This window comes from Drosophila kikkawai, chromosome 2L (assembly GCF_030179895.1).
Source record: "Drosophila kikkawai strain 14028-0561.14 chromosome 2L, DkikHiC1v2, whole genome shotgun sequence".
NCBI lineage: Eukaryota > Metazoa > Arthropoda > Insecta > Diptera > Drosophilidae > Drosophila > Drosophila kikkawai.
The window spans coordinates 32478822-32550910 of NC_091728.1; the positions used below are offsets into that span (position 1 = coordinate 32478822).

Sequence of the window (72089 nt, forward strand, 5' to 3'; positions counted from 1 at the left end):
TCCAGGTAGTTTTATCTATATAACTTGTTCTTACGTTCCTCCATCTGCTGAAGAGCCTATTTATTGGAAACACCTTTCGGCAATTCAGGCTGTTTCCAACATGCTTACAGATAGAGACCAACTAATAACTCTAGGAGACTTCAATATACCTGGAGCTCGTTGGTCATCAGATGGTGCGTCTAATGTCCTCCAAACTGCGGCACAGCATGACCTCATAGATGGTTTGCTTGACATTTCGTTGTCCCAAGTTAACCAAGTCGTAAATTCTTTAAATCGCCTACTAGATCTGTGTTTCGTCTCTGATCCTGTAGGTGTAAACTTAACAAGAGTCGATCCATTGACGCTTCCCGAAGACCCTTACCATCCTACTTTCGAAGTGACCATCGATTTGGGGACTGTCGTAAAGACCAAACCTGATTTGAGTTGCTCAGCAACTAAAGTTCGCTGCTTCCGTAAAGCAAATTTTCAAAGGCTAGATACCTTGATTTCCCAATTTAATTGGTCTGAACTCTACAGATGTACTGACATGGCGTCCGCCGTGGATATTTTTTACAGTGCCATGAATTCGTTCTTTGCATTGTGTGTTCCTTTAGCCTATCCGTCGGTTTCTAGTAAACCACCTTGGATCACCAAAGAGCTGACACGCCTAAAAAACGTTAAGTCTAGGCTTTATAATCGCTATAAACGCACCGGATCTCCTACTGTTCATTCAAGGTATCTTAGTGCTCGGTCGAATTTCACCGTGCTTAACGCGCAATGTTATAAAAGTTATTTAACTCGCTGTAAGGTTCAGTTCACGCAGGACCCGAAACAGTTTTATAACTTTGTTAACACTAAGCGAAAACCCAATTTACATCCTTCAGCGCTTTCGTTCAAGAACGCTACAGCAAACTCTGATCAGGCCATCGCCGATCTCTTTGCCGAGTTTTTCAAAACTACGTATTGTTGCTCGAATAGCTTAGATCAGACTTACTCTTTTGATTTGCCCAAGTCGAACCTAATTTTCAGTCCTATTTTAACCGAAAGCTCCCTTAGTTCGGATCTTCATCGTGTAAAACCAGTTTACTCACCGGGTCCCGATGGAATACCAGGCTGCGTGCTCAGGTATTGTGCCGGAGCTCTGTGCAATCCCCTTCTGAAATTGTTTACCTTATCTTTAGAAACCTCAGAATTTCCCCTTATTTGGAAGGAATCATTTATCATTCCTCTCCACAAAAAAGGTAGCAAATCGGACGCCAGCAACTATAGAGGAATCTCTAAGTTGTCGGCAATTCCAAAACTTTTCGAGAATGTAATTACTCCCCACTTGCAGCATTTATGCAGATCCGTAATTTTACCATGTCAGCATGGTTTTATGAGGCGAAGATCGACCACTACAAATCTCCTGGAACTCACCTCTTTCGTTATTAGAGGTTTCCAACGTAACTTTCAAACCGACGTGATTTACACAGACTTCAGTAAAGCTTTTGACTCGGTTAATCACTCTCTTCTTGTAAGGAAGCTTGACTTAATCGGGTTTCCTGTCGATCTTCTTAAATGGATTTTGAGCTATTTGAGTAACAGAACTCAAAAGGTTCTGTTTAAAAATGCTCTATCCAAATTCCTCAGAGTCACCTCTGGCGTCCCACAGGGTAGCCACCTCGGCCCGCTGCTATTTACATTGTTTATCAATGACCTCCCGCTGGTTCTAACGAATTCTAGAGTACTTATGTACGCTGATGACGTTAAGCTATGCGTGCAGTATAAGGACTGCTCTTGCCAGTCATACCTGCAATCGGATCTTAATAACTTTCAAGCATGGTGTCGTGCTAATTTATTACATCTCAATAACTCTAAATGCAAGCTGATGACATTTTCACGTGTCACTCCCCAGTTTGCCACTTATACGCTAAATGATTGCGCTCTTGAAAGAATATCTCTTGTTGATGATTTAGGCGTTCGCTTAGACCCTAAACTTTCGTTCTCTGAACATATTTCGTGCATGGTTAATAAAGCCAAAGGCATGCTCGGTTTTATTAAGAGGTGGTCGAAGGAATTCGATTCCCCTTATATAACGAAGACCCTTTTTACTTCGTTAGTTCGCCCTATATTGGAGTATGGTGCATGCGTCTGGAGTCCTCAATTCGGAATCCATATTAACCGTATTGAATCTGTACAAAAGAACTTTTTACTTTTCGCCCTCCGTGGCCTACCTTGGGATGCTGATGAGAGGCTACCGTCGTATTCAAGTAGACTCCTATTAATTAACTTACCCTCCCTAGCTAACCGTAGAACGATGCTTGGTGTCGTATTCCTCCATAACCTAATAAACGGTGATGTTGAGAGCCCCTTTCTCTTAGGGCAGCTCAATTTCCACGTTCCCCGACTAACATCTAGAACCCTTATTCCTTTAGTAGTAAATCACTGTAGGCGGGAGTTTGAAGTGCATGAACCCTTTAGGGTTTTATGTAGGGATTACAACCGCCTCTCTGACATTATAATTCGTAGCGATAGCCCTTCTGTACTAAAAACTTTAATACTTGTAGAGTTAGCTCGTAGTGTATCACCGTAGTCTAATGTTGCATGCGTTCTTATTTATTTATCGTAGTTATTATTGAGTTACATTATATTATATTTTTTTTATATTTACTTTGCATGTGTTTTTATTTATTTATTTATCGTAGTTATTATTTAGTTACATTATTTTATATTTTTTATATTTGTTTTGCATGCGATTTTACTTAATTATTACTATTTTTATTATATTATATTTTTATTATATTATATATTTTTGTTCCCCTTATTAATTTTTGTTCTCTTGTAACGTTTCCTCGTTCTTATCTTCCTTAATTCACCGCGTCTATCTCGTTCGCGATTCGTGCCGTACGTCACACGTCTGCGCCCCTCGGTCGGTTGGGCGGGAGGTGGAAGCGGGACCCCGCGCGAAAAAAAAAAAAAAAAAAAAATGAATAATTAAAGATTGTCTATCTTATCTCCATACTTAACAGATTTAGTAAGTTTTGACAATACTTTACTTTCTGTTCCGTTCAGCGCGAATTACGCCGGAGCATTTTTTACGTTTTTGTTATTGAGAAATTTCTGAGCAGCAGGTCCGCCTACACAGCTTATAATTGCTCCAGAATCTAATAAAGCCTTATAATTATAACCCTCTATATAGAAATATCCGTATTGAGTCTTTGATCAGAACTAAGTACTATAGCAAAAATAAGTTTCTGCCGATCCTTAAGAACTTTCTTCCAAAACTCTCTTAATCTTCTAGTAGATCTAGAATACTATCTACATTATTAAATATTTCCTTACGCTTATTATTCTAATTTTGTATCCTTTTATGCAAAGGAATGAAAGAATAATGAATCTCAGGCTGATTTGAAATTTCTGTCTCCTGAAACTAATGGGTTGCGTTTGATGTTGCAACTTCGGATTTTACGGATGAAACTCCTTGTTGCTTCCTTTTGTCGGTTTCCCGGATTACTGTTTATACAAGTCGGTTTACATATATTTTTCTTTAAGTCCACAACCGTAACAAAATAAATTCTTTTAGCCATGCAATCGTCGAATCTGTGACCTTGCTTGTCACAATTCCAACAAGTTGGGATATGTCGGCGTTGAATATGATTAACCGCCTTCGCTACTCTTATTGAACCTGTTTCCTCGTCCTCGTTAGTTAACTCTGTAACGTATGAGCGATACGGTTTTGGTTTGAACGTTCTGAGATTGTTATAACACTGTTCAGGTCTGCGCACTTCGTATCGGAGTAGTGCTCTATTTAAGATTTTAAGATGCAGCTACTCGTGGTGCAGACTAGGTTTCGCTTATCTAACTAGTAATTCAACTAATTGTACTTCGGAAACTCCGTTTTGAAGTCTATCAATCAATCGCTCCATATTTTCCGGGAAATCTTCAAAAACTTCTTTTTCACCTTGCTTGCGTTTTCGCATTCCCTCCCAAATGTCATAGTCTGTGTCTATACCTTCAAATATTTTCCTAAATTTGCCACATAATATGTTCCAATCGAAATTCTGATTGTTTCGATGAAACTTCCAATACCAATCGCATGTTTTTCCTGCAAACAAAAGGTACAACTGGTCACATAAAAATCCATAATCGTTACATAGATTTTGTTTGGTAAGTGAGCATACCCTTGTGACGGTCTGTCTGTCCTCGGGTAGCTTAGCGGGACGTCCATGGTCCGTTTCAGGAATTAATTTGGTTCAGGCGTGTTTGCTGTAAGAGATTTACCCAGTCCCAGAGTAGAACGCTAGATTATGCCGTAAAAGTGTATGTTGGAGGGGGGCGGCTTTAAGTCTGAAATGCACTCGAAATAAGAACACGGAGAACTTTTCGGGGTTTTGCGCGACGTGCGTCGATGTCTTTATTGTAGAAGGTAAATTGGTACTGAATACAAAGTCGAAACTAAAGCTAGGGAGAGCGGATTAGAAGTTCTAGGGACTGGAAGTCCGGAGGAAGAGGGAGAGAAAGGGAGAGCGTACGGGATCACACTGGCTCCCGAAATTAAACGCCTTTCTGGCGTGAACATTCTCTCCCCCCCCCCCCCCCCCCCCCCCCTTGCGAGGATACGCAGCAAAAGTACCAGGAAGTATTAGCTCTGGAAAGCGTAGGATAACGCTGAGCGTTCGTCGGCATGTAGAAGGGTGTGGTGATCCTGTCCACACGACTGGCATCGGTCGCTACTTCGACAGGATCCTCCGGAATGGTGGTGACTGTCTGGAGCCGTTTCTTCGCATCAAGCTGGAGAAAACGGTGGCACTTCCGAAGAGGATGGTTCCCTTGGCAGACTCGGCATTGGTAGGATAAAATACCTCGGGAACGTCTGCTCTTGCTATCGTCGTATGGAACCCAGTAATTGGGGGAATCGGCAGAAGTGGTCACTAGTGTGGAGAACGAGGAAATCCTTTGGATGGGTGCAGGAATTTGTGGTGCGTCATCACGAGGATTCGGAACACTGGATGAAGTGTTGCTTGGATGCAACAATGTGTGATGCCGACCGTGACAAGTAAGACAGCTGGGGGCGCTTGTGCAATTACGGAGTGGATGACCGCTTGCAAAGCAATTTAAGCACAACTGCTTTTTCTCAATGTATGAAGTACGATCTTCTATCGTCATTTGGAGGAAGCGTGGACATTTACGCACTGGATGGTTCTCTGCAGAACACAAATCGCATCTTTTGGATAAGTGAACAATCCGCGTACTAAAGGATTGTAGTACTCGTGGCGACTGGTTGGAGATTGTCGGTTTAGACGAACGGAGGCATATCGTAGGAGGCTGGAGAGAATCGATGGTTTCCAGAGTTCTATGGCGCTCAGTAAGGAAAGAATCGAGTTCTAGCCACGACGGAATATCGGTTTTATTTGTTAAGGATTGCTCCCATAAGGAAAGCGTCAGCTTTGGAAGCTTCGTGGAGCACAAATAAACCAATAGACAATCCCAATTATCCGTAGGAAGGCCGGACAGAGTTAGGGATGTGAGGCAATTTTGAATTGTATTTTGAAGCTCCTTCAAGGCTGCCGAGGACTCACGTTCAATGGACTGAATGTTCAACAATTTTTTCAGTTGGCTGTTTACCAGCGCGCGTTTATTTTCGAAACGCTCAGATAGGTTTTTCCATGCTGAGCGGAAACCGTCGTTGGTCAGTGGCGAATTTGAAACTATGGAATGAGCTTCACCACTCGTCTTGGCATTTAAATAGAACAACTTTTCTACAGGGGTCAGCGTAGGATTGTCGATATAGACCGCTGTGAAAAGGTCCCGGAAAGTCGGCCAGCGAAGATAATCGCCCGAGAAAACTTCCGTTTCGCACGGAGGAAGCCGACAGCCAGATGGAAAGGAATTTTGGGGCGCAAGAGGTTGGACTGGAGCTGCTTTAGCAGAGATCACCTCTGATGTGACGGGAGCAGGTCATGTCAGTTGCAAAGCTACTGCCGAAAAAACTAAGCAGGGGAAGTTGAGCCGCTCACGTGCCATAGATACAGACTCGGACCTTGAGAGCGTGCAGCTTCTCCACTCACCGAAACGCTGCACCAGCTCCCAGCGCAGGGACGGGCCAAAGCGGTCAAGCAAGGAATGAAGGCCAAGGCGCTGTACAAGGCTGTCCTCCGCATCCAGGATCGGCTCCAGGAAAAAGCCGCCCTATCCCCAGAGGAGAAGGCAAAGCTTACCTGGGCTGAGGAGAAAATCGCTCAGAGGAGGCTTCACTTCGCCAAACTCCCTCACATGAGATCGACTGGCGGTTGCGGCCCCATCACCCAAGGAGGGGGGGCAAAGTGCAGTCCTCCAGATAAACAAGGAGGCAGAGGACATCCTTTATCCCAGATACGGGAAGATGGCGTGGGACATGGGTAGCGTATACCTGCGCCTCAAAAAGCGCCACCCTGGGGATAAGGATGCTCACACCCTGAAGGCAGATGTGGTGGAGAAGGACCTAGGTCTGGAAACCATCGTGGATGCCGACCGGGAAATGACGCTGGATGAGTCCGACGAAGGAGAGGACGGTGACCTGACCGTAGTAGTCAAACCGTCGAATGGAGGTGAGCCCAGTACCCATGACACTCAGGGTGCTGCAGCTCAACATCAATAAGAGCAAGATCACGTCAGCGGAACTTCTCATAGCCATGGAGCAAGGATCCGCCGACACAGCTTTGGTCCAGGAGCCATGGATCGCCTCAGGCAATGCCATCGCCGGACTGAAGTCCGCAAATTACAATTTGCTCCATCCACCAACGGTAAGCAGGAATATAACCGCCGTACTTGTACGGAAGGGTCTACACGCTAACCTTATGTCTGATTACAGCACCTGGCCGTGGTGATGCTAGAGAGCGGGAAAAAGCGCCTTTTGGTAGCTTCCTGCTACATGGCACACGACAGGACGGTCCCACCAGAAGAATTCATGAGCTTGGTAGAAGCCAGCCCGAAAGACCAGCAACTGCTCGTGGGTGCAGACGCCAACGCGCACCACTGCGTATGGGGGAGCCCCGACATAAACGACAGAGGTGAGTCCCTCTTAGACTTTATACTCTCAACCAACCTGAGTATAGCAAACGTGGGGAAGAAACACACCTTTGTAGGTCCCACCTCCTCAAACGTGCCAGATCTTGCTCTTATAAGGGAACAAGGTACTTTGGTATCAGAATAGACAGTCCTTAAGAGACCATCCTTCTCAGATCACAAGTACATACGGTTCCAATACGCATTCGAACACTCTCCAAATCAATCAGTCTTCAGGAACCCCCGGAATACTAACTGGGGAAAGTTCAAGGGGACTATCGCGACACGACTCGCGATCTCTCCGGGCATAGTAGAATCCGCGCATCATGCCCTATATCGGACACGAGAAAGAGGACCAGGCCACCCTGGTGAAATAAGGACCTTTCACTGCGACCCAACAAACTCAAAAAATTCTTCAAAATCGATGATATTATCAATGAGGAATACAAAGTCCTACTAAGGGACTACAAGAAGGAAATACGCAAGGCGCAGAGAAACTTCTGCTCCAATATAGAGAATGCCCCGGAAACGGCTAGACTCCGTCAGCTCAAACGCGACGATGGACAGTGGACTGAGGGCAGCGAAGAGGCCCTAAAAGCACTACTGCATGCGCATTTCCCAGGATGCACTGAGGTACCCGATGCAAATAAGCACCAGGACCTTGCAACTGGAGTAGAGCATCTCCCAAAAGATCTAATATCCTCTAGTAGAATCCACTGGGCTATAGACTCCTTTGCGAGGATAAAAGCACCAGGACTAGATGGAATATTCCCAGTCATGCTGCAGGCGACCAAGGAAGTGATCACCCCATGGCTCTACGCAATATATACAGCTTGTTTAAGCACGGCTATGTCCCTATCCAATGGAGGACCTCTCGGATTGTCTTCCTGCCCAAAGCAGGAAAGTGCAGCCACGTGAGCCCCAAGAATTACAGACAGCCTCACCTCATGCGCAATGTTATAAAAGTTATTTAACTCGCTGTAAGGTTCAGTTCACGCAGGACCCGAAACAGTTTTATAACTTTGTTAACACTAAGCGAAAACCCAATTTACATCCTTCAGCGCTTTCGTTCAAGAACGCTACAGCAAACTCTGATCAGGCCATCGCCGATCTCTTTGCCGAGTTTTTCAAAACTACGTATTGTTGCTCGAATAGCTTAGATCAGACTTACTCTTTTGATTTGCCCAAGTCGAACCTAATTTTCAGTCCTATTTTAACCGAAAGCTCCCTTAGTTCGGATCTTCATCGTGTAAAACCAGTTTACTCACCGGGTCCCGATGGAATACCAGGCTGCGTGCTCAGGTATTGTGCCGGAGCTCTGTGCAATCCCCTTCTGAAATTGTTTACCTTATCTTTAGAAACCTCAGAATTTCCCCTTATTTGGAAGGAATCATTTATCATTCCTCTCCACAAAAAAGGTAGCAAATCGGACGCCAGCAACTATAGAGGAATCTCTAAGTTGTCGGCAATTCCAAAACTTTTCGAGAATGTAATTACTCCCCACTTGCAGCATTTATGCAGATCCGTAATTTTACCATGTCAGCATGGTTTTATGAGGCGAAGATCGACCACTACAAATCTCCTGGAACTCACCTCTTTCGTTATTAGAGGTTTCCAACGTAACTTTCAAACCGACGTGATTTACACAGACTTCAGTAAAGCTTTTGACTCGGTTAATCACTCTCTTCTTGTAAGGAAGCTTGACTTAATCGGGTTTCCTGTCGATCTTCTTAAATGGATTTTGAGCTATTTGAGTAACAGAACTCAAAAGGTTCTGTTTAAAAATGCTCTATCCAAATTCCTCAGAGTCACCTCTGGCGTCCCACAGGGTAGCCACCTCGGCCCGCTGCTATTTACATTGTTTATCAATGACCTCCCGCTGGTTCTAACGAATTCTAGAGTACTTATGTACGCTGATGACGTTAAGCTATGCGTGCAGTATAAGGACTGCTCTTGCCAGTCATACCTGCAATCGGATCTTAATAACTTTCAAGCATGGTGTCGTGCTAATTTATTACATCTCAATAACTCTAAATGCAAGCTGATGACATTTTCACGTGTCACTCCCCAGTTTGCCACTTATACGCTAAATGATTGCGCTCTTGAAAGAATATCTCTTGTTGATGATTTAGGCGTTCGCTTAGACCCTAAACTTTCGTTCTCTGAACATATTTCGTGCATGGTTAATAAAGCCAAAGGCATGCTCGGTTTTATTAAGAGGTGGTCGAAGGAATTCGATTCCCCTTATATAACGAAGACCCTTTTTACTTCGTTAGTTCGCCCTATATTGGAGTATGGTGCATGCGTCTGGAGTCCTCAATTCGGAATCCATATTAACCGTATTGAATCTGTACAAAAGAACTTTTTACTTTTCGCCCTCCGTGGCCTACCTTGGGATGCTGATGAGAGGCTACCGTCGTATTCAAGTAGACTCCTATTAATTAACTTACCCTCCCTAGCTAACCGTAGAACGATGCTTGGTGTCGTATTCCTCCATAACCTAATAAACGGTGATGTTGAGAGCCCCTTTCTCTTAGGGCAGCTCAATTTCCACGTTCCCCGACTAACATCTAGAACCCTTATTCCTTTAGTAGTAAATCACTGTAGGCGGGAGTTTGAAGTGCATGAACCCTTTAGGGTTTTATGTAGGGATTACAACCGCCTCTCTGACATTATAATTCGTAGCGATAGCCCTTCTGTACTAAAAACTTTAATACTTGTAGAGTTAGCTCGTAGTGTATCACCGTAGTCTAATGTTGCATGCGTTCTTATTTATTTATCGTAGTTATTATTGAGTTACATTATATTATATTTTTTTTATATTTACTTTGCATGTGTTTTTATTTATTTATTTATCGTAGTTATTATTTAGTTACATTATTTTATATTTTTTATATTTGTTTTGCATGCGATTTTACTTAATTATTACTATTTTTATTATATTATATTTTTATTATATTATATATTTTTGTTCCCCTTATTAATTTTTGTTCTCTTGTAACGTTTCCTCGTTCTTATCTTCCTTAATTCACCGCGTCTATCTAGTTCGCGATTCGTGCCGTACGTCACACGTCTGCGCCCCTCGGTCGGTTGGGCGGGAGGTGGAAGCGGGACCCCGCGCGAAAAAAAAAAAAAAAAAAAAAATGAATAATTAAAGATTGTCTATCTTATCTCCATACTTAACAGATTTAGTAAGTTTTGACAATACTTTACTTTCTGTTCCGTTCAGCGCGAATTACGCCGGAGCATTTTTTACGTTTTTGTTATTGAGAAATTTCTGAGCAGCAGGTCCGCCTACACAGCTTATAATTGCTCCAGAATCTAATAAAGCCTTATAATTATAACCCTCTATATAGAAATATCCGTATTGAGTCTTTGATCAGAACTAAGTACTATAGCAAAAATAAGTTTCTGCCGATCCTTAAGAACTTTCTTCCAAAACTCTCTTAATCTTCTAGTAGATCTAGAATACTATCTACATTATTAAATATTTCCTTACGCTTATTATTCTAATTTTGTATCCTTTTATGCAAAGGAATGAAAGAATAATGAATCTCAGGCTGATTTGAAATTTCTGTCTCCTGAAACTAATGGGTTGCGTTTGATGTTGCAACTTCGGATTTTACGGATGAAACTCCTTGTTGCTTCCTTTTGTCGGTTTCCCGGATTACTGTTTATACAAGTCGGTTTACATATATTTTTCTTTAAGTCCACAACCGTAACAAAATAAATTCTTTTAGCCATGCAATCGTCGAATCTGTGACCTTGCTTGTCACAATTCCAACAAGTTGGGATATGTCGGCGTTGAATATGATTAACCGCCTTCGCTACTCTTATTGAACCTGTTTCCTCGTCCTCGTTAGTTAACTCTGTAACGTATGAGCGATACGGTTTTGGTTTGAACGTTCTGAGATTGTTATAACACTGTTCAGGTCTGCGCACTTCGTATCGGAGTAGTGCTCTATTTAAGATTTTAAGATGCAGCTACTCGTGGTGCAGACTAGGTTTCGCTTATCTAACTAGTAATTCAACTAATTGTACTTCGGAAACTCCGTTTTGAAGTCTATCAATCAATCGCTCCATATTTTCCGGGAAATCTTCAAAAACTTCTTTTTCACCTTGCTTGCGTTTTCGCATTCCCTCCCAAATGTCATAGTCTGTGTCTATACCTTCAAATATTTTCCTAAATTTGCCACATAATATGTTCCAATCGAAATTCTGATTGTTTCGATGAAACTTCCAATACCAATCGCATGTTTTTCCTGCAAACAAAAGGTACAACTGGTCACATAAAAATCCATAATCGTTACATAGATTTTGTTTGGTAAGTGAGCATACCCTTGTGACGGTCTGTCTGTCCTCGGGTAGCTTAGCGGGACGTCCATGGTCCGTTTCAGGAATTAATTTGGTTCAGGCGTGTTTGCTGTAAGAGATTTACCCAGTCCCAGAGTAGAACGCTAGATTATGCCGTAAAAGTGTATGTTGGAGGGGGGCGGCTTTAAGTCTGAAATGCACTCGAAATAAGAACACGGAGAACTTTTCGGGGTTTTGCGCGACGTGCGTCGATGTCTTTATTGTAGAAGGTAAATTGGTACTGAATACAAAGTCGAAACTAAAGCTAGGGAGAGCGGATTAGAAGTTCTAGGGACTGGAAGTCCGGAGGAAGAGGGAGAGAAAGGGAGAGCGTACGGGATCACACTGGCTCCCGAAATTAAACGCCTTTCTGGCGTGAACATTCTCTCCCCCCCCCCCCCCCTTGCGAGGATACGCAGCAAAAGTACCAGGAAGTATTAGCTCTGGAAAGCGTAGGATAACGCTGAGCGTTCGTCGGCATGTAGAAGGGTGTGGTGATCCTGTCCACACGACTGGCATCGGTCGCTACTTCGACAGGATCCTCCGGAATGGTGGTGACTGTCTGGAGCCGTTTCTTCGCATCAAGCTGGAGAAAACGGTGGCACTTCCGAAGAGGATGGTTCCCTTGGCAGACTCGGCATTGGTAGGATAAAATACCTCGGGAACGTCTGCTCTTGCTATCGTCGTATGGAACCCAGTAATTGGGGGAATCGGCAGAAGTGGTCACTAGTGTGGAGAACGAGGAAATCCTTTGGATGGGTGCAGGAATTTGTGGTGCGTCATCACGAGGATTCGGAACACTGGATGAAGTGTTGCTTGGATGCAACAATGTGTGATGCCGACCGTGACAAGTAAGACAGCTGGGGGCGCTTGTGCAATTACGGAGTGGATGACCGCTTGCAAAGCAATTTAAGCACAACTGCTTTTTCTCAATGTATGAAGTACGATCTTCTATCGTCATTTGGAGGAAGCGTGGACATTTACGCACTGGATGGTTCTCTGCAGAACACAAATCGCATCTTTTGGATAAGTGAACAATCCGCGTACTAAAGGATTGTAGTACTCGTGGCGACTGGTTGGAGATTGTCGGTTTAGACGAACGGAGGCATATCGTAGGAGGCTGGAGAGAATCGATGGTTTCCAGAGTTCTATGGCGCTCAGTAAGGAAAGAATCGAGTTCTAGCCACGACGGAATATCGGTTTTATTTGTTAAGGATTGCTCCCATAAGGAAAGCGTCAGCTTTGGAAGCTTCGTGGAGCACAAATAAACCAATAGACAATCCCAATTATCCGTAGGAAGGCCGGACAGAGTTAGGGATGTGAGGCAATTTTGAATTGTATTTTGAAGCTCCTTCAAGGCTGCCGAGGACTCACGTTCAATGGACTGAATGTTCAACAATTTTTTCAGTTGGCTGTTTACCAGCGCGCGTTTATTTTCGAAACGCTCAGATAGGTTTTTCCATGCTGAGCGGAAACCGTCGTTGGTCAGTGGCGAATTTGAAACTATGGAATGAGCTTCACCACTCGTCTTGGCATTTAAATAGAACAACTTTTCTACAGGGGTCAGCGTAGGATTGTCGATATAGACCGCTGTGAAAAGGTCCCGGAAAGTCGGCCAGCGAAGATAATCGCCCGAGAAAACTTCCGTTTCGCACGGAGGAAGCCGACAGCCAGATGGAAAGGAATTTTGGGGCGCAAGAGGTTGGACTGGAGCTGCTTTAGCAGAGATCGTATCGATCTGTTCCATGAACTTGGCAGCACACCGTTCATAAATGGAATAGGTGTCGTCGTATTTTGCCTTAAGGGTAGGCAAGGTGTCTGCAGCGCCCTCGAAGCCAACTGAAATTAGCTCTGAACAAGCTTCGTACTCTGTCTCGACCTTGTCCCATAGCGCTCGGACTTGGTCGAGATGAATTTGGCAGGTGTACTTGGATGGAGTGGGTGCTGCTGGATTGCAGACTCTGGACTCGAAGTGACTCAGACGGTCACAGATCAAAGAAAATTTGTCTAAAATTGAAAGAGCCATTTTGGATATTTTTTTTTTTACAAAAATGTACTATATATTTTATTTTAAAATTTATGGGTCGAAGTTTGATTGGGAATTTAGGAACCAATCGGACTCGTAATAATTATTTTTGAAAAATTTAATTTTTCCCTTTGGAATTTAAAACGGAAATATGCAAATTAATACAATAATTCCGGTCAGCAGCGAATAATATACGGTCACACTAATGCGGATACGGAAGCGCACTTGGATTTCTAACTTAATTCGTTAGTTGGAATTTTAATATAAAATAATTTAAAATTATTTTATTTATCTGGACTTATGTGATTGACCGGTGCTGTATTTCGGAACCAATACGTGTGTGTGTCTATTTGTGCACTTGCCGTATGCAAGTGTAAAATAGCGGAGAGAAGGAGAGGCCGAAAAATTGACAAATATCGGAGCGTCGTATGCAGACGATTATGTATGTATGTAAATACTTGGGTGAAGCTCAGCTCAGGATAGAGCGAGGGAGTAAATAAATAAATATACAAATGAAGTTGGCGTTGCGGTGAATATATTTATTTATAGGAGCTGTGGACTGTAATTATATATTATGTTTTTTTTTTTAGATTTATTATACATATACTCAGAAGTCGAAGTAGTTGAAGATCAGTAGTGTGGACTGTATTGCAAAATATATGTACGTACGTACATATATAAATGTAAATAAATGCAAGCGGAACACAGCGAACATAAAGGAATTTAGAACAATTCGGAACTGAAAGTTTCACTGTGGCTTAGGCATTTATTGAAACAAACACTATGAATTTCGGAACCCGTAGATCTAGTATAGAAATAATTTGGATATAATTTCTCGAATTGGGGAAATGTCAATGTTGACAGCGATCGTAGTCTTATGGAGTGGACTGTATTGAATATGTATGTAAATGTAAATAAATGCTAGCGGGAACACAGTTAACGAAGAGGAATTGAGAACTATTGGAATTAAATTCTCACTGTGGCTATTGCATTTATTTAAACACACTTTTGGATTTTGGCACAGAAATTTGACACAAATGTAGAAAATTTGGAAACCGAATTATTTTGAATTTGGAATTGGAAGTTATTATGCTGCCGTGTGTCGGATCAATCGGACTTGGATTTAGACAATAATCATACAGAGAAGTTAAAACGAATTGAGTTTCGCAAAATCTAACTGTATGACCGGCAGCCATAATGTAATGGACTTATTTGGTGCGGTGTTAAAGCCACCGGAGCTGCTGGTGGATGAAATCCAGCTCGAAGGACCAAATGTTGGAGGGGGGCGGCTTTAAGTCTGAAATGCACTCGAAATAAGAACACGGAGAACTTTTCGGGGTTTTGCGCGACGTGCGTCGTATCTTAATGTTTATTTACTTAAAAGGTACAATTCTTAATAATTTCATGCCGTGTCTCGATTCTGGGGTACGCTGCGGTTCCGATTCGTCCTCCTCGTCCCGATTGCGGCTGTCTGGTAGGGAGATGCCGATAGTTCTCGAAAGTCAGCAGTGAGACATTTTTGGACTCGAAAGTCAGCTCAGAGAAGTTTGTTGGAGTCGAGAGTCAGCTCGGAGAAGTTCGGACTCGAAAGTCAGCAGAGATACGGACTCGAAAGAAGAAGAAAGATCGATCGGTTGTGCTTTGTATCGCTCCGCTGTTGTTTTTACCTATTAAAACAAAACAATTAATATAAATTACTTGGTTTCATTTATCAACACCTTAAGGGGTTATATACCTTTTTGAGCGAAAAAATTGAGGGAACTTTCGATTTTTTTTCAGGTGTGTAGCAATTATTTTATGACACTGAAGTTATTATTTATTGATAGTACATGTTTTCATCGAAACAACAAGCGTTTGTTCTTGAAAAAATATAAATAATTTACGAAGTTATGGCAATTCTCTCGGAACCCTTTTTTTTATAGCGGCTTGCGGTGACCACGATGGAAGTCCAGCAGGTCAAGTGAAATAAAAAAACCAAAAAAATTCTATTAGTATAGTATTATATCCAGTTCGTGAACGATTATTTTCAAGAATATTTGGTTTTTTCTGCATACAGTAACGATTTTTCCAAAAAGTTGATTTTTCGAGTTCTAAAAATTTTATTAAAAAATTCTGATCTGCAAAATCAAAATGCAATCTGCAAAACTGAATCATTCACGAACTCGGCACAATCATTACGAATAATTTAAAAAAAAAAATGAAGAAGATCAATCAAATAGTTTATGTGCGATCGCGGTCACCGCAAAAGCACTTTTGGAAAAACACGACTTTGAGATAATCGCATTCAAAAATTTACGTTGAGTATATGCAACTATTGAAGTCGCGCCTCTAAACGCTGTTTTCCAATCGAACTATTATTCGGATCTCTATGAAAATTTGGGAAAATGTTCTCTAGGGGATATACTTTAGGATTCAGCAAAAAAAAAATTATGTATTGTATTTTAACAAATTAAAATCTGGACCCTTTACCCTTTAGACTCCAAATATATATGTAAACGGGCGTAAAGTGGGCCAGAGGCCGTGGCCGGCCAGAAGGCGGAACGGGGCGGGAAACGTTGATCGTTGCCGCCGCCACTTAATTGGGGTTTTACTGGCTCTCAATAAAAAAGGTTTCGCTGCCCGATCGGGAGCGGGATGGCTGGGATAATCCGGCTAGAAAGCGACAATTTATTTTCGATTCGAACCTCACGTTTTCACAAAATGCTTACCCGGAGTATTTCGGAACAAAAAAACCAAAAATAATTGTTTCCAAGAGTTCTCCTTTATTTTGAATTCCCATGCCTTTGTGTGAAAAAGCACACTTAGAAGTTCGGAGAGTTTGTAATGAATTTTCCTGCACGTGCCGTTTTATATATAACCATTATTTAATTCCACCGTAGTCGAGCCAGCGAATTCTATTCGCCTGCGCAGTCAAATCGTAACTGTCATAACGCCACTTTTCCTGTGACCTTTCACCTTTTTCTTACTTTTCACTCAGACGTCAGTAGTTATTTAATGCTGGTTCTGGGCCAGCTACGCATGACTACACAGGGGGTGGGGGGGTCATTAGTCACGTATGACTGCGCACGACTAATTAGCATAAAAAACCAATTAATTATTAGGGGGAAGGGGTTTAGGGTAAGATCCTCCCCCTCATTATTTGATGCATGCACGATCATGTGCAGTTTTGTATGTTGTTAAGCGTGAGAAACTGATTGGGAGGGGTTAAAGGATAAGGTGTGTGTGTTCAAGCATGGGAATTTGTGGGATTTTGTGAAGGAGGGAGGGATGAGATATAAGGAATTTGTGAGAATTTGTGAAGGAGGGAGGGATGAGGCATAATGCGTAGGAATTTTTTAGGGTTAGGTTTTGTGCGTATCCGGCTTGTGTTAATGTGTTTCAATTAGGATAGCAGGTGTGTAAGTCACCCCAGTTATTTAACTTGTCTAAACGTGTAATACCTTGTAACGGTTTGTTTATGTTGTCATGCGTGAGAATTTGTGAAATTCACACGAGGAAGTTATAGCTGGGTTTCAGTTTAATCAATCAGTTAGTAAATCTTATTACCATGTGTAATTTTGATTTAAATTTGGCAGCGCCGAGAAACACAAACGTTTGCCAAGCGATTTTATCAGAAAACAAGAAAGGAAGCTAACTTCGGCACGCCGAAGTTTGTATACCCTTGCAGATTGGTTTTGATGTTTATATTATAGATAATACTGAAAACACTCACAAAACAGAGTTTCATTACATTTTACCTATACTTATTATGTTTACAGTTTGACAGTTACAGTTTTACATTCCCAGCTTAACATTTTCTCTACATTTACCGATCGTTTATATGGCAGCTGTATGATATAGTTTTCCGATTTTCATAAAATTTTTACAAAAATTCTGAAATAATAAAAGAAGCTCATATTTAAAAGTAGATAAAAATACGTTGAAAAACAACGAAGTTATAATTTTTTTCCTATTCATTTTCCGATCGTTCCTATGGCAGCTATAAGATATAGTCGTCCGATTTTCATGAAATTTTTATCGAAATTCTGAAATAATATAATATTGCCATATCTAAAAAATGGTGCAAAAATGTTGAAAACAGCAAAGTTATAATTTTTTTCTAAAAATTTATCGAACATTTGTATGGCAGCTATATGATATAGTCGTCCGATCCGGCCCGTTCCGACATATATAGCAGTGAGAGTATATAGAAGACTATATGCAAAGTTTCATTCAGATAGCTTTAAAACTGAGGGACTAGTTTGCGTAGAAACGGACAGACGGGCGGACAGACAGACAGAGGGACGGACGGACAGACGGACGGACGGACAGACGGACGGACGGACAGACGGACGGACGGACGGACGGACGGACGGACAGACGGACAGACGGACATGGCTAGATCAACTCGGCTGTTGATGCTGATCAAGAATATATATACTTTATAGGGTCGGAAAGGTCTCCTTCACTGCGTTGCAAACGTCTGACTGAAATTATAATACCCTGCAAGGGTATAATGAATTGGGTTTTGGGAAGCTGACTGCAGGTAGCCGCGGTTCTGAGCTTTTCTTCGACTAACTGTGCAATCGTACGGTCATTGTCAATCGCGATTGGTCTTAGCCATTCTCTAGCTATTTGCGCTATGGAAAAATTCCTATAATTTTAAGTGCGAGGTTGGGTCGAAAATTTTCTGTAAATGTAAGCTGGTCACTACACCCACAGATAAGGGTGACAAGACTATTTCTAGGAAGCCTTATCTGAAAGTAACTCTTGCTTTTTACTTTGCATATATTTTAAATGGTAAACTTCTTATTTCTTTCCTTTCTCATCTTCTAACTCATAATAGTACACACTACCTTTTTTATAAACTCTGGCTGGGAGAAACATGGGTGCCAATTTGCAACTAAATTTCTTTTTAGCATTGCTTTGCGTGAAATTTCTAGCATAAACTAAGTCGCCGATTCTAAAATTTATCTATTGAGCTCATAGATTGTTTATATTTGCATTTTCTCATGTACTCTGTTTATGTTTAACTTAGCTCGTCGTCTCTGCAGTTGTAAAACATCTGGTTTGGATAACCGAGAGTCGTCAGCTAATAAGTTAAGACTGCGCAAAAGACTGTGGTCCTTGCCGCTAAGAATCATATTCTGACCAAAAGTCAGGAAGTATGGCGATGAACCGGTGCTTAAGTGTAAAGACGCTCTTAGAGATCCACTAATAGCATCTAAGTTTTCATCCCAATTGGTGTGATCTTTCCCTAAGCTCTTACAGCGGCTAACACTGATCTATTAAGTCTTTCGCTCGCGTTAGCCTGTGGAGAATATATCGCTGCAAGTTTTTGCTGCACTTTAAAACTATTAAATAGAGCTTAAAAATAACTTGACTTAAACTGACTGCCATTATCAGAAAGTATTACTTCTGGAACGCTATATATATCCATCTCTGACTTGTAAATCAGGAAATTTGGGCTGATTGGTAGATATATATTCTATTAAATCCAAGTATTCTGCTTATTTCAAATATGGAGAATCGAAATCAACTATCGTACCGTTTTGAAAAAATGCGCTAATAGCTGGATCGTTCTGCCGAGATAAGGTGTGTGCTACGACGTTCTGAGAACCGCTACGATGTTTTATGGTAAACGTAAACGTTCTTTACTTTATTGACCATCAAACTAACCTTCCTAACAAGTCTTTCTGCCGCATCAACCATTGAAGGGCTGCGTGATCTGTTATGACTAGGAAATCCTGGCCTTCAATATACTCGTACGCTCGGAATTCCTTAATTCCTTTAATTACCGCGAGACATTCTAATTCAGAAACAGAGTAGTTACGTTGCACTTTTGATAATTTTTCGGACAAGTACGAAACTGGGAGTTTTACTCCGTCTCGCTCCTGAGCTAAAACACAACCAATACCAAAAGAGCTTGCGTCGCACAATGAAATAACCTGTTTAGAAAAATCAGGTGTTATAAGAATTGGTGAAGCAGAAAGGCATGATTTCAAAGTTTCAAAATTGATCTGTGCTTCTTCGTTCCACTCAAGTGAACTCTTCTTTTTCAGGATTTCAAAGGAAAACTAATGGAAGCTAAGTTTTCTACGAACCGTCGGTACCATCCGGCCAAGCCTAGAAATCTTCGCAACTGCTTAATAAAAGTTGGTTGCAGAAATTCTATTATCGCTTTCGTTTTTATTTGCCCATTTCCGATTATAAAGCCGAGATATATGATTTCTCTTATATAAAATTTGGATTTGCTGTCTTTGATGGTCCCCGAATAAAACCAATAAGTCTTCCAAATAAAAACACTCTAGTCCTGAAATGGGCTGGTATAACTCGATCCATCAAACGACAAAGAGTTTGAGCCGCGTTACAAAGACAAAAAACATCATTTTATATTGATACAGGGGTCTATTTGGTATTGGAAACGCCGTGTATTGCTTAGAATTTTCATCGAGCCGTATCTGCCAGTATGCAGGCTTATATCGATACCACTTATGAATTTAGCTGGCGGTAAACGACTTAAGATGCCATCGTTATGGGTCTCGCTTCGTGACTTTATTTACTTCTCTCGAGTCAAGACACAGACGATTTTTTTAACCCTTTTTTACTAACACACAGTTACTGCTCCAAGCACTATTTGATTCCTCAATAACATCTTTTTTTTTTTTTTTTTTTTTTTTTTTAGGCTTTGCTTTTATTTATTGAATCTTCTCACTTATGAGACTAACAATAAGTGTATCAAATCTTACAATACTACCTAACTAGCAGTCATGAGACTGGTACAGAGTAAATGGCCCTGAATAATTATGGCTGGGTTGGATGGTCGTTACGTAGTAGGCGGCTTCTTCTGGAAACTTTTATCAAGTCCCTTGCTAAAGGATTTGGATGGGTGGAGAGTTTTTCCTTGTAGGACGCTTTTTGTTTTTCTATTTCGTTCTTAACTGCAGGAATGCCGAGATCCCTGTGGATGTTTTCGTTGCGAATATACCATGGTGCCCCAGTGATAGTTCTCAGGATTTTTGATTGGGCGCGCTGTATGATGTCTACATTGGTACTGCACGCGTTCCCCCAGAGCTGGGAGCCATACGTCCATATTGGCTTTAGTGTGGAGTTGTAGAGCAGGACCTTGTAGTCCAGACACAGGGGCGATCGGGAGTTTATGAGCCAGTGGAGGCTGCTGGCTTTTAGTTTTAGATGAAGTTTCTTGCATTCAATATGTCTTCGCCATGTTAGGCGTCTGTCCAGGTGGACGCCCAGGTACGTTACCACGTTGACTTCGGGGATCAGTGTGCTGTTCAGGTAGAGCGGGGGGCATGTTTGTCTGTTGAGGGTGAACGTTATGTGCTTACACTTTTGTTCATTTATTTTAATACGCCAATCAGATAGCCACTTCTCGACTACCTTGAGGTGGTTGGCGAGCTGGGCTGTTGCACGGACTGGGCATCTGGAACGGCTGAGGATCGCAGTGTCATCAGCGAAAGTGGATAATGTTAGCTGGTCGCTTGTGGGGATATCCGCTGTGTATAGAACAAATAGGGTAGGCCCAAGTGCACTTCCTTGTGGGACTCCAGCTTCGATTGAATAGGTGCCGGATGTTGTTGCGTTGCACCTCACTGCGAAGACTCTGTTGTAGAGATACGACTCAAGTAATTTGTGTGTGTATACCGGCAAGAGTGTTTTTATTTTGTGCATGAGGCCGTTGAGCCAGACGCGGTCGAATGCTTGAGAAACGTCGAGAAATATCGCGCTGCAATATTCTCGATGCTCGAAGGCTGTGCGAATTTCTGATGTTATTCTGTTAACTTGCTCGATAGTTCCATGTTTTTCTCTGAAGCCAAATTGATGAGCTGGGATAATGTTGTGAGCTCCCAGATAAGGGATTATGCGCTTTAGTAGGCATTTTTCAAATAATTTGGACAAGCATGATAGTAGACTTATTGGTCGGTAAGATGACGGAATCGTGTGGTCTTTTCCGGGCTTCGGTATCATTATAATTATAGATTTTTTCCATTTTGTTGGGTAATGGCCGAGACTTATGATCCCATTGAAGATTTTACAGATGACCTCAATAGCACAATTCGGAAGTTCAATTATCATTTTTTGAGTTATTAGGTCAACGCCGGGAGCCTTTTTCGGCTTCAGTTCCCTGATGACCTTCGTTATCTCGTTCGGACGAAATGATGCTGGAGTAGATTCCGTTTCAGTGTGGATTTGCGGTAGATCAAATGGATTTGCAGCAGGGTTCGGCTGGAAAACGCCCTGGAGATGTGAGGCAAAAGTTTCGGCTCTGTCTTTGTCGCTGCGGGCCCAGCAACCAGATGACATTCTTATCGGGGTGATGGTTTCAGCCGGTGAGCTTAAATTTGGGTGAGCTCTCCATAAGGGATGCTTTGTGCTGGTTGGCGAGAGTTTTTCAATATATCTTAATTGTGCTTTTTCGGCATCTTGCTTCAGGGCCCGGCTTAGTTTGCGTGTGGCTTCATTTAGACGTTGCTTTGTGCATGGCGATCTATTGGTTTGCCACGCCCGTCGCAGACGCCTCTTTTCTTGGATAAGCTGTTCAATTTGCTGGTTCGTTTTGAATTTGATCTTTTGCACATCCGTCTGTTGTGGTGTTGAGATTCTGGCTGCAGTCACAAGTACCTCTTCCAGTGCGGAGGTGGAGGAGTCGATGTCGGTTTCAGTATTGAGCTGGGGGGCTAGCTCAATGTGGGAACTCACATACTTTTTGTATTTCATCCAAGGGGCGATCCGTAGTTTCTGGGCTTTACTACTACTACTACTATTTTCTGTCAAAATTCAAATAAGTCAAGGCAACCTATAGAATGCGAGTAAATATGTATCTTTTTATATATAATATAAATTTAGATTTTTTACTCGCATTCTATAGGTTGCCTTGACTTATTTGAATTTTGACAGAAAATAGTAGTAGATAATCAAACCAAAAAAGCGGTTTTATTTGTTTAATAAATCCAATAAAATGTCCTCATGAAAACGCTTTAAACCGAAATTAAAAAATACAATGAACAATAGATTCAATGAATATTTAAAATTAGTTCCATATAAGATTTAATTCTGAGAATTGTTTTTTCATCACAGAAATGTTGAAAATTTTGGGAGTTTCAACTTTGGCGTCGAATTCCAAAGACATGGGCAATGGTCCACGATTGGGACTATTTTTTAGTAGTGCCGTGATGTATTGAGAGTAGGTCCTACCGAAAATAATAAAGGTAAGTCCAATTATATAGGCCACGTAATTCAAAATGTCGGCAAACATCGGTTTTTTGTATTCTTAGGTATACCGCGGAACCTGTAGGTGATGGAAAATAATTTTGTATGGGACTTTTACTCAGGAGCACCCAAATATCATGGAAAACTTGAAATGGTTCGTGGAAATTTTTGGCTGTGTACCTGTGTAATTAAAGATTGTCTATCTTATCTCCATACTTAACAGATTTAGTAAGTTTTGACAATACTTTACTTTCTGTTCCGTTCGCAGCGCGAATTACGCCGGAGCATTTTTTACGTTTTTGTTATTGAGAAATTTCTGAGCAGCAGGTCCGCCTACACAGCTTATAATTGCTCCAGAATCTAATAAAGCCTTATAATTATAACCCTCTATATAGAAATATCCGTATTGAGTCTTTGATCAGAACTAAGTACTATAGCAAAAATAAGTTTCTGCCGATCCTTAAGAACTTTCTTCCAAAACTCTCTTAATCTTCTAGTAGATCTAGAATACTATCTACATTATTAAATATTTCCTTACGCTTATTATTCTAATTTTGTATCCTTTTATGCAAAGGAATGAAAGAATAATGAATCTCAGGCTGATTTGAAATTTCTGTCTCCTGAAACTAATGGGTTGCGTTTGATGTTGCAACTTCGGATTTTACGGATGAAACTCCTTGTTGCTTCCTTTTGTCGGTTTCCCGGATTACTGTTTATACAAGTCGGTTTACATCTATTTTTCTTTAAGTCCACAACCGTAACAAAATAAATTCTTTTAGCCATGCAATCGTCGAATCTGTGACCTTGCTTGTCACAATTCCAACAAGTTGGGATATGTCGGCGTTGAATATGATTAACCGCCTTCGCTACTCTTATTGAACCTGTTTCCTCGTCCTCGTTAGTTAACTCTGTAACGTATGAGCGATACGGTTTTGGTTTGAACGTTCTGAGATTGTTATAACACTGTTCAGGTCTGCGCACTTCGTATCGGAGAAGTGCTCTATTTAAGATTTTATGATGCAGCTACTCGTGGTGCAGACTAGGTTTCGCTTATCTAACTAGTAATTCAACTAATTGTACTTCGGAAACTCCGTTTTGAAGTCTATCAATCAATCGCTCCATATTTTCCGGGAAATCTTCAAAAACTTCTTTTTCACCTTGCTTGCGTTTTCGCATTCCCTCCCAAATGTCATAGTCTGTGTCTATACCTTCAAATATTTTCCTAAATTTGCCACATAATATGTTCCAATCGAAATTCTGATTGTTTCGATGAAACTTCCAATACCAATCGCATGTTTTTCCTGCAAACAAAAGGTACAACTGGTCACATAAAAATCCATAATCGTTACATAGATTTTGTTTGGTAAGTGAGCATACCCTTGTGACGGTCTGTCTGTCCTCGGGTAGCTTAGCGGGACGTCCATGGTCCGTTTCAGGAATTAATTTGGTTCAGGCGTGTTTGCTGTAAGAGATTTACCCAGTCCCAGAGTAGAACGCTAGATTATGCCGTAAAAGTGTATGTTGGAGGGGGGCGGCTTTAAGTCTGAAATGCACTCGAAATAAGAACACGGAGAACTTTTCGGGGTTTTGCGCGACGTGCGTCGATGTCTTTATTGTAGAAGGTAAATTGGTACTGAATACAAAGTCGAAACTAAAGCTAGGGAGAGCGGATTAGAAGCTCTAGGGACTGGAAGTCCGGAGGAAGAGGGAGAGAAAGGGAGAGCGTACGGGATCACACTGGCTCCCGAAATTAAACGCCTTTCTGGCGTGAACATTCTCCCCCCCCCCCCCCTTGCGAGGATACGCAGCAAAAGTACCAGGAAGTATTAGCTCTGGAAAGCGTAGGATAACGCTGAGAGTTCGTCGGCATGTAGAAGGGTGTGGTGATCCTGTCCACACGACTGGCATCGGTCGCTACTTCGACAGGATCCTCCGGAATGGTGGTGACTGTCTGGAGCCGTTTCTTCGCATCAAGCCGGAGAAAACGGTGGCACTTCCGAAGAGGATGGTTCCCTTGGCAGACTCGGCATTGGTAGGATAAAATACCTCGGGAACGTCTGCTCTTGCTATCGTCGTATGGAACCCAGTAATTGGGGGAATCGGCAGAAGTGGTCACTCGTGTGGAGAACGAGGAAATCCTTTGGATGGGTGCAGGAATTTGTGGTGCGTCATCACGAGGATTCGGAACACTGGATGAAGTGTTGCTTGGATGCAACAATGTGTGATGCCGACCGTGACAAGTAAGACAGCTGGGGGCGCTTGTGCAATTATGGAGTGGATGACCGCTTGCAAAGCAATTTAAGCACAACTGCTTTTTCTCAATGTATGAAGTACGATCTTCTATCGTCATTTGGAGGAAGCGTGGACATTTGCGCACTGGATGGTTCTCTGCAGAACACAAATCGCATCTTTTGGATAAGTGAACAATCCGCGTACTAAAGGATTGTAGTACTCGTGGCGACTGGTTGGAGATTGTCGGTTTAGACGAACGGAGGCATATCGTAGGAGGCTGGAGAGAATCGATGGTTTCCAGAGTTCTATGGCGCTCAGTAAGGAAAGAATCGAGTTCTAGCCACGACGGAATATCGGTTTTATTTGTTAAGGATTGCTCCCATAAGGAAAGCGTCAGCTTTGGAAGCTTCGTGGAGCACAAATAAACCAATAGACAATCCCAATTATCCGTAGGAAGGCCGGACAGAGTTAGGGATGTGAGGCAATTTTGAATTGTATTTTGAAGCTCCTTCAAGGCTGCCGAGGACTCACGTTCAATGGACTGAATGTTCAACAATTTTTTCAGTTGGCTGTTTACCAGCGCGCGTTTATTTTCGAAACGCTCAGATAGGTTTTTCCATGCTGAGCGGAAACCGTCGTTGGTCAGTGGCGAATTTGAAACTATGGAATGAGCTTCACCACTCGTCTTGGCATTTAAATAGAACAACTTTTCTACCGGGGTCAGCGTAGGATTGTCGATATAGACCGCTGTGAAAAGGTCCCGGAAAGTCGGCCAGCGAAGATAATCGCCCGAGAAAACTTCCGTTTCGCACGGAGGAAGCCGACAGCCAGATGGAAAGGAATTTTGGGGCGCAAGAGGTTGGACTGGAGCTGCTTTAGCAGAGATCGTATCGATCTGTTCCATGAACTTGGCGGCACACCGTTCATAAATGGAATAGGTGTCGTCGTATTTTGCCTTAAGGGTAGGCAAGGTGTCTGCAGCGCCCTCGAAGCCAACTGAAATTAGCTCTGAACAAGCTTCGTACTCTGTCTCGACCTTGTCCCATAGCGCTCGGACTTGGTCGAGATGAATTTGGCAGGTGTACTTGGATGGAGTGGGTGCTGCTGGATTGCAGACTCTGGACTCGAAGTGACTCAGACGGTCACAGATCAAAGAAAATTTGTCTAAAATTGAAGGAGCCATTTTGGATATTTTTTTTTTACAAAAATGTACTATATATTTTATTTCAAAATTTATGGGTCGAAGTTTGATTGGGAATTTAGGAACCAATCGGACTCGTAATAATTATTTTTGAAAAATTTAATTTTTCCCTTTGGAATTTAAAACGGAAATATGCAAATTAATACAATAATTCCGGTCAGCAGCGAATAATATACGGTCACACTAATGCGGATACGGAAGCGCACTTGGATTTCTAACTTAATTCGTTAGTTGGAATTTTAATATAAAATAATTTAAAATTATTTTATTTATCTGGACTTATGTGATTGACCGGTGCTGTATTTCGGAACCAATACGTGTGTGTGTCTATTTGTGCACTTGCCGTATGCAAGTGCAAAATAGCGGAGAGAAGGAGAGGCCGAAAAATTGACAAATATCGGAGCGTCGTATGCAGACGATTATGTATGTATGTAAATACTTGGGTGAAGCTCAGCTCAGGATAGAGCGAGGGAGTAAATAAATAAATATACAAATGAAGTTGGCGTTGCGGTGAATATATTTATTTATAGGAGCTGTGGACTGTAATTATATATTATGTTTTTTTTTAGATTTATTATACATATACTCAGAAGTCGAAGTAGTTGAAGATCAGTAGTGTGGACTGTATTGCAAAATATATGTACGTACGTACATATATAAATGTAAATAAATGCAAGCGGAACACAGCGAACATAAAGGAATTTAGAACAATTCGGAACTGAAAGTTTCACTGTGGCTTAGGCATTTATTGAAACAAACACTTTATGAATTTCGGAACCCGTAGATCTAGTATAGAAATTATTTGGATATAATTTCTCGAATTGGGGAAATGTCAATGTTGACAGCGATCGTAGTCTTATGGAGTGGACTGTATTGAATATGTATGTAAATGTAAATAAATGCTAGCGGGAACACAGTTAACGAAGAGGAATTGAGAACTATTGGAATTAAATTCTCACTGTGGCTATTGCATTTATTTAAACACACTTTTGGATTTTGGCACAGAAATTTGACACAAATGTAGAAAATTTGGAAACCGAATTATTTTGAATTTGGAATTGGAAGTTATTATGCTGCCGTGTGTCGGATCAATCGGACTTGGATTTAGACAATAATCATACAGAGAAGTTAAAACGAATTGAGTTTCGCAAAATCTAACTGTATGACCGGCAGCAATAATGTAATGGACTTATCTGGTGCGGTGTTAAAGCCACCGGAGCTGCTGGTGGATGAAATCCAGCTCGAAGGACCAAATGTTGGAGGGGGGCGGCTTTAAGTCTGAAATGCACTCGAAATAAGAACACGGAGAACTTTTCGGGGTTTTGCGCGACGTGCGTCGTATCTTAATGTTTATTTACTTAAAAGGTACAATTCTTAATAATTTCATGCCGTGTCTCGATTCTGGGGTACGCTGCGGTTCCGATTCGTCCTCCTCGTCCCGATTGCGGCTGTCTGGTAGGGAGATGCCGATAGTTCTCGAAAGTCAGCAGTGAGACATTTTTGGACTCGAAAGTCAGCTCAGAGAAGTTTGTTGGAGTCGAGAGTCAGCTCGGAGAAGTTCGGACTCGAAAGTCAGCAGAGATACGGACTCGAAAGAAGAAGAAAGATCGATCGGTTGTGCTTTGTATCGCTCCGCTGTTGTTTTTACCTATTAAAACAAAACAATTAATATAAATTACTTGGTTTCATTTATCAACACCTTAAGGGGTTATATACCTTTTTGAGCGAAAAAATTGAGGGAACTTTCGATTTTTTTTCAGGTGTGTAGCAATTATTTTATGACACTGAAGTTATTATTTATTGATAGTACATGTTTTCATCGAAACAACAAGCGTTTGTTCTTGAAAAAATATAAATAATTTACGAAGTTATGGCAATTCTCTCGGAACCCTTTTTTTTATAGCGGCTTGCGGTGACCACGATGGAAGTCCAGCAGGTCAAGTGAAATAAAAAAACCAAAAAAATTCTATTAGTATAGTATTATATCCAGTTCGTGAACGATTATTTTCAAGAATATTTGGTTTTTTCTGCATACAGTAACGATTTTTCCAAAAAGTTGATTTTTCGAGTTCTAAAAATTTTATTAAAAAATTCTGATCTGCAAAATCAAAATGCAATCTGCAAAACTGAATCATTCACGAACTCGGCACAATCATTACGAATAATTAAAAAAAAAATGAAGAAGATCAATCAAATAGTTTATGTGCAATCGCGGTCACCGCAAAAGCACTTTTGGAAAAACACGACTTTGAGATAATCGCATTCAAAAATTTACGTTGAGTATATGCAACTATTGAAGTCGCGCCTCTAAACGCTGTTTTCCAATCGAACTATTATTCGGATCTCTATGAAAATTTGGGAAAATGTTCTCTAGGGGATATACTTTAGGACTCAGCAAAAAAAAATTTTTCGTTTTTTTTTTTAAAAAAAGGTATATATCCCCTTAAGTACCTGCGTATTCCTTATAATTTGGAAAACTGCAATTAAATCAATCTGTAAAAGTGAATCAAGTTATTAATTACAAATTGTGAAAGTTCGCTTTGACACACATATTCTCGTACATAGACACTTATTAACTCACCACAAAACAAATACACCGAAACCGATACACTAACACAGCAAAATCGCTACACTCAACAACACTACAAAAGAAACTGCCGAAGATGTCTACGTCCACTGCATCCAAACGCCTACGCAGCAACGCTGGAACCGTCCCAGATTCTGGATCTGCTTAAGGTGCGCTTCCAGGAGCAGACGGATGAGATTACGGCCTTCGTATGGGAAACGGAGAAACGCATACTTAGTATTCTCTCGGACAGATTCCATTGCAGGTGAGGTGAAGCAAACTGGAGAGCGGGTATCTCGCCTGGAGCGGGAAGTAGTTGATCTGCGCTCGCAGCGGGAACAGCTGAGTATTCTTGTTGACCGTCTCAGCCAGGAGGTAGCAGACATGCGGGTGGTCAAAGAGAGAGTGGGAGGTGTGGAGGCTAAACTGGCTGCTCACAAAGCGGCTAACAATGCGCTTGACCTTCGCATACATAGAATCCCATATGCTGAGGGTGAAAACCTAAAAACACTTTTTCATACTCTGTGTTTTTCACTGCACATAACTCCGCCACCGCGGGTTCGGGACATTTTCCGGGCCCGTAAAACACAAAGAACAAATGTCGACCCGGTCATTATTGTTAAGTTGGATAACTTGCGAGAAAAGATTGGGCTACTGAAAATAATTGCAGCGCACCGGCGAGAAAATAAAATGCAACTGAGCCTAAAGCACGTGGGTATCGACTCTGATGCTCCGATCTATGTTAATGAGCAGCTTTTAAGAGAAAATTACATCATCTTCAAAGAAGCAATGCGATTAAAAAAACACAAGTTTTTGACTGCAGTTTTTACCCGACGTGGCCTTGTTCATGTTCGCTGTAATGGGAGCGAGAATGTGCGATGCATAGAGCGCATTGAAGAGCTAAACGTGATGTGCGATAACGAACCTCCTCTCTCCTCCTCCCGCTCTTCACTACTCCCCACACTAGCCTTGGAAGATGGACCTGCACAATCGGAGAGCTTTCGCTCTTAATTTTATTCGTACTCTTAATGTTCATTTAATTGTTAGGTTATTCATTAAATTGTATCAGTATATAAGTAATTGTTTAATGTTTAATGTCTTTTGTTACACTGAGTTTGCGCCTCATGAATGGTATGTCCCAAATTATGTGGGATAATGTAGGGGGTTCCATGACTGGTAGCATTTTAAGAGACTTAACTAATTATAAACAGGGCTTAAAAGTGGTTCATATTAATGCACAGAGTCTCTTAAGAAAAATTGATGAGTTTAGGTATCTGTTCGTGAAGTCTAACGTAGATGTAATATGTGTATCTGAAACGTGGTTTATGTCTGAGCAGTCTGATTTATTGGTTAATTGTGATGGTTATAATGTTTTTCGTTCTGAACGAATTTGGAACGCTGGTGGAGTGGCTATATATGTCAGCAGCAGTCTAAACTGTGAGGTCAAGTGTAAACAGCCAAACGATAGTCCCATCGAATATATATTTTTGGAGGTAAATAGTATTTCAAAGGAAACAAAATCCCTCATCGGCTGCATTTACCGACCTAACCGAACAATTGAATACGCACCTTTGATAGACACTATTCGTGAGATATCTACTGCCTACACTGACATTATACTTGCAGGCGACTTTAACAGTAACGTCCTTAATGAGAACCACCTAATAGATAGCTTCGAGGCTTTGGGCCTTTATGCTGTCAATAAATCAATGCCTACTCACTTCACTGACTCCACTGATACCCTTCTTGACTTGTTCTTCGTAAATGACCCTAGTTTAATTCTATTATATGACCAGGTCGCAGCACCAGTTTTCTCGAAACAAGACCTTATATTCTTGACTTATGACGTATCTTTGACCCATAATGTTAACTCGTTCAGCTTTAGGGATTATAAAGGCATTAATGCTTTGGTTATCCAGAGCGAATATAGTATGTGTAACTGGTCTCCTATTTATCAATGTACAAGTGTTGAGTCTCAATTAAATGTCTTAAATACTAACGTAATAAATATGTTTAACAAATGTGTACCTGTCAAAATAAAAGTTATTAAACCAAGGCAAAACCTGTGGTTTAATAATGATATAAAAGAACTGATACATCAACGAGATATCGCGTACAGGAAATGGAAGCGGTATAAGACTGACCATTTTTGTACTAAGTATAAAAATTTAAGGTGCAGAGTTACAAAACTTATAAAGGTTGCCAAGGGTGAAATATTCAAACTAAAACTTGAGAATGCCACCTCGTCAAAAAAGACCTGGAATGAACTCAAAAAATTGGGAATTGGAAAGTGCAGGCAAACAAACAATAACTATATTGATGTAGAGAATCTCTGTCAATCGGTTACGCAAATCGATGTACCTGAAGCAACTCATAACCAGTACCTGAACAATATATCTAGCTGTGATAATAGTTTTAGCTTTATGTGCGTCGATCAATGTGATGTTTTAAATGGAATCCTCAAAGTTAAATCGAATGCTGAAGGTTTAGATAACGTCAGTCCCAAATTCTTAAAACTTATTACTCCGCTACTTCTTCCACATATAACATACATCTTCAATAGTGCAATTACTACTTCGACTATGCCCACAACTTGGAAAAAGGCAAAGATTATTCCAGTTCAAAAACCAAATAAGGAATACAGACCCATTTCAATCCTTCCCTTTCTTGCTAAGGTGCTTGAAAATTTAATGGCGCAGCAGATGTTGAGGTATCTCGAAGATAACTCCCTGCTGGCGCAAAAACAATCTGGGTTCAGGAAGAAAAGAAGCTGTATTAGTGCAATAACGGACATTGTTGAAGATATTCGGAAGCAACTAGACAATAATTGTGTGACGTTTTTAACTCTATTGGACCATAGCAAAGCATTTAACTCAGTAAACTCTATTCTCTGCTCTAAGTTAAAAAATCTCTTTAATTTCTCTGATACTGCAGCTCGATTTATTGAGTCATACCTAAGTGGAAGGTCACAGGCAGTTGTCTCTGGCACTCGCATGTCTAGCTGTAGATTGCTAACACGGGGAGTACCTCAGGGATCAGTACTTGGTCCTTTGTTATTCTCTTTGTATGTAAATGATTTACCTAGTTTTCTGTCTGACTGTGAAATACATATGTATGCGGATGATGTTCAAATTTATGTTAGTAGTCCTGTTAATCAGTTAAATATTTGTATAAGTAAGAGCAATAATATGTTCAAGAAATTAAATGACTGGGCAACATGCGTAGTAGGCGGGATTTGCCCGAAGAGTGTGGCCAGCCTCTGTTCGGTCCAATGTGACCCTTCGTTCGTGATAAGTGGCGCGCGCGCGCATTCAATTCAAATTATATTCATAATGTCACCAATCTATTTGCCTATCTCGCTAATTGTTCCTAGTTTATTCTAGTTCTTTAATATATACTTGTGCGCGTATTCGCGTCACACCCTGTAAATAAATTCATCCATTCTGATGCGGATTTTACTACCATCGAAATTTTATGCCCATTTTTAAATAATTCCTGATACTTTTTCCGGGCTAACATGCGAGGGTGGTCCGAAAAATAGCCTCAACGACTGAGGTGTTCCAAATCGGTTATCGATATTACTAAAAAAAATTTCAATCGAAAGCTTTTTTAAAATCACATGTGGAATTTGGCACGCTCGTGAATTTTAAGGAAATGGAAAAAGAGCAGTACCTATTCCTATTTTTGGAAGGGATGTCGCGCTCCGAAATCAAAGAGCGCTTGGATGCTGTGTATGGTGACTCTTCTCCTTCGATGGCGACCGTCAAAAATTGGTTCAATGAATTTCAACGTGGTCGCATATCCGTTTTTGATGAGTCACGCCCAGGTGCCCCAAAAACGGCTAGTACGGAGTATAAACAAAATCCACAACCTCGTATTGGAAGACCGCCGATTGAACGTGCGCGAGATAGCCGATACAGTGGGCATCTCAAAAGACCGCGTGGGCTATATCCTGCACGAAGTTTTGGGGATAAGAAAGCTGTCGGCGCGATGGGTGCCGCGTTTGCTTACTGCAGACAACAAACGTAACTGAGAGACCAATTCAGAGCAGTGTTTGACGCTCTTTAAACGCAATCCGAAGGAGTTTTTGCGCCGTTTTGTGGCCGTTGACGAAACGTGGATCCACTGGTATACACTAGAGACCAAGGAACAGTCGAAACAGTGGACTTCACCTGGCGAATGTGCTCCGAAGAAGGCGAAGACAGTGATATCGGCCGATAAGGTGATGGCCACTGTTTTCTGGGACTCACAAGGTGTGGTTCTCGTATGAGCTTGTATTGCTCCTGTTTATGCCTCCTTCATCTACGTTGTTACTTACATGGTGTCTGGTTATGCAGCCCGCACCTGGTGACCCAGCGGCTAAACAACAACAATAAATTTGCTCTGCGTAGCAAAGCTTTACCTCTCCTCCTGCCTTCTGCATAACATAAACTTTATCACTCTCTCGCTCTATTTGCATAGCTGCCCTTGGCCGTCCGCTAACTGCAGCAGAAATTCTTTTCTCAGTTCGTCTTCGTTTGTCTTCACCTACGCCTGAAAACGATCAGCTTAAATATTTGCCTATAACCAGTTTCGGACCATTTCGGGTCATAAATATCCGCAGCGGCAATTCGGCTGGCCTGCGCTGATAATTGATAGAAAACTTCGTGGCTTAATAAATATTGCATTTAATTTATAACGTTTTAAAACAAGTGCGTATTTTTTGGGTCAAAAAGAAATTGGACAATTCGACAGCTATTGAAAAAGCTCAATAGCTCAACATTTGGTGACCCCGACGTGATCTTGGCTAGTAAAAACATTAAACATTTCGGTTTAATAATTGTGCCAAGCGCGTAAACAATTTCGTTTAGTGCATTGCTTGTGGCTGTACTTTGCCGCGCCGCGCTAGGCAAACGTACATACATACATACACATATATGCACCGGTACTTTTGCGTGTACTCTTTGCTCTCGTTCTCCTGCTTGCTGTTCATTTGCCGTCGGTAACAGCTATTCGAATTCGCTTCCCGCTTATTTTGTGCAGTAACTCTGACAAAATACTTTCGCTTGTGTGCGGGCATCATTGCGGTACAAAGAAAAATCTGCAGTGCATGTCAAACTGTTGGCTGCAGTTTATATTGTGAGCTAATAAAATAAAATGTCGACCCCAGAAACTCCTCAGTTTTCGTCGCCCAATCGAGTTACGTTCTTTAAGCGTAGGGCAAACGCGATAGCTGCCCATGCTCAAAAAATTGCTTCTGGCCTTACTGCCGATAGGGTTAAGGCCGTTCCTGAGGAGGAGCTCACCCTGAAACTTGAGCTTATAAATAAAACCGAAGCTTCTTTCTCATTGGCTCATGATTCGTTGGAGGAACTCGATTATGAGGAAATTGGCAGCAAAGCGCGGGACGACTTTGAGGATTTGGTGTTCTCCATGAGATCGGTGGTGCTGCAAGAGCTGGGAAAGCGCAAATTCCAAGGAGTTCCGTGTTCAACCATGCATCCAGAGGTGGCCATGGAGGCCGCTGCGCCTGCTCCAAGAAGATCGTGCCTTCCTGAGCTTAAGTTGCCAACCTTCAGCGGCGGCTACACTGAGTATGCCGATTTTATTTCAATGTTCCTGACAATTATTGATAGGAATAGTGATCTGGCTCCAATTGAGAAGCTGCAGCACCTGAAATCATGCCTGAAAGGTCCAGCTTTAGATGCCGTTCGTTCGCTGGAGATCACTGACTCTAACTATGGAGTAGCGCTGGAATTACTTGACAATCGCTTCAATAATAAACGCCTTATTTTTCAGGCTCACATAACAGATATTTTTGGTTTGTCAAAGGTGGAAAGTGCATCAGCTGTGAAGCTGCGTGAGCTCTCCGATAAGCTCAATGCCAATCTTCGAGCGCTTCAGAGTTTGGGAACCTTGGAGGAGATCGCTGGTTGCATTCTTGTTCATACGCTGCTGCAAAAAGTTGACCCGACTACCCAGGCTAAATGGGAAGAGTCTGCCTCTCTGGACAAAATACCCACCTGCGCAGAATTTACTAAATTTCTGGAGAAGCGATGCCAGAAACTGGAGAATGTGGAGCATGCTGCTTTATCCAATGGTGGCAATTCGCAAGCTTCAAGGCCCAGGAGGTTCAGCAGTCATGGGAGAAGTTCGTTTGTCGCCACTAGCATCACAGCCTCGACCAGATTGTGCGTTATGTGCCAGGGTGCAAATCATGGCATTTATAATTGCGCTCAATTCTCCAGCCTTTCTCCTCAAGCTCGTCTGCGTGAAGCTAAACGGCTAGCCTTATGCCTAAACTGCCTCAAATCTGGACATCAATTGAGGAATTGTAGTTCGGGCTCCTGTCGAGCATGTGGATCTAAGCATCATAGCCTTCTACACTTTCCCGCACCGCCTGTAACAGCGCCCCCACAACCTGCTCCCCCTAACGTGCCATCGTCGTCAAATGCTGTTCCAAATGTATCGTCAAACTTCTCGCTCGCTTCGTCGTCATCGCAATCCGCTGCTTTAGTCGCTCAGAATCTTGATACGGATTGTGTTTTGCTTGCCACTGCAGTTATCAGTGTGCAAAATCGCTCTGGTTCGTGGGTTCCTTGCCGCGCCTTGCTCGACTCGGGATCTCAGTTGCATATCATTACTTCTCGCCTCGCACACTCGCTTCAGTTGCCGAAAGTCAAATCCACGGCCACTGTATCTGGACTTGGAGACTCTAAATTTTGCTCGGATGGTTTTTCGGTAAATATTACTCTAAAGTCTCAAGCTTCAGATTTCGTCTCCAGTATCTCGGCTTTGGTTGCGCCTGCCATCACGGACGACCAGCCTAGCTTCACCGTCAGCCCAGAGGACTCGAACATACCTTCCAACATTCGCCTGGCCGATCCACAGTTCTTCAGATCACAAAGAATTGACTTATTAATTGGAGCAAGTCTATTCTTTGAGCTGCTATGCGTTGGCCAAATTAAGTTGTCTGATGGGCTCCCGTTGTTGCAAAAAACTCGATTGGGATGGGTTGTCACTGGCGGAGGATCAGCGCCACGCCAGTCAGCGGCCTTGGCGGTCCAAGCTACTGCAGGGACGTTAGTCGGAGATGACGCTCGTCTGGAGAGCGTTGTGCGGAAGTTTTGGGAAGTTGAAAACGTTGGAGAGTCTGGATCTCAACGTACCAAAGAGGAACTCGATTGTGAAGCTCATTTCAACGCCAACTTTACTCGGCTGCCGTCAGGAGAATACTCGGTTCGCCTGCCAACCAAGCATAGTGTTGAAATCCTGGGAGATTCATATCAACAAGCTTATCGTCGTTTCGTTAACCTGGAGAACAAACTGGATCGTCATCCTCATCTCAAAGCTCAGTACTCGGCATTTATTCGTGAGTACCTCGATCTGAATCATATGTCTCTTGTGGATTTAGACTCACGGAATTTATGCAAGTTTTATTTGCCGCATCACTGCGTCATTAAAGAGGATAGCACAACTACGAAGCTGCGTGTTGTCTTTGATGGGTCTGCCAAATCATCGTCTGGATACTCATTGAATGAGTTGCTCATGGCAGGGCCCACCTTGCAGCCGAGATTGTTCAACACATTGTTGCAGTTTCGCACATTTCCTGTCGCCCTAACCGGCGATATTTGCAAAATGTATAGATGCGTTCGGATTGCTGAGCCGGATAGTTACTTGCAGTGCATTTTGTGGCGTGATTCACGGCAAGAGGAAATTCGTGTTTATAGGCTGGACACTGTCACCTATGGAACTAAACCTGCCTCGTTTCTGTCAGTTCGAGCCATGCATCAGTTGGCAGAAGATGAGAAGGCATCGTTTCCCCTTGGCGCCAAAATACTTTTGCGAGACTTCTACGTGGATGATCTCATCACAGGAGGCAACTCGACACAAGACGTCTTGGAGATCATGCGGCAGACCACTGGACTTCTCGAAAGGGGCAATTTCAAGTTGAGAAAATGGTGCTCAAACGATCCTGCTTTGCTGCAGCAAATCCCAGAGGCCGAAAGGGATTCATTCTTGAAGTTCGACGATGGCAGCGACATTACAAAAACGCTTGGACTTGCTTGGGATTCGTCGTCGGACGTTTTGCTGTTCTCCACATCGCCAATGAAAATTATTGCCAAACCAACCAAGCGCTCAGTCTTGTCTACGATCGCTTGCTTTTATGATCCTCTAGGTCTTATTTGTCCTGTAATTACTAAAGCCAAAATATTTTTACAGAAGATCTGGAGAAAGAGACTCGACTGGGACGAAAGCTTGCCTGCAGCGCTTAATTCATCGTGGCTAAGTTTGTCGGCCAATATTTGTGAGACGCAAAAGCTCCAGTTTCCTCGACTAGCACTGAACCCAAACAACGTGATCGAAGTCCACGGATTCAGTGATGCCAGTATTGACGCATACGGAGGCTGCATTTACGTCGTGTCCATGGAGGATGACCGAAGGATTGCCCATCTCCTCTGCGCTAAATCTCGTGTGGCGCCACTGAAGACTCTCACGGTCCCTAAGCTGGAGTTGTCTGCTGCCGTGCTGCTGGCTCAACTCATTCAAGAAGTACAACAAATGGGGCTATTCTCGTGCTCCTACTACTGCTGGTCGGATTCTGCAGTTGTTTTGTCCTGGATTAGAGATGAGTCGTCACGTTTTCAAATATTTACTGCTAACCGAATCTCTTTAATTCAGTCTATTACAATTGGAATGGAATGGCGCTACGTCCCTACGAGCTGCAATCCAGCAGATATCCTGTCAAGAGGTGCTCTTCCCAGTGAACTGGTAGCTTCTAACCTATGGGCTCATGGACCTGACTATCTTCAAAAGGAAAAATCTCAATGGCCAGAGTCCTGCCTTGCAGTGAAGACTCTTCCTGACCTTAAAAAGATTGCTTTGGTTGGCATCTCGGCAGCTGCTGATGTATCCTTGTACTGCAAATTCTTCAACTCGTGGGAAAAATTAAAGCATGTCTTCGGCTACATCTACAAGTTTCGCCATCGTATCAGGCAACCAGGTCTCACTTCGGAACATGTTCGCTGTGGCACCCAAATGCTCATTCGCTCCATTCAGAGGGTTCATCTTAATGACGAGTATCATTGCCTGCTTCGAGGACGGCCAATAAAGGCCTCCAGCTCCATCGCATCGCTCTCGCCCATTATCGACGAACTTGGGCTTTTACGTGTTGGCGGTCGACTGAAAAACTCTGCTCTGGACTATGAGGCACGCCATCCACTGATATTACCTCGTCAGCATCCTGTAACCCGCGCAATAATCCTGCATTTTCATCGGCGCAACCTACACTCTGGACCTCGCTCCCTGCTCTCTTCAATCCGGCAGCAGTTTTGGCCAATTGGTGGCCGCAAGACGGTTGGGAGTGCTGTGAGCAAATGCATAATTTGTTTTCGGGCCAAGCCACATGTTGCTGGCCACATTATGGCGGATCTTCCGGAGGACCGCGTCAGCGCATCTTACGCCTTCCAGGTGACTGGACTGGATTTTTGTGGCCCTTTCTATCACAAGTCGGAAGTTCGGAATAAGGCACCCATCAAGTGCTACGTCTGCATTTTTATCTGCTTTTCCACAAAGGCTGTTCACCTCGAGCTGGTCCAGGATCTCTCCACTTCAGCGTTTCTTAGCGCATTGAGGCGCTTTATATTGATTCGTGGCAAGCCTGCCCGCATATGGTCGGACAATGCGACTAATTTTGTAGGCGCTAAGAACGAGTTGGCTGATCTAAAGCGATTGTTCCTGAATGCCAGCCACCAAACCGCAATAGATGAATTCTGCTTGACTGACAGTATCGAATGGCGATTTATTCCTCCTCGCTCACCCCACTTTGGAGGTCTATGGGAGGCGGCTGTGAAGACTGCGAAGTACCACTTCTACCGATCTGTTGGACCTGCGATACTGCCCGCTGATGACCTGCGCACTCTCGTTTGCCACATCGCGGCAATCATTAATTCTCGTCCTTTAGTCTCACTTTCAGAACACCCTGGCGATCTTGATGTGTTGACACCGGCGCACTTCTTGGGTACTGCTCCTCTGGCCTTGTTTCCTGAGCCTGACTACACTAATTTGAACCTCAATCGGTTGGATCGCTGGCAGAAAATTTCGTTTTACCAGCAACTGTTCTGGTCCCGCTGGAAACAGGAGTACCTGACGCTCCTTCAGCAGCGCTCCAAGTGGCGCACACAGAAGACGGATGTTCAACTCGGTGATGTCGTTCTGGTTAAGGACGAAAACCTGCCCTCCCTCAAGTGGCCACTAGCTCGAGTGGTCAACCTCGTCGCTGGATCCGACAATGTGGCTCGAGTCGCTGTGCTGAAGACCGCCACTGGCCTCATCAATCGCGCAGTTGCTAAGCTGTGTGTGCTGCCGAAGCAGGATGAAGTTGAAAGCCCTTGTCTTCCAACGGGGGGAGAATGTCTGGTTATGCAGCCCGCACCTGGTGACCCAGCGGCTAAACAACAACAATAAATTTGCTCTGCGTAGCAAAGCTTTACCTCTCCTCCTGCCTTCTGCATAACATAAACTTTATCACTCTCTCGCTCTATTTGCATAGCTGCCCTTGGCCGTCCGCTAACTGCAGCAGAAATTCTTTTCTCAGTTCGTCTTCGTTTGTCTTCACCTACGCCTGAAAACGATCAGCTTAAATATTTGCCTATAACCAGTTTCGGACCATTTCGAGTCATAAATATCCGCAGCGGCAATTCGGCTGGCCTGCGCTGATAATTGATAGAAAACTTCGTGGCTTAATAAATATTGCATTTAATTTATAACGTTTTAAAACAAGTGCGTATTTTTTGGGTCAAAAAGAAATTGGACAATTCGACAGCGATTGAAAAAGCTCAATAGCTCAACACATGGTTTTAATCAGAATCGTTCCTACTGAGATCCCTATTTGATTGTATATTGCCAGGTGTTGAATTTATGTGTAGGTTGAGGTAATTGTAAGTTCTCCAATTGACTTTTAATATATGTAAAGTACAGTCAGGGTTATCGATGGTTGTCAACGTGCCTGCCAGCAGATATGGAGGTGATATTTTTAGAGGTACATCTCTATAGTAAATCACTAGCATCGGAGAAGTAAAACGGGGAAGAAACGGTACGAAAAGCAAGTTGGAGTCAAATCGTCAAGTTGTCACCATAGTCGTCGAGGGATCAAGTTCGAGCATAACAATCGTCGGAAAAGGCGTCAATCAAGTCGTCAATTAGCAGCAGTCGTCAGAAGGAGCCAAAAGTCGCCGTCGCCGTTGATATCATCACCCTAATTCATTGTACATCTTTCTATCATCCAGCAATTATTAATTATAAACCGGCTTTAATGCCTTACATTTGGGGGCTCGTCCCGGCCTAAAGCCTTAAGTCTGGTCAAATCAGTTGGATACAGAACTTATTGCGACCCGTGCTGAAATTCGAAGCGTCAGTACATCGTCAGGAAAGAACGAGTACATGAGCATTGAGCGACGAAGAGCGAGAGACACAGGAGGGAGCACGCGCCATAACACGATCTCAAACGCGCCACGAAAGGGAAGGTGGAAAAGGAGAAAAACAGCAGAAAAAAGGAAACCAATCGGAAATACAAAGTAAGCAAGAAATAAATAACGAGAGTCTTCAACAAATAATCCAGCTACTAACGCTGAAAATTCAAGCGTTTTAACAATTTTAAACAAAATGCCGAAGCCTATAGCCTGAGTGAACAACAAAAGTATGTACAAGCGAGTGGAAAGATAAAAAAGTTGGCAAAGCAGTTTTTAGATTTGGAAGTAGCTAATACGTTTGCTCAGCTAAAAAACGTGTTAATGGGAGAATTTAAGCGATAAATGAGAAGTGCTGATTTACATGCCCAATTGGGAGTGCGGAAGAAAAAGAAAGATAAGAGTTTCCAAGAGTATATTTTGATAATGAAAAATATAGCTGCACAAATATAGCTGTGTCTATTGTCTGGAACTCAATTTTCAAGAAGCTGATCGACGTGAAGCTTGAAAAATGTTATACAGTTTTGCGAGGGCTAGGAAACATACAAAAAAAGCTGCTGGGTACATTTACTGGCACAGTCAACGTGGATGGATCTGAGGTGGAACAAAAATTTGTTGTAATTCTAGAAAAAAAAAACATCGAAGAGGACGCCCTACTTGGTTTCGACTTCACATCCAAATTTCGAGTAACGTTGAACGAGGAAGGATTTACGTTCACCAAGGTGTCAGGAAACAGTAAGGACGTCAAATTTCGCAAGTCGAGTAGTCATTGTGAAGAAGGAGGTCTAACAGAATTTGTATTAACTTTCGCCAACTGAACAGAATGGTACCCTTGATGGACGAGGTACTAGAAAAGCTTGAATATGCGAAGGTGTTCATTGTCGTGGATCTCGAGAACAGTTTCCTACATGTACCGATCGAAGAGTCTAGTCGTCGCTTTACTGCTTTTATCACCAAAGAGGGTCTGTATGAGTTTTGCGAAGCACCGTTTGGATTTTGCAACTCGTTCACCGTTTTCAACCATTCTGTCAATGCCATTTTTCAAGATTTGATCAAAGAAGATATCATGGAGATCTACGTCCACGATATAATCATATTTGCTCAAACAAACGGAGAGTGCATAAACAAGTTGAAGAAAGTCCTGCAAGAGGCGACTAAGTATGGTTTGCGTATTAAGTGGAAGAAATGCTAATTTAAAAAAAAAAAAGGATCAGCTTTTTGGGTCACACAGTGGAGAACGGCAAAATCTGGCCAGGAAAGGAAAAAACACAGGATGTCCAATAGTTCCTAGGACAGACAGGATTCTTCCGGAAGTTTGATCGAGGGTTCGCAGTAATAACTCGACCGCTTACAAATTTATTAAAGAAAGACGCCGAGTTTATTTTTGAAGCCGAACAGATAATCGCAATGAACCAGATAAAGGATATCCTGTCGAACGAACCAGTCCTGCAGCTATATAGCAGAGAAGCACCAACAGAACTACACACGGATGCGTTCATGAACGGGATTCGTGGCATATTAATGCAGAGATTCGAAGGCGAACTTTATCCAGTTTCCATATTGGAGCAAGAAAACCTCAACAGCTGACTCAAAGCGCCACAGTTATATTCTGGAAGTAAAAGCTGCCTACTTAGCCGTCAAAAAGTTCCGCCATTACCTGTTGGGAATCAAGTTCAACTTGCTGACCGATTATGCATTAAGAAGAAGAATATACCCAGAGAAGTAGCTAAATGGATTTTGTATCTCGAAGATTTTACATTCCAAGTTGAGCATCGACCAGGAGATAAAATGAAAGACGTCAACAGCTTAAGTCGCTATCCATCAGATGTATTCATAGTAACATTAGAGATATCAGTTCAGATAAAAGTAGCGCACCAGAAAGATAAGTATATCGCAGTAATTCTCGAAATTCTTAGAACCCAGCGCTAAAAGGATTTCCAGCTAAAGGGAGGAATACTATTCAAAGTGGTGGATGGAAACGATGTCATGGTCGTACCTAAATCAATGGAAAATGAATTAATAAAGAAAGCATATGATGTTTGTCACTTTGCCCTGCAGAAAACTGTGCATTCCTTGCAGCAACAATTTTGGATTCCGCATATGGAGAAAAAAAGTAGGCCAAGTCATCAGCAACTGCGTGAAATGTATTCTGATAAACAATAAAACCTGAAAGAAAGAAGGTCAGCTGTATTGTATTGACAAGGGAGATAAACAACTGCACACTCTTCATTTAGATCACCTCGGACCAATGGACGCAATGTCAAAGCCGTATCGATTTATCTTTGCAGCCGTGGATGCATTTACCAAGTTGGTTTGGTTATTCCCAAAAAAAGAGCACGGGAAGCGATGAAGTTGTGAAAAAGTTGCAGGAAAGGTATGCAGTTTTTGGCCAGTACGTATCATAAGCGATAGAGGTGTCGCCTTTACTTCCAATTAATTTCAAGAACACGTGACGAAAAATGGAATTAAACATTTGTGGACTACAACAGGAGTTGCAAGAGGAAATTGACAATTTGAGCGTGTAAACAGATTATGCATCTGCAATAATGGCTAAACTGTCCGCTGAAGATCCATCCAAGTGGTATACGTTTGTAGCGCAAGTTTAAGCAGCTATGAACACGCATGTCCTCTGCTCCACAAAGAAAACAGGAGTTTGGGGCAAGGTGACCAAAGTCAGGAAAACGGCGGAGGGCGAGCTCTTAATCGAGCTGAAAAAGTCCTCTGGAGCTTCCCTTACCGCTCTGAAGGAGCAGATTGGGAGTGTGATAGGCGGAAGTTTGCCGATCCGCACTGTGTCGCCGCAGACCATATTCCTAATCCGGGACCTGGACGAGCTGGTAACCAGGGAGGAGCTTACGGCAGAGCTCGCCTCACAGGCTAATCTCCCACCTGGCTCCGTTACACTAAAGATCATCCGCTCTCTCGCAAGTGGAGGCCAAGTGGCAACTTTCTCCGTCTCACAGACAATGGCTGGTTCCATAAATAATCTTGGGACGGTGAAAGTCGGCTGGACGAGGTGTCGCATCAAGATGGTACTATCCCGTCCCAGATGCTTCCGCTGCATGGAGCCAGGGCACATAGCGGCCAGATGCACAAGCACCTCCGACAGGAGGGCAGCCGCCACTGCCGTTCGGTCCGTGAACGCGGTGCCGATGTTGCCGCTATTAGTGAGCCGTACAGGGTAGGCCCTGGCCCATACTGGGCGGTGGACAGCCCTGGCAAAGCTGCCCTGTGAGCATGCGGCTTCACACCTAAGCAAATGGCTGACGTTCGCTCAGAGAGAGGCTTCGTGCGTGCCAAGATGGCAGGCTGGTGGATGTATAGTGTCTACCTGGCACCGAGCATGTCACTCGCGGAATTTGGGGACGCCGTGGATCGGCTAGCCACAGACGCGAGAGGCCACACTCCGTCACTTATAGCCGGTGACTTTAACGCGTGGGCGGTGGAGTGGGGCAGCTCCCTCACCAATGCCAGAGGCAGGACACTGCTCGAGGACTTCTCCACACTCGACGTCACCCTCCTCAACACTGGGGCGCAGCCCACCTTTAGCAGAGCCGGGGCGAGTTCGGTGGTCGACCTCACGTTTGTGAGCTGCTCCAGGGCTAGTCAGTGCACCTGGGTCCTGAGTGACGCCTACACGGAGAGCGATCACGCAGCGGTCCTCACCGCGCTGAACACTCGGCGAGCGCAACCAACACCGCTGCCTCCCCCTCCCTCCCCAGCACGAAGGGGTTACAAGACCGACACTATGGACATCCAATCCTTCGCGGAACACATGCAGAGATTGGAAGCAAACGGCTGTGCAGAGCAGATGGCGGAGTCTGCTATAAACCAGCTGCAAGTCGCATGCGATAACTGCATGACTGCCAAGCGCGTCCACCCTCGTCACAGGGACTCGGTGTACTGGTGGAATCATGGTATTGCCGCGGCCAGAACGGAGTGCATCAAGGCGAGCATTGGCCTTCCACGTCAGCTTGCTGTCAAGTACAATGTCGAGGTATTTGATTTGTGTTTTCGGGGTCAGCCTGGTTTTGTTAATTTTCGGGGGGATACATTGCTGCACCTTGTATCTCTTGGTGAAGAGAATAAGGTCCGTCTTATCCGCATTGATATTGAGTCCTACCTTCTCCGCCCACTCACATATCTCCCTGAGTGTTTTTTCCATGATCGAGCTGAGGGTCGATGGACAGACTCCCGTGATAATTATGCTTATGTCATCCGCATAAGCTGTTATCTTTGGTGCTTTCCTCTCGAATCTCTTGATTAGGTCGTCTACCACCAGATTCCATACGAGGGGCGACAGAACCCCACCTTGCGGCGTGCCTCTGTGCGCTCCTCTCACCATGGAAGCGGTGCCCCAATATGATTGTACCCTCCGGCAACTTAGAAGATTTTTTATCCACAAGTTGATAGCGGGGGACGAGTTGGTCGCTTCTAGGCGATTCATTATTGAGTCCGTTCTAACGTTATTGAATGCCCCGGATATGTCCACGAACACATATTCCTTATTGTTTAGGGCTCTCTCAATGGTGGCTACCAATGAATGTAGTGCCGTCTCCACTGATTTCCCCTTCGTGTAGGCGTGCTGGTTGGTCGACAGTTGTCTCCCTACATCGTTCCTGATGTATAGGTCCAGCAGCTTTTCCAGCGTTTTAAGTAGGAATGCGGTCAGGCTTATCGGTCTGCACTTTCTTGCTTTGGGCAGGATGACAATCCGAGAGGTCCTCCATTGGATAGGGGTATAGCCCGTGCTTAAACAAGCTGTATATATTGCGTAGAGCCATGGGGTGATCACTTCCTTGGTCGCCAGCAGCATGGCTGGGAATATTCCATCTAGTCCTGGGGCTTTTATCCTCGCAAGGGAGTCTATAGCCCAGTAGATTCTACTAGAGGATATTAGATCTTTTGGGAGATGCTCTTCTCCAGTTGCTAGGTCCTGGTGCTTATTTGCATCGGGTACCTCAGTGCATCCTGGGAAATGCGCATGTATTAGTGCTGTTAGGGCCTCTTCGCTGCCCTCAGTCCACTGTCCGTCGTCGCGTTTGAGCTGACTCTGTATAGTTGGCTGCTTCGATAGCAGCTTCCGGAGTCTAGCCGTTTTCGGTGCAGTCTCTATATTGGAGCAGAAGTTTCTCCATGAGTTTTTCTCAAAAATTCGCATTCGACCTTTATCAAGTGCAGACATGCCTACGGACAACCGCTACGCGGGGTTCATTCTTGTAGTGTTTTTCATGGTAAAAAAGTAAATTCGGAACCCTAAACTACGTACTGTCAGTTAGGCCAAGCCCTACAGTGCGTATGACATACGGTCACTAGTGCGTGAGACGTGTTTTTGAGCTGCAAAGTTCATTTATATGGTGCCACGTGTAACAAGCTCAAAATAATGAGCGGCGATCAAAAGAATGAGCGTAGAACCTCTGTAAACCAAAGAAACGGGGCTCTACTGACCGCCGACGGCACGAGAGCGCGCTCTTGCTCTCCCGCCCTACTCATTCCAGCTCCTACAGCTTGGTGCTCCCAATGCCAAACCCCACTACCACCGGCTTCGATGGAAGACGTGCCTACAACAAGCAGGGCTGCAATTTCTGCAAACGCAGCAGAAGCAAAAACAACTAAACCAAGGACCAATATTGCAAAATCGGTGCCAACGGCCGCAGCGCCAAGTTCTTTGGTAACAAAAACCGTGAGCTCCGATAAGCAACAAGCGGTTCCGGCCATACAGACTGGCATGGATCGCTACATCCATATTAAGCGTAAGCTCAGCCCACATAACACGGTTGGTAACAAACCTAAGATCAACCGTGTCACCAAAAGTTACGACCCAACCAACTCCAACAAATTTTCCCCGCTAGCAGCTGATGAGAATAACCCAGCAGAGCCGGAGCAGGAGATTCAAAAACAGTCAAAACCCCCACCTATATATATAAGGGAGAAAAGTTCAAACGCCCTGGTCAACAAAATTGTTGCGGTGGTCGGGGATGGAAATTTTCATGTTGTTCCGATTATTAAAGGGAACATTTGCGAAACCAAAGTTCAAACCAAAAGAGAAGAACACTTTCGAGCTGTGTCTAATTACCTGCAGGAAGCAAAAAAGAGCTTTTACACCTACCAACTAAAAAGCAGCAAGAGACTGCAAGTAGTGCTGAATGGAATTGAACCAGAAGTCGCCCCCTCTGAGATACTAGAATCCCTGAAAGGCAAGGGTTTCTTTGCCACGAATGTTAGCAACATTATCAACAAAAGCCAAAAGCCGCAACCACTCTTCAAAGTCGAACTGGAGCCAGAAAGTAAAACCCTGAAGAAGAATGATGTTCACCCGATCTACAAGTTCTGGAGCCAGAAAGTAAAACCCTGAAGATGAAGAAAGTTCACCCGATCTACAAGTTGCAGTTCCTATTGCATCGAAGAATCACCGTGGAAGAACCACACAAACGCAACGGTCCTGTGCAATGCACAAATTGCCAGGAGTATGGACATACAAGGACATACTGCACCCTTCGGTCAGTCTGCGTAGTCTGTGGAGACTTCCACAACTCCGCACACTGCCCTGCGAACAAAGAAGACCCCAACACGAAAAAATGTGGAAACTGTGGAGGAAACCATACAGCTAACTACAGAGGCTGTGTAGTCTACAAGGAGCTGAAGAGTCGCATGCGAAGAGCGACAGCTACACGCCAACAAAATACACAAAATGTGTATTATAATTCAAAAACTACTCCAGATGTATTTTTTGCCAAAGCAGCCAGATCTTCTTTTGGTCCGCTAAATGCCCCCACGGGCATCTCCTACGCCGAAGCTCTACGGACAGGCATGCAAAATCCATTCCCCTCAAACTCAGTAAATGCTCAGCAGGCCCCAGGGCAGCCACAAAACAACCTGGAATCCATGATGGTGACCATGCAAGAAAGTATGATGGAACTCATGTCATTTATGAAAACGACCATGCAAACGCTTGTCCAGAATCAGAATATGGTGATACAGCTGCTTGTAGCACAACAGTTAAAATAATCAATGTCCAATCTACGTATATCCACGTGGAATGCCAACGGCGTCTCACGGCATAAACTTGAACTAACACAATTTCTAAACGAAAACCACATCGACGCCATGCTACTGGTTGAAACGCACCTCAAAAGTAGATACAACATTCATATAAGAGGTTATACCTTCCACCGCACAGATCATCCAGATGGTAAAGCCCACGGCGGGACCGGCATCCTTATCAAAGAATGCATCAAACACCACTTCCACCAAAGGTTTGCAACAAATTACTTGCAAGCTACGTTCATTACAGTGAAGTCAGGTAACGGCAACCTTTGCATTGCTGCTGTCTACTGCCCACCTCGCTTTACAATCTCTGAAGGCCAATTCATGGACTTTTACAACTCTCTTGGAGATCGTTTCATAGCTGCAGGAGATTACAACGCCAAGCACACGCATTGGGGATCCCGCCTCGTGACCCCCAAGGGAAGACAACTGTATAACGCTCTCATCAATGTGAGAAATAAACTGGACTACGTTTCCCCTGGTAGCCCCACCTATTGGCCAGCAGACCCCAGAAAGATACCAGATCTAATTGACTTTGCGGTGACAAAAAACATCACAAAAAACAAACGCCAAGGCCCTTCCGGACCTTTCTTCATATCACTCGCCGCTGTTGATAACCCTCCTTCAAAGACCAGAAACTACGGATCGCTCTCACAGGTTGACGTCGCACAGAACAAATTGGATGAAATACAAAAAGTATATGAGTTCCCACATAGAGCTAGCCCCCCAGCTCAATACTGAAGCCGACATCGACTCCACCACCTCCGCTCTGAAAGAGGTACTTGTGACTGCAGCCAGGATCTTAACACCACAACAGAAGGATGTGCAAAAAATCAAATTCAAAACGAACCAGCAGATTAAATAGCTTATCCAAGAAAAGAGGCGTCTGCGACGGGCGTGGCAAAACAATAGATCGCCATGCCCAAAGCAATGTCTAAATGAAGCCACACGCAAACTACGCCGGGGCCTGAAGCAAGATGCCGAAAATGCACAATTAAGATATATTGAGAAACTCTCGACAACCAGCACAAAGCATCCCTTATGGAGAGCTCACCCAAACTTTAGCTCTCCGACTGAAACCATTACCCCGATTAGAAAATCATCTGGTTGTTGGGCCCCCAGCGACAAAGACAGAGTCGAAACTTTTGCCTCACATCTCCAGGGCGTTTTCCAGCCGAACCCTGCTGCACATCCATTTGAACTACCGCAAAACCAAACTGAAACGGAATCTACTCCAACATCATTTCGTCCGAACGAGATCACGAAGGTCATCAGGAAACTGAAGCCGAAAAGGGCTCCCGGCGATGACTTAATAACTAAAAAAAATTACCCAACTAAATGGAAAAAATCTATAATTATAATGATACCGAAGCCCGGAAAAGACCACACGATTCCGTCATCTTACCGACCAATGAGTCTACTATCATGCTTGTCGAAGTTATTTGAAAAATGCCTACTAAAGCGCATAATTCCTTATCTGGGAGCTCACAACATCATCCCAGCTCATCAATTTGGCTTCAGAGAAAAGCATGGAACTATAAAGCAAGTTAACAGAATAACATCAGAAATTCGCACAGCCTTCGAACATCGAGAATATTGCAGCGCAATATTTCTAGACGTTTCTCAAGCATTCGACCGCGTCTGGCTCAATCATGCACAAAATTTAAACACTCTTGCCGGCATACAAGTTAACACAATTGTTTACAAAATATAAAATACAGTTGTAAGATCGGAGCTTAGAAGTCTTAGGGCAAGCTTTAGAGATAAGAACATCATTGGTAGTCGATAGAGCTTTTAATATTAGAAACCTTGCTGTACTTAGATCAGACGATTTTTGGATATTATACGCGTCGGTCATCACCACGCTCATCTACGACACAAGTCACGTGTAAATTATATAATAAGCCAAACCCGCTAGACAGCGGTCCAAATAAATAATTATAATATAATAAATAATACTAAGAAATTATAAACCAAAAACTTTTAACTGGCGCCCAAATGGATTTTCGATAATTAAATAAATATAAATAAAAGCTAACTACAACAAGAAAGGAAGCTAACTTCGGCACACCGAAGTTTGTATACCCTTGCAGATTGGTTTTGATATTTATATTATAAATTATAATGCTGAAAACACACACAAAACAGAGTTTCATTTCATTTTACCTATACTTATTATGTTTACAGTTTGTTCACACATGAACATGTAAATAGATAAGATGCATCTGTTAAGCATTAAATAAATCTCTGCCACAGCGCACTGTACTTGTCTATCTGTAAGTAAACCCGCCACTTGAGATTATGTAACAAGTAACCCGAAATATGACCTCCTGTGAGCGGTCTGGGTTTGTTCAAGATATGCGCTATCGGGTTGCCTGTGTGCACACTTATCTCACTTAAAATACTTCCCACGATCGGGAACTGTCCGATGCGTGGGTCTAGAACTAATATCTAAATGTACATTCTCATGTTAGCTATATAAGCTAGGGTTTGAATGGAATAAAATCAGTTTCTTACAAAAACTCAACGACATGAAGACTTCTCACTTATTTGGGGTTTTCATTTTGGTCAATCGAGCCTTCGAAGAAATTTACTTCGATAACTCTGCAGTTTCCCCCTCTATGGTAAGGGACTCAGAGAAAGGCCAGCTCCTTTAAGCGAAGCAAAGTAACACTTGTAGCTAAAAGGTAGCAAAATAATTAACTCTTGTTTCCCCCCACCCGTGGTAAGGAACAGAGTATAAAAAAAAAAAGCAAAAGGATAAAATAAAGAGTCCTTATTGTTTAAAAAGCAAAATTTTCCAATAAAATATATTGGTAAAAAAAAAAAATTTTGTGGTCGAGGAATCGAAAAAATTTAAAAACACAAATTTATTGTGGGCGTTTTTTCGAGGCCAAAACATCGAAAAGTCGCGGTAGTGAAAAAAAAAAAAAGATCTATCGTGACAAATTAAAAAAAAAAAAAAAAACCCTATCGTGACAAAAATAAAAAATACCGACTCCTCCAAATGAAGTGAAGTGCAAAGTCGAAAATTAAATATACAAACACCTCCAAAAAGTGCCAAAGGAAAAATTAAAAAACAAAGACACCCTCAAAAAAAAAAAACAACAACACAAAAATCAAAAACAACAAGCCGAAACCAGACGTATAGAAGGAAGGAAGACCACAGCAGAAACAACAACATCTACAACGACAGCAGCAGCAACAACAACAGCAGCGGTTACAAATAAATCTACAACAACAGCGGCAGCGACGACAGCAGCGACAACCGAGGACAAGGCAGCTAAGTCTAAAATTTTTTTTTTTAATAATATATACACAGATACATATAAGTATATATATAAGAAGTTAGGAGAAACCCTGTTAAAAAAAAAAAAAATATAATAATAATTAGAGATATTTTTCTTGTCCGCAAAAAAAAAAACACACAATGTTGTCCGCTGAGTCCATAGCTTTAATTAAAAGGCAAGTAGAGATAACAGAAAGGAGTAGACAATTGTTGAAATTACCCAGCTTTAGTCTAGAATCAATACGAGAGTATGAAAACCTAAAAGCTGAATGCGTTAAAAATCACTCGTCACTGCTGCGGATTGGAGTAGTCGATCACGACTACTTCAAACACAAGCATTTTGACGAGATGATGTCAGGTTTCAAGGCAATAAAAGGAAAAATTGAGGAAGTGTTCAAAAAGGCAGAAGAGGAGGCAGAGAAAAAAACAGAACAAAAAAAGTTAGAACTCGCACTAGAGCAACTAGAGAGTTATTTACAAGATACTCTTCTTGCAATTCAGGAGGATAAAGTAAAAACGTTTGACATTAGGATCAAAAAAATTAATTTTTATTGGGATAGACTGATTAATTTAAAAGAAGTCACCCATGTTGATGTCACCGATAGGGCATATGATTCGAGATTCGACGAAATCGAATTCGACATCGCATTATTAATAAGCGATATGAAAAAAAAAACTGAGGAAGTTGTGCCATTAAAGGTAGATGTGGCAAATCTCAAAATTGATGATTTGCCAACATTACCAAAAATACAGGTCCCAACGTTTTTTGGAGATTCAAAAGATTGGGACCTATTTTATGAACTCTTCACTGAGCTCATTCATTTAAGGGAGGATTTAAGTCCGACCTTAAAATTTAATTACCTCAAGATCTCGGTAAAAGGAGAAGCCAGAAACGTGGTTTCTCATTTATTACTGGGGTCTGGGGAAAATTATGAAGCCGCTTGGGAATTATTGACCAAGCGGTATGAAAATAAACGGAAAATATTTTCCGAACAGCTTAATCGCCTCCTTGAGCTTGAGAATGTGAATCTCGACTCAACAAGGCAATTAAGGATGTTTATTGACTCTATAAATGAGTCAATTCACATGATAAAATTAAAGGCACAAGTTTCCGATGAGGTTGATTTAATCTTTGCACAAATAATTTTAAAGAAATTTAATAAAGAGGCTCTGCAGCTTTATGAGAGCCATACAAAGAAACCAAAGGAAATTCAATTATTATCCGATGTAGTTGAATTCTTAGAGCAGCGATTAAGTTCGATAAGCTCTGTTCAGGATGAAAATCCTGTTAAAATAAATAATGTTAGGAAAAAAATTTTCACTAGCAATTGTCCCATTTGCAAAGGTTTGGGACACACAGTGGCACAGTGCCAAACATTTCGAGCATTAAATCCATCAGAAAGGATGGAAAAAATTAAAAATGCAAAATTATGCTTTAAGTGTTTTAATCACGGACATCATATAAAATGTCAAAGCAATATAACGTGTTCGGTGTGCAGGGGATATCACCATAGCATGCTGCATCTATCACGATACCAAAAGACAGAAAATGTCAATACACTAAGGACATCGGATCAAGCCTTATTAGCTACGGCTAGGGTTCAAATAATGAACTCAAAAGGAAATTACGAAAATTTTAGAGCTTTGATTGACACAGGGTCACAAAGAACAACTATTTCAGAAGAATCTGCGCAGATTCTAAAATTAAACAAAATTAAATCTCAAACAGAGATAAGTGGAGTATCTTCCACTGGAAAGTGCATCTCCAAGCACAAAGTAGTAATTTCCATTAAAAATTCTCCGAAAAATTTAACAACTGAAGCAATAATACTCCCAAAGCTAATGAAGGATCTTCCAGTCAATGTATTTAAAGTTGACAAAGAAAAATGGAAGAAGTGTAAGTTAGCTGACCCCGAATTCGATAAACCAGGTCATATTGACCTAATAATTGGAGCAGACTTATATACTCACATTATTCAGAATGGAATTAAAAGAAAAGACGGGCTCCTTGGACAAAAAACTCGTTTCGGGTGGATTGTTTCTGGATGTAAAAAATCCAAAACAAAACAAAACAACAAAATAATTGTTGCAACAACAATCGAGCTAAAAAATTTAGATCGATATTGGGAGGTGGAAGAGAAAGACAGGAATGATATCGAGTCTGAAAGCAAATTAATTAGAGGTACCATAAAAAATTCAGATGGACGATGCATTGTGTCAATTCCATTTAAGGAGAATGTCACCTTAGGAGATTCAAAAAAACAAGCTATAACGCAATTTATGAATTTGGAGAAAAAGTTAAAAAGAAATCTAAAACTTAAGGTTGACTACGCTAAGTTCATGAAAGAATACATGGATTTAGGACAGATGGTTGAAGTGCAGGATGAAGGTAAATATTTTCTACCGCACAAGGCTGTGATAAGAGACTCCAGCCTGACAACCAAATTAAGAGTAGTTTTTGATGCTTCAGCAAAAACTACAAACAAAAAAGATATTTTTGACATTATTGTTAAGTGGAGAAAGTGGAAATTTGTGGTGTCGGCGGACATTGAAAAAATGTATCGTCAGATAAAAATAAGTGATGATGATCAAAAATATCAAAATATATTATGGAGAAATTCTCCAGAAAAAATTAAAAATTATCAGTTGACAACAGTCACTTACGGTACTGCATCCGCTACCAGAGTCTTGGTAGATATTGCAGAAAAATGTGGAAACCAGAAAATCAGTGCAATAATTAGGAATGATTTCTATATGGATGACCTAATGACTGGAGCTGATTCGGTAGAAGCCAATAAATTAATAAAACTGGGTTCACAAGAATTGGAGAAAGTGGGATTCAATTTGAGGAAATGGATTTCCAACGATTTCAAAATATTAACCACTGTAGAAGACACAGGGGATAAGCTGGAGAAGGATAGGATTAATTGGCATTTTATCCCCCCGGCAGGACCTCACTTCGGAGGTATTTGGGAAGCTGGGGCGAAATCAACTAAATACCATTTAAAGCGAATAAAATCCGTTGAGGATAGAGAGGTTGACCCCCAGCCAAAAAGGCAAACTAGAGCCGCGTCAAGAATGTCCAAGCTAGGGTTTATAATGGCAATGCTTATATTTATATTGAGTTGTCAATTGTCTAACGCATTGCCAAATAAAGAAAAACCAAAATACTCAATAGAAAGTATAAATAAAACCTCGGCAATATACTTAGATCCAATGGGCGACGTTGAAATCGTGGCCTCGTCTTGGAACTTGGTAATCTACTATAATATGGACGTTTATTTCGAAATGTTGAGAAAGGGTAAACAGTTAATACCAAAAATGAGAGTTGTTTGCGAAAAGCTTTAAGGGTTTGAAGATCAGTGTCTCTTAGTTCTAGATAACACAGAAAGACAGATCTCAGACTTAGAAGAGAATAACAAACTCTTTATGTCTCAAAGTAAGCCTAGGAATAGGAGAGCTCCTTTTGGCTTTATGGGATCTCTTTATCACATACTATTTGGAATAATGGATGAGGATGATAGAGAAGCAATGGAGAATAATATGAGAAATTTAATAAGCAATCAGCAGAGTCTTAACGAATTAGGCAAGAAGCAAACGTCAATTGTCGATTCTACAGTTAATATATTAAAAAGTACGACAGATGACATCAATGCAAGCTTTAAGGGCATGAATAAGAGAATCGACAATATGACTGCTGTGCTAAAGGAATCGTATTATGTGTACAAGGAATCAATTAATTTCTTCATGATCTCCAAGCAATTAACCAATATAATAGATGATTGCGAGAAAATACAATCCGGAATCATAGGCCTATTAATTGACATCAATCATGGTAGACTTAATACTAACATGCTAAAACCCAGTCAGTTAAAACTAGAAATTTCCAGAATAAAAGACTTACTGTCAGAAAATTTAGTTTTGCCAGGAAAAAGAACAGGTACTGAGTTAAAGGAAATTTATACGTTGCTAACAGCTAGAGGACTTTTCGTGGATAGGAAGTTGATTATTAATGCAAAAATACCTTTGTTTGGTAGGCATGCTTCCGTGCTTTATAGAATCGTTCCTGTGCCTCTTAAAATTGACGAACGCATGATAATAGTACATCTCGAGTCTCAATATTTAGTCTACAATTTTGAACTAGATGCTTATCATCTAATGGCAGAATCCACACTTAATAAGTGCCAAAGATGGCAATCAAATAAAAGGGTTTGTGATGGAAGTTGGCCTTGGAGAAGTGCCAACGATAATAGTTGTGAGATTACTCCTCTTAAACCAAACAGGGCTTCAAATTGTAGGTATAAATCAATTATTGAGAATAAGTCATACTGGTTTGAGTTAGATAGACGAAGTAGTTGGCTCTTTAAGGTTCAGACCAACACCAAAGCTAGAGTGCAATGCGGAAGTTCCAAATTAGAGATAGTAGATTTGCCTGAACAGGGAATTTTCACTATAAGATCAGATTGCACTGCCCGAACAGATAATGATATCCTAGTAGCTCACCACACGATTCAGTCAGAAGATCAAGGGACAATATCCTTGGCATATATAGGTGAAGTTAATGAAATACCTAATGTAATATTTGACCAGTCAGGTACGACTATGATAAATCATACAGTAGAAATTAAGAATCTGTTAAATGAAATAAATGATTTAAAAACGCATAAGTTAAAATTACATGAGTTAGATTTTCATCACATTACTGGCCATACATCTTTAATATTGGCTATTATTATTATAATAATATTGATTGTATATTTTGCGAGGAAAATAAAAATACGAAGGCAATTGCAAGCCATAGCTATCCCCAGTAATATACTAAATGTTTAAGATAAAGAAAAATTGTTAAGTCTAAGCAAAATTAAGAAAAATAATTCAAAATAAAAATGGAAATAAATAAAATTGTACATGTATTAAGCCATTATACGGAGGCCTTTGCAAAATGTTAGTTGCAAAATTAATTATATCGAATGAAACAAATAAAATACAGTCCACTTATCTTTTTATTGCAACTAATTTAAATGTACCCCGAATCTTGCTGGCCCTTGGCAGAATGTTCACACATGAACATGTAAATAGATAAGATGCATCTGTTAAGCATTAAATAAATCTCTGCCACAGCGCACTGTACTTGTCTATCTGTAAGTAAACCCGCCACTTGAGATTATGTAACAAGTAACCCGAAATATGACCTCCTGTGAGCGGTCTGGGTTTGTTCAAGATATGCGCTATCGGGTTGCCTGTGTGCACCCTTATCTCACTTAAAATACTTCCCACGATCGGGAACTGTCCGATGCGTGGGTCTAGAACTAATATCTAAATGTACATTCTCATGTTAGCTATATAAGCTAGGGTTTGAATGGAATAAAATCAGTTTCTTACAAAAACTCAACACATGAAGACTTCTCAATTATTTGGGGTTTTCACAGTTTGACAGTTACAGTTTTACATTCCCAGTTTTACATATTGTATACATTTACCGATCGCTTCTATGGCAGCTATATGATATAGTTGTCCGATTTAGTTATAATTTTTTTCCTATTCATTTTCCGATCGTTCCTATGGCAGCTATAAGATATAGTCGTCCGATTTTCATAAAATTTTTACAGAAATTCTGGAATATTATAAAATGGCAATATCTCAAAAATGATGCAAAAATATTGAAAAACAGCCAAGTTATAATTTTGTTCCAAAAATTTATCGAACATTTGTTTGGCAGCTATATGATATAGTCGTCCGATCCGGCCCGTTCCGACATATTTAGCAGTGAGAGTATATAAAAGACTATATGCAAAGTTTCATTCAGATAGCTTTAAAACTGAGGGACTAGTTTGCGTAGAAACGGACAGACGGACGGACGGACAGACGGACATGGCTAGATCGACTCGGCTGTTGATGCTGATCAAGAATATATATACTTTACAGGGTCGGAAAGGTCTCCATCACTGCGTTGCAAACTTCTGACTAAAAATATAATACCCTGCAAGGGTATAAAAATTAGCAGCAAGCCGAGCATCTGAAGACAACAACAACATCATCGAGCCTACGATAATTAAATAATTAAAATAAAAGCTTAAAATAAAAACTAGCAGCAAAACGAGCATCTGGAGAAAACAACAGCAAGATTGGCCACTCTTTACATAATTTACATAAAATAATATATTAAATCATAACTTTATAGTTTTACGTTAATTTAGGTTAATTCATTGTAAGTATAACGCTTATTGAACGAAACGAAAATAACTGTTCCTTAAAATTTATTTGTGCAAAGACAAAATCACATGAATAACGGTGATAACCCTATAGACGACTTCGTGTCAGGTTTAAATAAGTGGTCAGCGCTCCAGCTGAGTAGGTTAAACAGTGTCGAAGAAATTAATAACTCGGTAGAAATAATTTCGTGGTTAACAACAAACCAAGCTAGCAAAATGGCATTGAGCGAAGGTCAGTTAAAAGCGATAGTGGAGAGTGCTGTTGCCGGCGCGCTCACAGTGCAAAAGCAATCGTTTGAACAGTTACACAGTTACATGAGATTAGATAAAGAATAGAAAAATTAACAGTTGACACCCCAGAAGTGGAAACTTACAAAGATGCTGAGATTGAAGAAGGTGTTGTTTGTAAAGAACCTTTGGACATAACTTTTTGGAATTTCAAAGCAATGATCAGTCGTCTTGACTTCACTTATGCCGACAAGAGGCCGATCTACCTGATCGAACAGGAGCTATCAACATTACGACAGGGCGACATGACTCTTACCGAATTCTATGATGAGGTCGAAAAAAAACTGACCTTACTTACTAATAAGCAGAGCTTGCAAAAAACTGTCGACCGTTTCTAGGTGTCTGCATATATATGTCTCTCTCTCACTCTTTACGAAAAGACTCAGAGAGCACCCGTTCATGAGTTCTTGGAATCAGCTCGCGCGCGTTCAGAGCGAACTCGTTTTTTTCTATTCTGTTTTGTTTTGGTTGTCCCATGAACCGTGGTCAGTGAACAAAAGTCTTTTGCGTATGTATTGGAATACATTCACACGCATAGGCAAGCAAATCCTTAAACGTTTAGTTGCGATTTAAAAACAAAATTGTCTAAAACTTTTCTATTCTTTTTAATAGCATTTTGTTATATGGACACTTGTTCACAAAAATAAATAAATAAAAAAAAAAAACAAACAAAGGTGAAGACCGTTCGCGCTGAGCTGTTCGGTCCCTTGGTCTTTTGCTGGCTCTCTGTGTGCGAACGTTTCTCGTCCCGCTCTTTACGCACGGCTCATTGAAAGGCCGAAGCAAAAAGAGCTCAACGAAAAGCGTTCAACAAAAAACCGAAATGAAGACAGCAAAACTCCCTTGCTCTGAACGAGAGCGAGAGAGTATGATCTTTTTCGGTTTTACTCGCAACGAGAGCACAGGAAAAACCCCGTCAACAGTTATTTGCAAGCTCTGCTAATAAGACAATAATGACCTTCGATAGTGCCTTGGCGATGTCACTAAATTAAAAATACAGGGTGGACGCGTTACGTGTGTTTATAACCGGAGCAAAAAAATCTTTGAGCGATATTCTTTTTGCAAAAAGCCCGAAAGATCTACCAACAGCTCTCGCTCTAGCACAGGAGCTTGAATCCAATCACGAGCGTTACCAATTCGCCCTTAATTATTCTAGAAGTTTGGGAGACGGAGGTCAGAAAACCAATCAAAGATATGGATAGGGATGGGAATTCAATCATGCCCGTACAGAATAAGAACCCCTATTTTAGCAGGCGTCAGGTACCTACTTACGGCCACCAGGCTCAGGCACATGTTGGTTATACAGAGGCACCAAAAAGACCAAATAGTGGCAGTGCAAGATTTACAGGGCCGAAACAGCAGAGAATTAACCACTTAGCTCATGACATGGGTCAAGGTGAGGAAGATACCGGTGAATATCAACAGGAGGCAGAAGCGGAGGTTGAGAATTTTGAAGACGAACTAATGGGTTACGATCATGTTCATTTTTTAGCCACAGGTCCCTGCTACCATACATAGAGAGAAAGATAGCAGGGAGAACTATAAAACTTTTGATTGACACCGGGACTTCCACAACTCCGCACACTGCCCTGCGAACAAAGAAGACCCCAACACGAAAAAATGTGGAAACTGTGGAGGAAACCATACAGCTAACTACAGAGGCTGTGTAGTCTACAAGGAGCTGAAGAGTCGTATGCGAAGAGCGTCAGCTACACGCCAACAAAATACACAAAATGTGTATTATAATTCAAAAACTACTCCAGATGTATTTTTTGCCAAAGCAGCCAGATCTTCTTTTGGTCCGCTAAATGCCCCCACGGGCATCTCCTACGCCGAAGCTCTACGGACAGGCATGCAAAATCCACTCCCCTCAAACTCAGTAAATGCTCAGCAGGCCCCAGGGCAGCCACAAAACAACCTGGAATCCATGATGGTGACCATGCAACAAAGTATGATGGAACTCATGTCATTTATGAAAACGACCATGCAAACGCTTGTCCAGAATCAGAATATGGTGATACAGATGCTTGTAGCACAACAGTTAAAATAATCAATGTCCAATCTACGTATATCCACGTGGAATGCCAACGGCGTCTCACGGCATAAACTTGAACTAACACAATTTCTAAACGAAAGCCACATCGACGCCATGCTACTGGTTGAAACGCACCTCACAAGTAGATACAACTTTCATATAAGAGGTTATACCTTCCACCGCACAGATCATCCAGATGGTAAAGCCCACGGCGAGACCGACATCCTTATCAGAGAATGCATCAAACACCACTTCCACCAAAGGTTTGCAACAAATTACTTGAAGCAAGATGCCGAAAATGCACAATTAAGATATATTGAGAAACTCTCGACAACCAGCACAAAGCATCCCTTATGGAGAGCTCATCCAAACTTTAGCTCTCCGACTGAAACCATTACCCCGATTAGAAAATCATCTGGTTGTTGGGCCCGCAGCGACAAAGACAGAGTCGAAACTTTTGCCTCACATCTCCAGGGCGTTTTCCAGCCGAACCCTGCTGCACATCCATTTGAACTACCGCAAAACCAAACTGAAACGGAATCTACTCCAACATCATTTCGTCCGAACGAGGTCACGAAGGTCATCAGGGAACTGAAGCCGAAAAGGGCTCCCGGCGATGACTTATGTAATAACTAAAAAAAATTATAACAGAACTTCCGAATTGTGCTATTGAGGTCATCTGCAAAATCTTCAATGGGATCATAAGTCTCGGCCATTACCCAACTAAATGGAAAAAATCTATAATTATAATGATACCGAAGCCCGGAAAAGACCACACGATTCCGTCATCTTACCGACCAATGAGTCTACTATCATGCTTGTCGAAGTTATTTGAAAAATGCCTACTAAAGCGCATAATTCCTTATCTGGGAGCTCACATCATCCCAGCTCATCAATTTGGCTTCAGAGAAAAGCATGGAACTATAAAGCAAGTTAACAGAATAACATCAGAAATTCGCACAGCCTTCGAACATCGAGAATATTGCAGCGCAATATTTCTAGACGTTTCTCAAGCATTCGACCGCGTCTGGCTCAATCATGCACAAAATTTAAACACTCTTGCCGGCATACAAGTTAACACAATTGTTTACAAAATATAAAATACAGTTGTAAGATCGGAGCTTAGAAGTCTTAGGGCAAGCTTTAGAGATAAGAACATCATTGGTAGTCGATAGAGCTTTTAATATTAGAAACCTTGCTGTACTTAGATCAGACGATTTTTGGATATTATACGCGTCGGTCATCACCACGCTCATGTACGACACAAGTCACGTGTAAATTATATAATAAGCCAAACCCGCTAGACAGCGGTCCAAATAAATAATTATAATATAATAAATAATACTAAGAAATTATAAACCAAAAACTCTTAACTGGCGCCCAAATGGATTTTCGAGCCTACGATAATTAAATAAATATAAATAAAAGCTAACTACAACAAGAAAGGAAGCTAACTTCGGCACACCGAAGTTTGTATACCCTTGCAGATTGGTTTTGATATTTATATTATAAATTATAATGCTGAAAACACACACAAAACAGAGTTTCATTTCATTTTACCTATACTTATTATGTGTACAGTTTGACAGTTACAGTTTTACATTCCCAGTTTTACATATTGTATACATTTACCGATCGCTTCTATGGCAGCTATATGATATAGTTTTCCGATTTTCATAAAATTTTGACCAAAATTCTGAAATAATAAAAGAAGCTCATATCTAAAAGTAGATAAGAATATGTTGAAAAACAACGAAGTTATAATTTTTATACCCTTGCAGGGTATTATAATTTCAGTCAGAAGTTTGCAACGCAGTGAAGGAGACGTTTCCGACCCTATAAAGTATATATATTCTTGATCAGCATCAACAGCCGAGTCGATTTAGCCATGTCCGTCTGTCCGTCTGTCTGTCTGTCCGTCTGTCCGTCTGTCTGTCTGTCCGTCTGTCTGTTTCTACGCAAACTAGTCCCTCAGTTTAAAAGCTATCTGAATGAAACTTTGCATATAGTCTTCTATATGCTCTCACTGCTATATATGTCGGAACGGGCCGGATCGGACGACTATATCATATAGCTGCCGTACAAATGTTCGATAAATTTTTAGAAAAAAATTATAACTTGGCTGTTTTTCAATATTTTTGCGATATAGCCATTTTATATTATTCTAGAATTTTGGTAAAATTTTTATGAAAATCGGACGACTATATGATATAGCTGCCATAGAAACGATCGGGAAATTAATAGAAATAAAATTATAGCTTCGTTGTTTTTCAACGCATTTTTATTTACTCTGAGATATACGTTTTTTTTATTATTCTAGAATTTTGGTATAAATTTCATAAAAATCGGACAACTATATCTTATAGCTGCCATAGAAGCGATCGGTAAATGTATAAAATATATAAAGCTGGGAATGTAAAACTGTAACTGTCAAACTGTAAACATAATAAGTATAGGTAAAATGTAATGAAACTCTGTTTTGTGAGTGTCTTCAGCATTTCAATCTAAAAAATAAACATCAAAACCAATCTGCAAGGGTATACAAACTTCGGCGTGCCGAAGTTAGCTTCCGTTCTTGTTTTCCTATTCATTTTCCGATCGTTCCTATGACAGCTATAAGATATAGTCGTCCGATTTTCATAAAATTTTTACAGAAATTCTGGAATAATATAAAATGGCAATATCTTAAAAATGATGCAAAAATATTAAAAAAACAGCCAAGTTATAATTTTTTTCCAAAAATTTATCGAACATTTGTTCGGCAGCTATATGATATAGTCGTCCGATCCGGCCCGTTCCGACATATATAGCAGTTAGAGCATATAGAAGACTATATGCAAAGTTTCATTCAGATAGCTTTAAAACTGAGGGACTAGTTCGACTCGGCTGTTGATGCTGATCAAGAATATATATACTTTACAGGGTCGGAAAGGTCTCCATCACTGCGTTGCAAACTTCTGACTAAAATTATAATACCCTGCAAGGGTATAAAAATTAGCAGCAAGCCGAGCATCTGAAGACAACAACAACATCATCGAGCCTACGATAATTAAATAATTAAAATAAAAACTAGCAGCAAAACGAGCATCTGGAGAAAACAACAGCAAGATTGGCCACTCTTTACATAATTTACATAAAATAATATATTAAATCATAACTTTATAGTTTTACGTTAATTTAGGTTAATTCATTGTAAGTATAACGCTTATTGAACGAAACGAAAATAACTGTTCCTTAAAATTTATTTGTGCAAAGACAAAATCACATGAATAACGGTGATAACCCTATAGACGACTTCGTGTCAGGTTTAAATAAGTGGTCAGCGCTCCAGCAGAGTAGGTTAAACAGTGTCGAAGAAATTAATAACTCGGTAGAAATAATTTCGTGGTTAACAACAAACCAAGCTAGCAAAATGGCATTGAGCGAAGGTCAGTTAAAAGCGATAGTGGAGAGTGCTGTTGCCGGCGCGCTCACAGTGCAAAAGCAATCGTTTGAACAGTTACACAGTTACATGAGAATAGAGAAAGAATAGAAAAATTAACAGTTGACACCCCAGAAGTGGAAACTTACAAAGATGCTGAGATCGAAGAAGGTGTTGTTTGTAAAGAACCTTTGGACATTTGCATTCCGGCGAAATAATAAAACGCAACTAAGCTTAAAGCTTATAGGCCTAGACTCGCCAGCGTTTATCTACATAAACGAGCAGCTGACGAAACCGAAATATGAAATATTCAAACGAGCAATGCATCTCAAACGGATAAAGCGCTTATCAGCTGTTTTCACTCGGCGAGGGGAGATATTCGTGAAGGAACGAGTAGGTGCAGAGGCTAGGTGCTTGCAGAGCTTTGGCGATCTGGATCATCTGGAGTTGGAGATGGGGTAATGAGTCCCTTACTTTAGAAGTTTCAAGTGTTGGAGCTTTACAAAATAGTTCTTTTCGCGCCTAAACGTAGTTTAAAATGCATTTTTTATTTAAAAAGTTTAGTAATATTTAAAAACAGTCGCTGTAATAGGAAGCTTATATTTATTGTGGGAGTCTTTAAATTTAGAATAATTTTTGATAAAATGCTAATAATTTTAAAATTGTAACGGCGCCTGTAGCGTCTGCAAAGTGAAATATTCATTAAAAAAATTCGTTTGAGAAACGAACAGAGTTTGTCTCGATTTGTGCTTACCCGATTGGCTAGACCAGAATTCGTTTAGTATTTTATCTCAGATCTAAACCAATTGCGATTAAAATTTGAATTTGAGATCCTGAGGTTGATGTTACCAGATCTGACATAGATCAGTGTGGCCATATCGAGTAGGTATCGATAGTAAGCTTAGTAGCGTTACCAGATCAGAAATAGATCGGTGTAGCCATATCGATTAAGTATCGATGGCAAGCTTAAAAGCGTTGCCAGATTGTTGTCCTTTGACCAGGCTGTCAAGTTCATTTCCTGCGGCCATTCTTTTTCATTGAACCGGCAGCAGAAGTGGACGTGCGTCTCTCTACTCGAGAAAATTAAGTTAAAAAGCCTGTAAAGTGCGAAATATTAAATCGCGAAGTGGCATCCGGTTAGATAAAGTGGTGAACAAGTGCCACAAGTGATTTTTATACAGTGAGTAAGCTTGCGTCTGTATTTTTGGGTATATTTAACCTCGAAATTTCTACAGATCGCAAACTTAAATTTTGTCGGCGCTGCCGAGACCCAAACGGGGCTCCTCGCCGCTGCCGCTGGCGCCTAGTCGGCACCGGGACCATCATCAGTGGAGAACCGAGAGGAAAACTCCCTGGATTTAGATTTTTGGGGCACAGGTACGCCATAGCCGCCGCCAGTGCGACACGGTCTTAATTAAATTACATTTACAGATCGTGCCCCACGTAATGAACTCATAACGAGTTAAGGAATTGTCAACTCGGAACGGAATAATCTCGTAACGAGTTAAGGAGCTTTAAAAGGAGCTAAAGAGGGTTCAGGAACAAGCATCGAGAACTTCTGCTGAACTCTAGAGCGTCCTAAGGAGCACCCCTCTCGGGTGGCCTCCTAGGAGGGGCTTACGAGCCGTAAGGATGTCTAATTAGCATGGCTGCGCTGCTAAACTTCAAGGGAGAGTAATCCTGCAGCGCATCGTTGCCTGATCGAGCAACGCATCTCTACCAGGAGCCGTTTAGGGATTTCTCTGTGTTTTCATGGTTCCTGTAGCGAAACTTTGACCTGCGAGTCATGGCTGATTTAACCTCACATCCATATTTTTGTGCCTTTGCCGTGGCCGAGCAGATTTAACCTCACTTCAATATTTTTGTCTTTTGGCATGGCCCAACGAATTTGACCAAACTACTTTTTCTCGCTTTTGTGGCAGTCGATCTGATCTATACGAATTAAAACAATTTAAGTATGCTGCGAAGCAGAGTTATTTTTGAGAGACAAATGCGAATCAAATGTCAACAAATCGAATACAATTCTGGAATACTGTGAAGAAAGTGCCCAGAGGCAAAACATACTTTAAATTAATGTGTGAATTTTGAATTAATTTAAATTCTTCGAATTAATTTAGTTTAACTATCTATAAAGTTTCTTAAATCGGAAAAGGTTAAAGTTAGAGTAGCGATGAATTAAGGCCAGTTCTAAATGGCATCGAAAAGTTATAGAGTTGAAGGAAGCAAGGGTCTGTCGAATTTCCTTTTCAGTGAACCACGCCGGAGATCGATCTTCTTCGTTGGAATTATCCTGAGTGAGTTACATAACCAATGGTATTGTGTTCTTTCGACAAATTGAATGAGAGAAGTGACCTTAACTTAATGCTTTCCTTAAATTGAAATTGAAATGAATTATCTTTTGCAACTTTTCGAAATCAGTAGCTTACATTCTCATCTAAAACTATTACGTTAACTTATGGAAATAAAATCTAGATTACGGAATCTATTATAATTGATCTCGATTAAAATGAAGTTTAGTTTTGGAACAAGTAAATGAATTTCATCAATAATATTATTTTTAAAACTGAATTACAGTTAGTTAAAGTGAATCTAAATATAGCTGCGAATTTAGTATGATTTTGTTTGTATTAAAAAGAAAAATGATTACCTCCTTAGGTCAGCTACACTTGGAGAGATTTCGATTAAGTTTTATTTAAGGTCAATATTAATACATCTATTATCCTTTAATTATATCTATACTTACCTTACAATGTTCCTAGATTATTCTAGCTATAAGAATATTAGAAAAGACAATTAAAATCATGAATACCTAAAACTAAAACTTTTTGAACTCTGCTGATGAATCCGTGAGAGTAGGGTATCCGAAGGGGTCACCGGAGTTATGCCTCCAAAGGAAGGTGATCATAGGTTGGGTGGGCATACCGCGAGCACAACAACAGCCGTGTTCTCGCAAAATTAGCTTTCTCAATCCTTTACTTTCTTTCTTCAAATCTCTAGTCTTCCTCTCTTTCCTTCCTTCTGAATTTATTTGTTTTCTATTCCGGTTTAGTTCTAGTTCCTTTTATTTTGTCGCAAGCACGCTCAATTCTCGATTCTTTTAATAATAAAGCGCAGAGGTCTGGGTCAAGCAAGACCACCACCCCCAAAGCCGACGAGCTAGAGCCGGATACTATAGCGTGCCCCCGCAGCTCAGATCCTCAGTAACCCGTCAGATTTTCTAACGTTACACGCTACAGTTATAATTTTATTATTAATAAGAAAAAAAGTGGCGCCCAACGTGTGGGGCCTCAGTGAGTACAGTAATACCTCATTGAGACTCACAGATAGATAAATTCAAAAATCTTTTCTATACTTTCAAATTTTCAACTTTAATTTTCTTCTCAAAATTTTTTTCGTTCATTTGTTAATTGATTAGGAAAACAAGGAATGAGAACTTTGGGTTTTCTTCTTGGCCACGATTAAATTTTAACGATAAAGATTTTCCTCATTACGCAAAGGTGAGAAAGAATTGGGTGGAGGAAAATACAGATGAATCGAACCGTGGTTGATCTTCTGGCCCTGTCCAAATTTTTCAAATCGTTGCGTAAACTAAACTTTGGGAATTTTAATTTTTTTGTAAGATTCAATCGCTTTGGAATATAGAGTTTCTGTCATATAGACGTACTCTATCCACGAATGACTAACAGTAAGATTTAAATTTCATTTCTCCTCAGAGGAGTTAGATTTTGTTGGAGTTATAACAGGAATACAAAGGTTTTGTTTGCGAATAAGCCGTTGTCCGTTTGATATTTTTGCAAATTTTGACATCCTCTCTGTTGGTTCTATTCTTTTTTTGAAGATGCGAACCACACCACTCTGTTTCTTCAAATTCTATATTTTCCGAGAAAGTTCACTAATTAAATCGGTACCCTACGACACGGGGACATCAAGCATTGAGTTCAAATTTCTAAAAGATTTTGTTATATATATATTTTTTTTGTATTATTTTTCTATTATCTTATTTCGTTGTTGGTTTGAGTTATTGTATCTTGATTATCGCTATTTGAAATCTCTTATCTCTTATCTCTATCGTTACCTTATCTTAAAATGGGAGTAGGTCACTCTCCAGACAAGGGCTCTGAGGGAGCAACCAAGCCAGTCTGTCCGTTGTGTAAACTTGAGATCAAGTCTGCAACTGACATTTTTAAAACGTCATGTAAACATGAGTTCCACAAGAAGTGTATAGAACTACACTTTAAGAGAAGCGAATTCTGTCCCGTTTGCGAAACCGCTTGTAGACCAGTAGCAGAAAATAAAGGGTTACAAACACGATCGCAATCTAGAAGTCGTCAAGCAGAGGTTTTAGAAACTAGAAATCCATCAGAGGATATGCCTAGTACGTCAGTTAGGTTAGATAGCAACCAAATTAATAACGTTAATGCTATTACTTTACTTGCCATGGAGCGTAGATTGCTCACGATTTTATCGGAGAAAATGGCCGAATTAGTGAAAGCTACCGTGGTTGAAAGCGTTAAAAGTATTATTGCAACACCTACTAATTCTGCTGCTAATGGTGACAAAAGGTCAACTACGCCTACACCGTTAGTAGAAGCCATCCAACCACAAACTAGCGGTGGTGAACAAATACCTAATGTAAATAGGGGTATGACTAACACTGGATCGCCAGTTTCTCATAGAAGTTCTTCGTCTGATCTCATAAATAGACCCGACAAAGTAGTTCACATCCTGAACGGATGGAAAATCAAATATTCAGGATCAGGTGTAACTATAGATAATTTTATCTACAGAGTAGAAGCCCTCACGCACCAAACGTTAGAAGGAAACTTCCCAGTTCTCTGTAGGCATGTTAGCGTTCTCTTTGAGGGTAAAGCCAACGAGTTCTATTGGCGCTACCACAAATCAGTTTCCGAAGTTCATTGGGACAGGCTATGTTCCGCATTACGGTGTCAATTTCGTCAAAGAAGAGACGATGTAGACATAGAAGAGTTAATACGAAACCGAAAACAAAAGCCTAATGAGACCTTCGACAGTTTTTATGACAGTGTAAACGTTTTAATCGATCAATTGGAGACACCATGGTCCTCCCGAAAACTTGCACGTGTTCTTAAGAACAATTTAAGACCTGAAATAAGGCACGAACTACTGAACGTAGATATTGGAAATGTTCCCGAATTGAGAGAAATATGTCGTCGACGCGAAGCTTTTCTTGACGATGTCAAACATTCGCACGGTTACACTAAAGTAACTCCTTTTCGACGAGAAGTCTCGGAGTTAAGTTCGAAAGTAGATTCTCAAGTTGAATTCGAATCCGATAACGATTTAGAAGTTGACGCATTTTCCTTGGTGTGTTGGAATTGCCGCAAAGAGGGGCATAGATACCAAGATTGTCTGTCTGAAAAGCGTGTATTTTGCTACGGCTGTGGAGCAGCTAACACTTATAAACCGAATTGTGTTAAGTGTACAAAAAACTCGCAATTCGGCATTACGAAGTTGCAACACAAAGTGAAGACTTCGAATGCCGCACGTCATCAGTCAACAATGACCGATTAAAGGTTGTTGCAGATTTAGAAGCAACACCATCTAAAACACTTGACGTTCCAATTAACAATGGCAGTTTACTGCATTGTAAAATCAAAGATATATCTGAAACAAAAATACCTTGCTTTTACCTTGAATCATGTACTCAGAAATCAACATCTCGAAGTTCTAGGAGAATCAGAACGTTTTGGCAGAATGTCAAAAACTACACTCTCGGATTGAAATATATATGTGGTATTCCTACTGGAACTAGAGATCTTCGTCCATTTTTGCCTATTCGGGTACTCGATCGTACTGTTTACGGGTTACTCGATTCCGGTGCTTCCATTAGTTGTTTCGGCGGTGAATTAGCTAAAGAGATAATGTCGACAGAAAAAGCGTATAAGTCGCTAAATATTAGTGCTACCACGGCAGATGGAAGTCCACAACGTATTGTAGGCAGAATGAAAACTGATGTAGAATATGGTAGTGTATCAAAGACTTTAACTATTTATATAGTGCCTTCTCTAAAACAAGATCTTTACTTGGGTATAGACTTTTGGAGGCTGTATAATCTTCTTCCGAAGAATTTGCAGATATCAGAACTCGAATCGAGTGATGTTGGCAGAAAGGTCGGAGTTGATCAACACGACTTATCTGAAGAGATGGAGTCAAAGCTAGCTAGTGTCATAAAATGTTTTCCGTCGTTTACCGATGAAGGTCTTGGCAAGACTAGCTTGATAACTCATTCGATTGATGTAGGGAATGCTAAACCAATAAAACAACGGCATTTCCCAGTTTCGCCTGCAGTGGAGAAGAGTATGTATGAAGAAATTGACAGAATGTTAAAACTAGGCGTGATTGAGGAATCAGATAGCGCGTGGTCTTCACCTATTGTCATGGTCACCAAACCAGGCAAAGTGAGAATCTGTTTAGATTGCCGTAAGGTCAATAGTTTCACTGAAAAAGACGCGTATCCACTTCCCCAGATCAGCGGAATTTTAAGCCGCTTACCTAAAGCCGAGTTCATAACAAGTCTCGACTTAAAAGATGCTTATTGGCAAGTGCCACTTGAAGCTCAGTCTAGAGATAAGACTGCTTTCACAGTCCCTGGTAGGCCTCTTTACCAATTTAAGGTGATGCCATTCGGGCTATGTAATGCCACCAGTACCATGTCTCGTTTAATGGATAAAGTCGTTCCCGCGCATCTTAGGAACGAAGTGTTTGTCTACTTGGATGACCTTTTAGTAGTTTCTTCTGACTTTGAGAGTCACTTGGGAGTTCTCAGAGAAATAGCTGTTCAAATCAAGCGTGCTGGATTGACGATCAATATTGGCAAAAGTCATTTCTGTATGCGGAGAGTTCGCTATTTAGGTCACATAATAGGAGATGGTGGTATTCGAACCGACCCTGAAAAGGTAAAGGCTATAACTGATTTTCCGGTGCCGAAAACTCTGAGAGGCTTGAGAAGCTTTATGGGTTTGTGTGGTTGGTACCGTAAATTTGTACCGAACTTTGCAACAATTGCTGCGCCGTTGACCGATCTCATGACAACAAAGCGAAAATTTTCCTTGACACCCGAAGCGTTAGAAGCATTTAAAGTGTTAAAGAGTCGCCTTAGTCAAGCTCCGGTTTTATGCAGCCCAGATTTTTCTAAACCATTCGCCATTCATTGTGATGCTAGCAAGTCTGGAGTTGGTGGAGTGCTAGTGCAAGTATCCGAAGAAGGAGACGAGCGCCCGATAGCATTTATTTCAAAGAAGTTGAATAAAGCTCAGCGCAACTATACTGTGACTGAGCAAGAATGTTTAGCTGCGATAGTAGCGCTGAGAGACTTCAGAGCCTATGTAGAAGGTCATGATTTTAAAATCATAACTGACCATGCTTCGTTAAAATGGCTCATGTCCAATCACGACCTTAGCTCACGCTTAGCTCGATGGGCATTAGCTCTGCAAAGATATCGTTTCAAAATCGAACATCGTAAGGGTATTTTGAACGTTGTTCCTGATTCGTTATCGCGTGTAAACGAGGATGAAATAGCAGCTGTAGATCTGCAAGAAGGTTTACTAATTGATTTAAACTCAGAAGAATTTAAGTCCCCGGAATATCAAGATTTGGTAGCAAAGGTTAATGCTAATAAAACAAACTTTCCGGATCTTAAAGCTGAAGACGGATATGTATACAGAAAAGCAGAACATCTAACTGGTGAACAAAAGCATGATGAGTATGCATGGAAGTTATGGATACCTAACGGTTTAGTATCTAAAGTTCTGTTTCAAGCGCACAATAGCCCTTTAGCGTCCCATGGGGGAATACATAAGACTATTGAACGAGTGAGAAGATACTATTTTTGGCCTCGACTCGTGCCTGACGTAAAAGCGTACATTAGTTCTTGTGAGACTTGTAAGTCTACGAAGTCACCGAGTCAAGTTCTTAGGCCGCCTTTGGGAAAAGCGCCAGAAACGGTTAGACTTTTTCAGCGAATTTTCATTGATTTTCTTGGACCGTACCCACGTTCTAGAAGTGGAAATATCGGAATATTTATTGTTCTCGATCATTTTTCTAAATTTATTTTCTTAAAACCAGTTAAGAAGATAAATGCGAGTGTCGTAGTTAAATATCTCGAAGGAGAGCTGTTTATGACTTTTGGAGTTCCGGAAACAGTTGTGTCTGACAACGGTTCTCAATTTCGTTCCGAAGCATTTCAAAAACTGATGCGGCAGTACGAAATATCTCATACGTTAACGGCTGTCCATTCGCCGCAAGCCAATGCGTCTGAACGCGTAAATCGTTCTGTTATCGCTGGCATAAGAGCTTATCTACGTCCGGACCAAAAGGACTGGGACGAGTACCTTAATAAAATATGTTGTGCCTTAAGATCCTCAATACACTCAAGTATAGGGACTACTCCATACTATATGGCTTTTGGTCAACATATGGTAACCACAGGTTCTACATATTCCTTGTTGAGGAAGTTGAACATGTTAGACGATCGTTCATTAATGTTCAATCGGCAAGATTCGTTCGAATTGATTCGGGAAGATGCGACTAAGCAAATGCAGAAAGCACACGAACAGAACGAAAAGCGGTATAATTTGCGATCGCGAGAAGTATCTTTTGCTGTAGGACAGGAAGTTTTCCGTCGCAATTTTAAGCAGAGTTGCTTTCAAACCGGATATAACGCTAAATTCGGGCCCACATTTGTGAAAGCCCGGGTAAGGAGAAAGCTAGGAAGTTCATATTATGAATTAGAAGACTTGCAAGGTCGAGTCCTGGGAAATTATCACGCAAAGGATATTCGACAGTAAAGTCGCTCCAGGCGGTATCAGCCTAGGGTATCTCTAGGGGAAAAATACCCTAGTCTGATTGTGGCAGGGGGGCTTTGTAACGGCGCCTGTAGCGTCTGCAAAGTGAAATATTCATTAAAAAAATTCGTTTGAGAAACGAACAGAGTTTGTCTCGATTTGTGCTTACCCGATTGGCTAGACCAGAATTCGTTTAGTATTTTATCTCAGATCTAAACCAATTGCGATTAAAATTTGAATTTGAGATCCTGAGGTTGATGTTACCAGATCTGACATAGATCAGTGTGGCCATATCGAGTAGGTATCGATAGTAAGCTTAGTAGCGTTACCAGATCAGAAATAGATCGGTGTAGCCATATCGATTAAGTATCGATGGCAAGCTTAAAAGCGTTGCCAGATTGTTGTCCTTTGACCAGGCTGTCAAGTTCATTTCCTGCGGCCATTCTTTTTCATTGAACCGGCAGCAGAAGTGGACGTGCGTCTCTCTACTCGAGAAAATTAAGTTAAAAAGCCTGTAAAGTGCGAAATATTAAATCGCGAAGTGGCATCCGGTTAGATAAAGTGGTGAACAAGTGCCACAAGTGATTTTTATACAGTGAGTAAGCTTGCGTCTGTATTTTTGGGTATATTTAACCTCGAAATTTCTACAGATCGCAAACTTAAATTTTGTCGGCGCTGCCGAGACCCAAACGGGGCTCCTCGCCGCTGCCGCTGGCGCCTAGTCGGCACCGGGACCATCATCAGTGGAGAACCGAGAGGAAAACTCCCTGGATTTAGATTTTTGGGGCACAGGTACGCCATAGCCGCCGCCAGTGCGACACGGTCTTAATTAAATTACATTTACAGATCGTGCCCCACGTAATGAACTCATAACGAGTTAAGGAATTGTCAACTCGGAACGGAATAATCTCGTAACGAGTTAAGGAGCTTTAAAAGGA

The 72089-nt window shown here is 41.4% G+C and overlaps 2 protein-coding genes and 2 long non-coding RNA genes across 4 annotated transcripts in view; all 4 read left to right on the forward strand.

Annotated features, from left to right (window-relative positions):
- The first annotated feature begins 6560 nt into the window (after positions 1-6560).
- On the forward strand, positions 6561-39036 carry LOC121503245 (uncharacterized). Its single transcript, XM_070286193.1, has 8 exons — positions 6561-6659; positions 6809-6946; positions 28590-28799; positions 32672-32843; positions 33740-34314; positions 34369-36711; positions 36793-37176; positions 37252-39036. Exons 1-8 carry the CDS (start codon positions 6561-6563, stop codon positions 39034-39036), a joined length of 5706 nt encoding a protein of 1901 aa, XP_070142294.1.
- A 4302-nt stretch (positions 39037-43338) lies between these two features.
- Positions 43339-47334, forward strand: LOC138928694 (uncharacterized). Its single transcript, XM_070286196.1, has 2 exons — positions 43339-44034; positions 47218-47334. Exons 1-2 carry the CDS (start codon positions 43339-43341, stop codon positions 47332-47334), a joined length of 813 nt encoding a protein of 270 aa, XP_070142297.1.
- A 15912-nt stretch (positions 47335-63246) lies between these two features.
- LOC138929651 (uncharacterized) lies at positions 63247-64995 on the forward strand. Its single transcript, XR_011445878.1, has 3 exons — positions 63247-63509; positions 63565-63706; positions 63761-64995. It is a non-coding gene; the product is annotated as an uncharacterized lncRNA (long non-coding RNA).
- Positions 64996-71432: 6437 nt separating this feature from the next.
- The window catches only part of LOC138929647 (uncharacterized), a 1800-nt gene continuing 1143 nt past the window's right edge, over positions 71433-72089 (forward strand). The window contains exons 1-3 of the long non-coding RNA XR_011445877.1: positions 71433-71746; positions 71802-71943; positions 71998-72089. The exon at positions 71998-72089 is cut by the window's right edge and continues 1143 nt beyond it. This is a non-coding gene — a long non-coding RNA (uncharacterized lncRNA). The remainder of the gene's footprint in view (positions 71747-71801; positions 71944-71997) is intronic.

Excerpts from the sequence above, each read along its gene's own strand:
- LOC121503245 (XM_070286193.1), top strand. The coding sequence starts at position 6,561 with ATGACACTCAGGGTGCTGCAGCTCAACATCAATAAGAGCAAGATCACG. Across the intron at positions 28,800-32,671 it reads CGGATGAGATTACGGCCTTC|GAGTTTTTGCGCCGTTTTGT; the intron begins GTATGGGAAACG and ends CGCAATCCGAAG. Across the intron at positions 36,712-36,792 it reads CCAAACCAACCAAGCGCTCA|AAGATCTGGAGAAAGAGACT; the intron begins GTCTTGTCTACG and ends ATATTTTTACAG.
- LOC138928694 (XM_070286196.1), top strand. The coding sequence starts at position 43,339 with ATGGCAGGCTGGTGGATGTATAGTGTCTACCTGGCACCGAGCATGTCA. Across the intron at positions 44,035-47,217 it reads CTGTCAAGTACAATGTCGAG|ATCATCCAGATGGTAAAGCC; the intron begins GTATTTGATTTG and ends TCCACCGCACAG.